This window comes from Hordeum vulgare, chromosome 6H, assembly GCF_904849725.1.
Source record: "Hordeum vulgare subsp. vulgare chromosome 6H, MorexV3_pseudomolecules_assembly, whole genome shotgun sequence".
NCBI lineage: Eukaryota > Viridiplantae > Streptophyta > Magnoliopsida > Poales > Poaceae > Hordeum > Hordeum vulgare.
This window is the reverse complement of record NC_058523.1, coordinates 60,783,072-60,855,160: the sequence shown is the minus strand read 5'-3', so window position 1 is coordinate 60,855,160 and position 72,089 is coordinate 60,783,072.

The window sequence follows — 72,089 nt, the reverse complement described above, 5'->3', positions numbered from 1 at the left end:
AACAAATACACACCATAAGCACTACAATCATCAACAAGTAAAATAACATCACAAGCATAAAGTAGCTATGGCATAAAGTGAAAGAATTCACTTCGCCTAACTAAGCCAGAAATTGTTTCTGTAAAAACCCCAAGTAAAAGTTATTTAAAAAAATTGAAACTTATACTACAGTAAGATATAATCACAAGGAAACACGAGCAAAAAGAATCAAATAAAAATCATTTTTTAAACTCCTGGGATAAGCAAAACAAGGTTTAAACTAAATCTGATCTAATTCAAATTTGAAAATTTCTAACATAGACAAATTATATGTTTTTACAAACTACAGAAAAATTTTGATCTACTGGAAAAAGATTCAACTCCATTGGAGTTCTGGATCAAAAGTTATAGGGAAAACAAAATTGAAACTCTCTCCGTTTTCTAACTAAAACAGAAAAAAGGAAAAAATCTACTAGTGAACAGGGGGGCATGTGGAGGTTTCTGATTAGCTAAGGCGTGTGAGCTGCGGTGACTAATGGGCGAACGCCCGCAATTTAAACAAAAGTCTCCGGCTAAATATTAAGTGAAGAAAACCGTTCGGTTTTAATTAAAACACCGAAAGGGTACGGGTGTTCTAATCTCTACCGTTTACTCACGATCCAACGGCTAAGGAAAAGATGGGGTTCACAAGGGGCTGGCTCACCGTGGCAGGAGGTTCTCCGGCGAGGCAGGAAGGTGGCGAGGTCGGGGCTGCGTCTCCAGCGAGTCTCCGGCGAGGCCGAGTGCACCAGAGGATGGCGGAGGGGCTCCTCCGACGGATGGCGGTGACGGCGAGGCGAGAGGTCGGGGGGGGCGTGGTGCTCGAGCTTCTCGGGCTCCTTGAACGGCCGAACTCCAGCGAGGCGTGGGGTGGTGAGGAGGCGGCGAGGGCTCGGGCTAATGGGAAAAATGGGTTGCGGGGGCGGTGGGGGAGCTCGTGGCGGCGTTGATTGGGGCGGGGAAGCGAGGGGTGGCGCAGGGTGGCGAGGTGGTGTTCTACTGGAGCTTGGGCTCCAGCGAGGTGCGGCGGCGTTCTGGCGTGGGGAGGAGGGGGCCGAGGGGGGTGGCTGGAGGCGGCTTATATAGGGGCGAGGGGGCGAGGGAAGGAAGGGGGAGGCCGAAATCGGGGAAGAGATCCCGTGATCCAGGGGATCACGCCATGGAAGGGTGGCTGAGGCGCTGGGAAAGAAAGAGGTCACGGGAGGAAGAAAAGGAAAGGGGAAGAAGAAGGAAGGAAAAAAAGAAAGGAAAGAAAAAAAAAAGAAAAAAAGGGGGGTGGGCTGGAGGGGCTCGTGGCGGTTGGACGGAGGGAATCTGGATCCCTCGTGATGAGGGATCTGTTTTTTTTTAAACAACAAGAAAAGAATAAAAGGAAACAAAATAAAAAATAATTTATATGGGGTAGTATATACCAAATCGATCAGAAAAATATTTCCTAATTGATTAACATTTTTCCAACACCAAAATAAAAACTTTTTAAAAAATGTTTTTTCAGAAAAACCCCTAAGGTTTTATTTTCTTTTTGGCAATTAATTTCTCCATAAAACTTGGGTCTTCTTGGCTCAAAATATTTCAGAAATGCCTCACATTTTGGAGGGTCATTTTCCTTCGCTCTTTCTTGCGTGCAAGAATTTTGTCGGGGCATTTTCTCGGGGAAGAAAAATATAGAAGAGAAAAAGAAATTTATTTGAAAGAATTCAAATGCAAACTCCATTCGAATTCTTTATAGTTGAAGAAGTCATGTCATCTTCTCTCATTGCTTTTGAACTTAAATTTACCGGAGAAGGGGAAAGTCATTTTATTCCCTCTCATTCAAAAGTTTTTGAAAAGTTTCAAATTTCACTCAAGTTTCAATCACTCAAGCATACAAACAAACAATATAATAATTATATTACCATTCCAAAATTTGGGATGTTACATGACGAGATTCTCCCACTCGATTGATACCTTGGTTCTCAAACTGATGAAAATACTTACTGCTCCTGTGCTACATCACCCTTTCCTCTTCAAAGGAAAAACCAACGCAAGCAAGTCTCCGTCAACGTGTCAACTTCTAGCATTGTTGCTTGAGAAGTAGGAGAAGAATTTCTGGCAACGTTGCCGGGGAGGATCAAGTCAAGAACTCATCCAAGTAAGTGTCGCAAACACATCTCTTGCATTTACTTTTTTGCCTCTCGTTTTCCTCTCCCGCACTTCTGAAAAAACAAAAATTACCAAAATATTTGCCTTTTTCTCTCGCTTGCTCTTTGTTCGCTTGTGTGCTTGCTATCTTGCTGAAGTCACCATGACTGAAAACATCAAACTTAGTGACTTCTCGAATACTAATAATAATTATTTTATTAGTACCCCGATTGCTCCCGCCACTAGTGCGGAGTCGTACGAAATCAATGCTGCTTTGCTGAATCTTGTTATGAAAGAGCAATTCTGTGGCCTTCCTAGTGAAGATGCCGCATCCCATCTTAATACCTTCATTGAGCTTTACGATATGGAAAAGAAGAAAGATGTGGATAATGATGTGATTAAATTGAAGCTTTTTCTTTTCTCGTTGCGAGATCGAGCAAAAACTTGGTTTTCGTCTTTGCCCAAAATAGTATTGATTCTTGAATAAGTGCAAAGATGCTTACATATCCAAGTATTTTCCGCGGGCTAAGATTATCTCTCTCTGTAATGATATCATGAATTTTAAGCAACTTGATCATGAACATGTTGCACAATCTTGGGAGAGAATGAAATTGATGATTAGAAATTGTCCCGCTCATGGCTTGAGTCTTTGGATGATTATACAAATCTTCTACGCTGGCTTGAATTTCGCTTCTAGAAATATCTTGGACTCCGCCTCAGGTGTAACGTTCATGGAAATCACGTTAGGACAAGCCACAAAACTCCTATACAATATCATGACGAACTACTCTAAGTGGCACACTGAAAGGTCACCTACTAGTAAGAAGGTACACGCTCAGGGGCGTACCCAGGTAGAGCTACCAGGGGTCACTGGACACCGGGTAAAAAATTATGTATTTGGTATACTTCATGTATGTGTAGTGTGTGACACCCCCAAATTAAAGCAAATGATGTGTATTATTTATGTGAGGACGCCGGCTCAATTTCTTTCTAAGTCCGCCCCTGTACACGCTATAGAAGAAATTAACTCGTTGAGTGCTAAGATGGATGAGTTAATGAATTTGGTTGCTAGTAGAAGTGCTCCTTTAGATCCTAATGATATGCCCTTGTCTTCCTTGATTGATAGTAGCAACACTAGCTTGGACGTTAATTTTGTTGGTAGGAATAATTTTGGCAACAACAATGCTTTTAGAGGAAACTATGTTCCTAGGCTTTTTCCTAGTAACCCCTCTAATAACTTTCGCAACTCCTACAACAATACTCATGGAAATTACAATAGATTACCCTCTGATCTAGAGAGTAATATCAAAGAGTTTATCAACTCAAAAATATTTTCAATGCGTCCATAGAGGAAAAACTACTCAAAATTGACGATTTGGCTAGGAGCGTTGTTAGAATGTCTAGTGATATTGATGCTTTAAAAGTTATATGTGCTCCTCCCAAGATCAACATGGATGAAACTTTGAAAGTTATGTGTGTTTCCATGAGTGAGAGCAAAGAAAGAACCGTCCAAATACGTGCTAGACATGAATGTCTTAAAAAGGCGTGTTCTCGTGATAAGAATCATGAAGATCTTAAAGTGCTTGGTGTGACTCCCATTGAATCTATGTTTTCTTGTGTCAAACCTAATGATGATGGGGCTGGATATGAATCCACTTTGGTTGAAAAACGCCCCAATGATTCAGAGTCCATCTATCTTGATGCTAAAAGCATTGAAAGTGGAGTAGAAGATATTAAAACTTTGAGTAGTGATGAAATTACTACCTTGGATTTCAAGGAATTTAATTATGATAGTTGCTCCTTGATTGAATGAATTTCCTTGATGCAATCCATGCTAAACTCTCCACACACTTATAGCCGAAACAAGGCCTTCACCGATCATATCATCGAAGCTATGATAAAATCTCTTGAAGAGAAACTTGAATTGGAAGTCTCTATCCCTAGAAAGCTTAATGATGAGTGGGAACCTACTATCAAAATCAAAATCAAAAACTATGAATGCAATGCTTTGTGTGATTTGGGTGCTAGTGTTTCCGCGATTCCAAAGTCTTTATGTGATATTCTGGGTTTTAATGAGATTGAGGAGTGTTCTCTTAATTTGCATCTTGCGGATTCTACTGTCAAGAAACCCATGGGAAGGATCAATGATGTTCTTATTATTGCAAATAGGAACTATGTACCCGTGGATTTCATTGTGCTTGACATTGATTGCAATCCTACATGCCCTATTATTCTTGGTAGACCTTTCCTAAGGAATATGGGTGCTATCATCGATATGAAGGAAGGGAATATTAGATTTCAATTTCCTTTAAAGAAGGTCATGGTGTACTTTCCTAGAAAGAAAATAAGATTTCCTTATGAATCCATGATGAGGGCTACTTATGGTTTGAGCACCAAGGACGATGATACGTGATTCTATCGCTTTATGCCTAGCTAAGGGCGTTAAAGAATAGTGCTTGTTGGAAGGCAACCCAATGAATTTATCTTTTTCTTTCTGTTTTGTTGCGTCCACACCATCATAATTCTGTTATGATATTGTCTTTTGTGTTTCCTTTTGTGTTTGAGCCAAGCAAAACCTTTATGACTAGTTTTGGTGATGGTTGTTTGATCCTGCTGGAAAAAGACAAAAACTTTTCGCTCACGACATTACTTTTCATTTTTATTCATAAAGTTCTTTTAAGTTGATTCTTTTTGCTGATGGTTGATATGCCTTTTGCCCAGGCAGTCGTAAGTTTTCAGAATTTTTCAGGTACCAGAAGTATACGAAGTATACAGATTACTACAGACTGGTCTGTTTTTGACAGATTCTGTTTTTTTGTTGAGTTGGTTGCTTGTTTTGATGAAACTATGGATAGTATGGGGGGTACAAGCCATGGAAAAGTGAGAATACAGTAATCTAACACCAATATAAATAGAAATCAAGATTGCTACACTACCTAAAGAGGTGGTAGTTTGTTTTCTTGTGCTAATGATATCACGAGTTTCTCTTTAAGTTTTGTGTTGTGAAGTTTTCAAGTTTTGGGTGATGTTCTCATGGACAAAGAGATAAGGAGTGGAAAGAGCTCAAGCTCGGGGATGCCCAAGGCATCCCAAGCCAAATTCAAGGACACCAAAAAGCCTAAGCTTGGGGATGCCCCGGGAAGGCATCCCCTCTTTCGTCTTTAATCCATCGGTAACATTACTTGGAGCTATATTTTTATTCACCACATGATATGTGTTTTGCTTGGAGCGTCTTGTATCGTAGGAGTCTTTTATTTTTGCTGTGTCACAATCATCCTTGCTGCACACCTTTTGAGAGAGACATGCACTCATCGTGATTTTGTTAGAATGCTCATCGTGCTTCACTTATATCTTTTGAGCTAGATAATTTTGCTCTATGTGCTTCACTTAGATCTTTTAGAGCACGGCGGTGCGTGACTTGGTAGTTGGATTGTGCTATGAAAGTAGTCCCAAAGGTGATAGGTACCCAAAAAGGATACAAAAACCTCCATCTTCATGTGCATTGAGTAGAAAGAGAAGTTTTGATTCCTCTCAATTAGTTTTGAGACGTGGATTTGGTAATATTAAGAGTTATGTTAGTAGGGTGTTGTGAATCTAGAAATACTTGTGTTGAAGTTAGTGATTCCCGTAGCATGCACGTATAGTGAACCGCTATGTTAGGAAGTCGGAGCATAATTGATCTATTGATTGTCATCCTTTGTGTTGCGGTCGGGATCGCGCGATGGTTAATACCTACCAACCCTTCCCCTAGGAGTAAGCGTTTAGCAGTTTGTTTCGATTACTAATAAAAACTTTCACAACAAGTATGTGAGTTCTTCATGACTAATGTGAGTCCATGGTATATATGCACTTTCACCTTCCACCATTGCTAGCCACTCTAGTGCCGCGCAATTTTCGCCGGTGCACAAACCCACCATATGCCTTCCTCAAAACAGCCACCATACCTACCTACTATGGCATTTTCATAGCCATTCCGAGATATATTGCCATGCAACTCCCAGCGTTCCGTCTCATGACTTGTGTCGTCACTCTCATATTGCCATTGCATGATCGTAAGATAGCTAGCGAGATGTTTCAACGTCATACGCCAAGCTAGATCGTTGCACATCCCGGTACACTGCCGGAGGCATTTCCTATAGAGTCATCATCGTTCTAAGCTTTGAGCTGTGAGTAAATAAAAGTGTGATGATCATCATTATTAGAGCATTGTCCCATGTGAGGAAATAAAAAAAAAGAGGCCAAAGAGCCCAAATAAAAAAGTAGAAAAAAGAGTGGCCCAAGAGCCCAAATAAAAAAAAGAGAAAAAGAGAGAAGGGACAATGCTACTATATTTTTCCCCACTTGTGCTTCATAATAGCACCATGTTCTTCATGATTGAGAGCCTCTCGTTTTGTCACCACCATATACTAGTGGGAATCTTTATTATATAACTTGGCTTGTATATTCCAATGATGGGCTTCCTCAAAATTGCCCCAGGTCTTCGTGAGCAAGCAAGTTGGATGCACACCCACTAGTTCTCCTTTTGAGCTTTCACATACTTATAGCTCTAGTGCATCCTTTGTATGGCAATCCCTACTCATTCACATTGATATCTATTAATGGGCATCTCCATAGCCCTTTGATACGCTGAGTCAATGTGACCATCTCCTCCCTTTTTGTGGGTAGTTCACCATAGACCTACGGGTCCATAGCTAGTAGCTAGATGGCTTCTTCTCTCTCTTGGATCTTCAATACAAAGTTCTCCATGATCTTCATGGAGATCTATCCGATGTAATCTTCTTTTGCAGTGTGTTTGTCGAGATCCGATGAATTGTGGATTTATGATCTGATTATCTATGAATCTTATTTGAGTTTCTTCTGATCTCTTATATGCATGATTTCATATCCTTGTAATTCTCTTCGAGTTGTAGGTTTTGTTTGGCCAGCTTGATCTATGATTCTTGCAATGGGAGAAGTGCTTGGTTTTGGGTTCATACCGTGTGGTGACCTCACCCAGTGACAGAAGGGGTAGCAAGGCACGCATCGTGTTGTTGCCATCAAGGGTAAAAAGATGGGCTTTTCATCATTGGTTTGAGTTTATCCCTCTACATCATGTCATCTTGCTTAAGGCGTTACTCTGTTCGTCATGAACTCAATACACTAGATGCATGCTAGATAGCGGTCGATGTGTGGAGTAATAGTAGTAGATGCAGAAAGTATCGGTCTACTTGTCTCGGACGTGATGCATATATGTATGATCATTGCCTTAGATATCGTCTTGACTTTGCGCGGTTTTATCAATTGCTCGACAGTAATTTGTTCACCCACCATAATATTTTCTATTTTGAGAGAAGCCTCTAGGGAACACTATGGCCCCCGGGTCTACTTCACACCATATTTTCAGCCTTACTCTTTTACTTCGTTGCACTTTCCGCCTTCAGATCTCAATTTTTAATCAATCTTGAAGGGATTGACAACCCCTTTATAGCGTTGGGTGCAAGCTCGTTTGTGTTTGCGCAGGTACTCTAGACTTGACGAGATTCTCCTACTGGATTGATACCTTGGTTCTCAAACTGAGGGAAATACTTACTGCTCCTCCTCTGCATCACCCTTTCCTCTTCAAGGGGAAAACCAACGCAAGCAAGTCCCTGTCAATGTGTCAATTTCTGGCGCTGTTGTTTGAGAAGTAGCACCAACTTGATCTATAATTCTTGCAATGGGAGAAGTGCTTGGTTCTGGGTTCATACTGTGCGGTGTCCTCACCCAGTGATAGAAGGGGCAGCGAGGCACGCATCGTGTTGTTACCATCAAGGGTAAAAAGATGGGGTTTATATCTATTGCCTGAATTTATCAATCTACATCATGTCATCTTGCTTAAGGCGTTACTCCGTTTGTTATGAACTTAATACACTAGATGCATGATGGATAGCGGTCGACGTGTGGAGCAATAGTAGTAGATGCAGAAAGTATCGATCTACTTGTCTCGGATGTGATGCCTATATGTATGGTCATTTCCTTAGATATCATCATGACTTTGCGTGGTTCTATCAATTGCTCGACAGTAATTCGTTCACCCACCGTAATACTTGCTATCATGAGAGAAGCCTCTAGTGAACACTATGGCCCCCGGGTCTACTTCACATCATATTTTCAGCTCTACACTTTTACTTTGTTGCACTTTCCACCTTCAGATCTCACCTTGCAATTAATCGTGAAGGGATTGACAACCCCTTTATAGCGTTGGGTGCAAGTTTGTTTGTTTTTGCGCAGGTACTTTGGAGACTTGTCTTGATACTCCTACTGGATTGATACCTTGGTTATCAAACTAAGGGGAATACTTACTGCTACAGTGCTCCATCACCCTTTCCTCTTCAAGGGAAAAACCAACTCAAGCTCAAGAGGTAGCATGGAGACGTACTCGGAGGTCATTCCTTTGTGATCAAGAGAGGATGAGAATTATGTAGGGCTACAAAAGCACAAGTCAGAGTTCGTAGTTCTCATCTATGGATTTCCCAATGTCACTGCGGCCGTCCAAAGAGAGTACCAAAATCACCACAACATATCTCAAGGATAGTCAAAGACAAGCACCAAGAGACTCTCAATCTTCAATCAATTCACAAAAGAGGAAATCACTCATGAAAATATTCTTCTAATCCATGTCCCACCGCTGTCAACATGGTCTCGGGGATTATACTAGATAAGATGAAGTGAGTACATCAATCCAATACACAGAAGAAGGGGGAACATCATCGGATCACCTATATTAACAAAGCCTATGATCACAATTAAGATCACATCATGGGAGAGAGAATTAACCACATAGCTACTGTAGAAGACCTCAGCCCCGAGGAGGAACTACTCCCGCTTCATGGAGGGAGTAAGCAACATCGATGGAGATGAATCCGGGGGCACTTCCCCGTCTCGGCAGGGTGCTGATACGTCTCCATCGTATCTACTTTTCCAAACTCTTTTGCCCTTGTTTTAGACTCTAATTTGCATGATTCGAATGGAACTAACCCGGACTAACGCTGTTTTCAGCAGAATTGCCATGGTGTTGTTTTTGCGCAGAAATAAAAGTTCTCACAATGACCTGGAAATTTTCGAGGATTTTTTGTGGAATATATAAAAACTACTAGCGCAAGAATCAACCGGAGACGTGGAGCGAGGAGCCCACAAGCCCAAGAGGCGCCCCCCCCCCCCCCCCCGGCCACGCCTGGCAGGCTTGTGGGGCCCTCGGGGCTCCGCCGCCTCCAACTCCAGCTCTATTTAGTCCCTTTCGCCCAGAAAAAAATCAAGGAGAAGAGTTCATCGCGTTTTACGATACGGAGGCGCCGCCACCGCCTGTTCTTCCTTTGGAGGGCAGATCTGGAGTCCGTTCTGGGCTCCGGAGAGGGGAGACCGTCACCGTCGTCATCACCAACCTTCCTTCATTTCCAATTCCATGATGCTCTTCACCGTTCGTGAGTAATCTCATCGTAGGTTTGCTCGACGGTGATAGGTTGGATGAGATCTATCATGTAATCGAGTTAGTTTTGATGGGGATTGATCCCTAGTATCCACTATGTTCTGAGATTGATGTTGCTACTACTTTGCCATGCTTAATGCTTGTCACTAGGGCCCGAGTGCCATGATTTCAGATCTGAACCTACTATATTCTCGGTAATATATGTGTGTTCTTGACCCTATCTTGCAAGTTGTAGTCACCTACTATGTGTTATGACCCGGCAACCCCGGAGTGACAATAGCCGGTACCACTCCCGGAGATGACCATAGTATGAGGAGTTCATGTATTCACTAAGTGCTAATGCTTTGTTTCGGTTCTCTATTAAAAGGAGAACCTTAATATCCTTTAGTTTCTATTAGGACCACGCTGCCACAGGAGGGAAGGACAATAGATGTCATGCAAGTTCTTTTCATAAGCACGTATGACTATATACGGAATGCATGCCTACATTACATTGACGAACTAGAGCTAGTTACATATCTCCCCATGTTATAACTGTTACATGATGAATGTCATCGGGCATAATTATCCATCATCTATCCAATTCCTACGAGTTTTTCCTACTGGTCCTTGCTAAGTTACTTTGCCACTACTGCTGTCACTGCTGCTACCGTTACTGCTACTGATGTCACTCCTGCTACTGTTAGTGCTACTATTGTCACTGCTGCTACTACTACCATTGCTACTGTTACTATCACACTACTTTGCTACTAAAACTTTGCTGCAGATACTAAGTCTTTCAGGTGTGGTTGAATTGACAACTCAACTGCAAGTACTCGAGAATATTCTTTTGCTTCCCCTTGTGTCGAATCAACAAATTTGGGTTGAATACTCTACCCTCGAAAACTGTTGCAATCGCCTATACTTGTGGGTTATCAAGACTATTTTCTGGCGCCGTTGCCGGGGAGGCATAGCTCTATTCTCTGAGTCACTTGGGATTTACGTCTGTTGATCACTATGAGGAATCTGAAAGATCCAAAAACTAAAGTCTTGCCCTCAACTACGAGGACAGGTAAGGAACTGCCATCTAGCTCTGCACTTGATTCACCTTCTGTTATGAGTAAGTTTGCGACACCACCTCCTGCTAGAAATTTTAATGTGTCGCATGTGCTTGATGATGCTGCTTCTGCTATCCAGGATGCTTGTGATGATGCTTTGCTTGATACTGCTTTGCCACTAGGTGCATTCCTTGATGCAAAAATTGCTAGAGTTGCTGCTGAATGTGATGATACTTATGAAACTGTTGAGATTATTGAATTAGAACTTGTTATTTCACCTATTAGAACTAGCTCTCCTAGATATGAATTGCCTGATATACTTGAGGGTTATGTTATGGAGGGAGAGATAGCTGAGGACTTTCTTGCTTGTAAGGATAGCTATGATCTTGAGAAATTACTGCGCAAGTGGAAAGAAATATCTCTGAACACTAGGATGAAATACGACCCTAAGTTTGCTACTTCGCCTATCTTTGTGACCGATAAGGATTATGAATTCTCGGTCGATCCTGAGATAATCACTTTGGTCGAATCTGATCCTTTTCATGGTTATGAGTCTTAAACGGTTGTAGCACATCTTACTAAGGTGCACGATATAGCCACCATGTTCACGAGTGAGGAAAAGATCCGCCACTACTATATCCTCAAGTTGTTTCCTTTCTCGCTAAAGGATGATGCTAAGACTTGGTTTACTTCTCTTGCTCCTGGTTGTGTGCGTAGTCCCCGGGATATGATCTACTACTTCTCTGAGAAATATTTTCCTGCCCATAAGAAACAAGCTGCCTTGCAAGAAATATATAACTTTGTGCAAGTTGAAGAAGAGAGTCTCCACAAGCTTGGGGGAGGCTTGTCCAGCTGTTGAATGCTTTGCCTAATCACCCTCTTGAGAAAAATGAAATACTTGATATCTTCTATAATGGACTAACCGATGCTTCTAGGGACCACCTAGATAGTTGTGATGCTTGTGTTTTCAGGGAACTAACTGTGGAACAAGCTGAGATTCTATTGAATAATATCTTGTGCAATGAGAATGCTCGAACTATTCCCGAACCACCTCTGAAGCCAACTCCGAAGAAAAGAGGTATCCTATTCCTCAGTCCTGAAGATATGCAAGAAGCTAAGAAATCTATGTGAGAGAAAGGCATTAAATCTGAAAATGTCAAGAATCTACCACCTATCGAAGAGATCCATGGTCTTGATAACCTGACACAGGTAGTAGAGGTAAATTCTCTTCGTAGATTCAATGAGAGTGATATTCCTTTTGATAAACCTGCTAGCTTATGCTTAGATGAATTTGATAACTTTGTTGCCAAACAACAAAGTTTCAATGATTATGTTAGCAGACAATTGGAACAGAATGCTCGTATGCTTAGTCATTTAAGTGCTTGTGTGGATAGAAATGTCAATGATCTTAAGCTCTTGAGTAAACATGCCTCTATGGTCACTACTCAGGTAGAACAAGTACTTAAGGCTCAAAATGACTTGCTCAATGAGTTGAATGACAATTCTGTTAGAGTCGTCACTAGAGGCGGTAGAATGACCCAGGAACCTTTATATCCTGAGGGTCATCCTAAGAGAATTGAACAAGATTCTCAAGGAGTTAGCACTGAGGCACCTAGTCATCCTGGTATTAGGAAGAAAAATAAAGATGATAGGAACTTGCATGCTAGCAACCATGTTGTTGTTACACCCGAGAATCCAAACAATCTCTCTGTTTCTGATGCTGAAACACAATCTAGTGATGAACATGAGCCTAATGATAATATCGATAGTGTTGTTCATGATGATGCTCAACCTAGCAATGATAAGGATGTGGAGATTGAACCTGTTGATCTTGATAACCCAAAACCTAAGAATAGGAGATATGATAAGAATGACTTCATTGCTAGGAAGCATGGTAAAGAAAGAGAACCATGGGTTCATAAACCCATGCCCTTTCCTCCCAAACCATCCAAGAAAAAGGATGATGAGGATTTTGAGCGATTTGTTGAAATGATTAGACATGTCTTTCTGCAAATGCGTTTGACAGATATGCTCAAAATGTCTCCTTATGCTAAGTACATGAAGGATATTGTGACTAATAAGAGGAGGATACCTGAGGTTGAGATTTCCACCATGCTCGCTAATTACACCTTCAAGGGTGGAAGTCCTAAGAAACTAGGTGATCCCGGAGTGCCCACTATACCTTGCTCCATTAAAGGAAACTACGTTAGAACTGCTTCATGCGATATTGGAGCCGGTGTTAGTGTTATGCCTCTCTCTCTTTATCGTAGACTTTAATTGGATAAGTTGACACCCACTGAAATCTCCCTGCAAATGGCCGACAAATCAACTGCTTTCCCTATCGGCATTTGCGAGGATGTGCCTGTTGTGGTTGCTAACATTACTATCATAATAGACTTTGTTATTATAGATATTCCCGAGGATGATGCCATGGCGGTCATCCTTGGAAAACCCTTTTTAAACACTGCAGGGGCTGTTATTGATTGCAACAAAGGCAATGTCACTTTCCATGTCAATGGTAATGAGCATACGGTGCACTTTCCGAAGAAACAATATCGAGTACATTGCATCAATGCTATTGAAAAAACTTCATCGATTCTTATTGGGAGCTTTGAATGCCCTATACCTACTGTTAAGATGAAGTATGATTTGCTTGTTGGGGATATGCACATCCCCATTGAGGTAACCTAGTGACTATTCGAAAATTCTCTGTTTTTATGCGATTCAAAAAAGTTTGTCAAGGAGACTTGATCAACCTCATTGACGGATTTCTTTTGATGACCATGAGATGGATGAATCTAGGAGTCACAAACCTCCTGTCCCGAACTTTTACTTTCGGTTTTTAGAAGAAAAATGATAAATTTAGCTTTAGTTTTTCCTGTTTTCTGCCTTTTGCGTCCCGTAGAAAAGTGTCCCGAAAATAAAAGTTCTCCAATTGCCCTGAAAATCAAGTATGATTTTTTCTGGAATTTTTGAAAAATTCTGAGGCAAAGAGCTAGTCAGGGGATGCACCAGTGGGCCACAAGCCCACGAGGCGCGGGCACCCCCCCGGTCGCGCCTACCAGGCTTGTGGGGCCCACGTGGCCCCCTCCACTTATTCCAGCTCCCATCTCCTTCTCCTACCTCCAGAAAAAAATCATCCCACAGCTCAAACCCATGTTCTTGCTCTTCTTGCTGCGTTTTTTGATCTCCTTGTGCAAAGCCCCATTCACCAAACCGTTTTGGGGGGATTTTTCCTTGGTATGTCACTCCTCCGTTGGTCCAATTAGTTTTTGCTCTGGTGCTTTATTTGTTACATATTTTTGCTGCCTTGGTGACCCTGTTCTTGAGCTTTGCATGCTAATTTTAGCTGGTCCCAAGTAGTTTTGATGCATGATATGGCCTCTAGGCATTTGAAGGAGTAGTTGCTATGAGTTTCGTTGAGCCTTATTCACTTTTCCTTTGAGTCACTAAAAATTTCAGAAGTTTTCAGCGAAAGAAAAAGGAAAAGATGAGGAGGTTCCTAAGAGGCTCTTCAAGCCGTGACCCCAAGGATGATGAAAATGAGAAGAAGAAACCCAAGTATCTGGTCCCCCGAGTTGCAGAAGTTCGAGCGTGCGAGTGGCCAAGCGACGTGTTCTTACGTGCCGCCGGACTTTATGAGGATTTATATTACTTGGTGGAGAATGCAGGCCTTACCGCATTTGTTGAAGATAAGTGTCCACAATACCTCCTCCTCAATAATATTTTCGTGCAAAGCTTTAACTTCTATCCAACGAAGAACCCTCCTATGGTTGAGTTCAAGTTATATGATATCCCCTAGTGCATGTCACTTCAGGATTTTTGCAATGTCTCCAAATTACCTTATGTTGGGGATATTCATGAACCTCGTTCACGGGACTTGGAGGCTTTCATTGATACTATTGTTGTAGGAGAGGAGAGAGGAGTATCCTGCGCTAGAGTTGCTAGCATACATTTTCCCGTGCTTCGGTATTTCTCTCTATTTGTGGGAAAATGTTTGATTGGCCGTGGGAAAGATGGGGCTCTTAGTTCCCCAGATCTTGCGGTATTGCGCGAAGCTCTTTATAATGATAAAACTTATAGCTTGGGCGCTATAGTGGCTCAACGGTTGAACACGAACCGTACTAAAGGTGTTGTTTATGGAGGTATCTATGCTACCCGTCTTGCTAGACATTTTGAGATACCTATTAGGCTGCACGAGGAAGAAGAGATGCTTCTTCCTCGGAGATATCTAGATTATGATAGCATGGTTCGCCATGACTTTCTTGATAAAGATATAAATAAGAGGATGATTTATAACTTGGTATTTAGTCAGGGTACTCGTGAGACTATTACCTTGCCTGCTCCTTCTTTGTTCAATCTTCATCTAGGCACTTACATTATTATGCCCTCGGACATCTACGCATATTGGGGCATAGCGCCACCACAGGCGCCCGTGCCCGAGCTACCAGTCGAGTACCAGACGCCAGTTTATCAGTGGGAGCCAGAGGAGCTCACCCAGCAGTGGCACCCTCAGTCCACTCTGGAGTACCCCGAAGATGGTTACTTCCCTCCTTGGGAGTAGACCAACTTAGGCCAGAAGCCTAAGCTTGGGGGAGTACGTGTTTCTCACCGACTTTATATTCTTGCTCATGCTTTCACTTTGTTAGTCGGTGTTCACACTTTGCCACTATATCATCCATGCTAGTTTATTTCTTTTTCTCGCTTTCTTCTCGTGTGTTTTTTTAGATTGAGAAAAGCCAAAAAGATTTCTCGTTCTTATTTTACTTGTTGGGAGCTTTCCCGTGTAAATAGTTTTCTTTTTCTTTGGGTCAAGGTAGAAGACCATGGTTACAATGTTTAGTGGCTCTCGCATGCATATCTGTTTATCCGTTAAAGAGCCATATTACTTTGTCTTCTCCTTTGTGTTTGCTTGCAGATTCCAGCTTAGTCCAATGCACAAACACTCTTATTATTGTTCACATCATTCGGTCGTGCAAGTGAAAGGCAATAATGACGATATATGATGAAGTGACCGAGCCTGGAAAAGCTAGTATGAACTCGATCTATTTTGTTTTTGTAAATATGACTAGCTCATCATTCCTAATTTAGCTTTGTTATGAGAGAAACATGTTTGCAATGACAACTTAGAGATCATAGTTTCTGATGTCATGCTTAATTAGCTAGGAGCTTATAATGGTTTGTCTTGGATGCCAACATGAATTTCAAGATGATTATGATGTAGTATGATAGGATGGTATCCTCCTTTGAATGATTCAAGTGGCTTGACTTGGCACATGTTCACGCATGTAGTTGAAACAAAATCAACATAGCCTCTATGATATTCATGTTCAAGGTGATTTATATCCTACTCATGCTTGCACTCAATGTTGGTTAATTTCAATGCATTTTGATGACTGTTGTCGCTCTCTAGTTGGTCGCTTCCCAGTCTTTTGCTAGCCTTCACTTGTACTAAGCGGAAATACTGCTTGTGCATCCACTTCCATAAACCCAAAGTGGTTCCATATGAGTCTACCATACCTACCTATATGTGGTATCTACCTGCCGTTCAAAGTAAATTTGCATGTGCCACTCTCTAAACCTTCAAGTAATAATATGTTTTGCATGCCCGAACCGCTCATGTGGTGACAAGGGGCGATCAGTATCTTCCATGCTAGGCGTGTTATCCTCGATATGTGTTTATTCACTATCATTCACGAGAAAGGGGCCGGTAATTGGAATGCCTAGTTCCATGCTCAAATCGAAAATATAATTGCACACAAAACTCCCCCTGGATTGATGTTGGTATGGATGGCACCCGAGTATTCGGCTAGTCGTGGAGTGTGATTGATTGGTGGTGGGATAGTCAAAACTTTACTTTTCTGTTTGGGAACCGCCTATAGTATGTGTAGCATGGAAAATGGTGAAAACTCTTGGTCATTGCATTGACAATAAAAGCATGCCATCCAAAATTATTTATCTCTGTCTTCAAAGCTTGAGCTCTGGCACCTCTGCAAATCAATGCTTCCCTCTGCGAAGGTCCTATCTACTTACGTTTCTGTTGAGTCATCATCTTCTTTCAAAAAGGACCAACTAGAGAGCACCTCTATCATTTTTATGTTTTGCTTTTAATTGTTATTGAGTATGACTATGACTGGATCTTCTTTGCCATAAATTACAATGTTCAGTCAGCCCTTGGTCTTTGAAGGTGCTCTGCATTTATGTTTTGCGGTCTCAGAAAGAGCTAGCGAGATACCACTTGTTCATCTTGCTTCATGATTGTTTTGATTGAAGTGTTGATGTTTCAAACTTATTATTATTGCTCGCTAGTTGATTATTCCATTGATATGAGTACATCTTGAGACCTAAATGGCATTGCTTATGTGGTTAGCTTATGATCTTGCTGAAAATCTGAATATGAGTTAGACATTATTGCAACAACAAGATCAAACAGAGTTCGTAAAAGTTTTTCTTTTGTCTCTTTCAGTTTGTCAACTGAATTGCTTGAGGACAAGCAAGGCTTTAAGCTTGGGGGAGTTGATACGTCTCCATCGTATATATTTTTCCAAACTCTTTTGCCCTTGTTTTGGACTCTAATTTGCATGATTTGAATGGAACTAACCCGGACTAACGCTATTTTCAGCACAATTGCCATGGTGTTGTTTTTGTGCAGAAATAAAAGTTCTCGGAATGACCTGGAAATTTACGAGGATTTTTTGTGGAATATATAAAAAATATTGGCGCAAGAATCAAGCGGAGACATGGAGCGAGGAGCCCACAAGACCACGAGCCGCGGGCCCCCCTGGTCGCGCCTGGCAGGCTTGTGGGGCCCTCAGGGCTCCGCCGCCTCTAACTCCAGCTCTATTTACTCCCTTTCGCCCAGAAAAAACTCAAGGACAAGAGTTCATCGTATTTTACGATACGGAGGCGCCGCCACCACCTGTTCTTCCTCTAGATGGCAGATCTGGAGTCCGTTCTGGGCTCCGGAGAGGGGAGATCGTCACCGTCGTCATCACCAACCTTCTTTCATCGTCAATTCCATGATGCTCTTCACCGTTCGTGAGTAATCTCATTGTAGACTTGCTGGACGGTGATGGGTTGGATGAGATCTATCATGTAATCGAGTTAGCTTTGATGGGGATTGATCCCTAGTATCCACTATGTTCTGAGATTGATGTTGCTACTACGTTGCCATGCTTAATGCTTGTCACTAGGGCCCAAGTGCCATGATTTTAGATCTGAACCTATTATGTTCTCATCAATATATGTGTGTTCTTGATCCTATCTTGCAAGTTGTAGTCACCTACTATGTGTTATGACCCGGCAACCCCGGAGTGACAATAGCCGGTAGCACTCCCGGAGATGACCATAGTATGAGGAGTTCATGTATTCACTAAGTGCTAATGCTTTGTTCTGGTTCTCTATTAAAAGGAGAACCTTAATATCCCTTAGTTTCCATTAGGACCCCGCTGCCACGGGAGGGATGGACAATAGATGTCATGCAAGTTCTTTTCATAAGCACGTATGACTATATACAGAATGCATGCCTACATTACATTGACGAACTGGAGCTAGTTACATATCTCCCCATGTTATAACTGTTACATGATGAATGTCATCTGGCATAATTATCCATCACTGATCCAATGCCTACGTGTTTTTCCTACTGGTCCTTGCTAAGTTACTTTGCCGCTACTTCTTTCAGTATTGCTACTGTTACTCCTATTGTGGTCACTCCTGCTACTGTTACTGCTACTGCTGTCACTGTTGCTACTGTTACCATTGCTACTGTTACTATCACACTACTTTGCTACTGAAACTTTGCTGCGGATACTAAGTCTTTCAGGTGTGGTTGAATTGACAACTCAACAGCAAATACTCGAGAATATTCTTTTGCTTCCCCTTGTGTGGAATCAACAAATTTGGGTTGAATACTCTACCCTCGAAAACTGTTGTGATCCCCTATACTTGTGGGTTATCAGGTGCCGACACAGGAATTCTGGTCCCCCGAAACTTGTTGGCGATGGCGGTGGAGATCGGAGTTGCTTCTGGAGAAAAGGGTTCCGCCATCAAGGTTTCCCGTCCGAGGGGTAAATATAGGCCAAAGGAGGGCACCAGGGGGTGGACCCTCCACCCAAGCGGCCTGGTGGTGTGGCCAGGAGGGGCCCCGCGCGGGGAGGCCGCCTAGGTGAGGCCTGGCTCCCCTATGGCCCACCTTGGTGCTTCATGAAGCTTCCGTCACGCTGATTTTTATACATATTTCCTGGAATTTTGGGGGCTTTGTAAATTGGGGTAAAGTCCGTGCAATTAAAAGACATCAGCAGACAGAAACTGGCTCTGGGTGCACTGAGTTAGTAGGTTAGTCCAAATATGTGTAAAAAAGGTATAAAAGTGTAGAAAACGTATAACAATGTCACTCAAAGGAGCATGGAACAAACATAAATTATAGATACGTTTGGGACGTATCACCCATCCAGGTCGCGGATCACTCGGAGCCGGTGGTAGGAAAGCAAAGGCAGAGAGAGATGGCACGTCGCGTACCTTGGGCAACGGATGCATCCGGTCGTAAGGGCCCTTGCCCCAGTTCCACCCCTCCTCCATCCGGGCGGTGGTGGTCAGATTTACTTGCCTCACAATGGCGACTGGCTTCAACTCCTTCGTGGAGAGCCGGCACGGGTTGTGCCTGCCCCACATAATGCACATGTGGTATGGGGCGATGCTGCGGCGGAAGGATTCGACACACTATCATGGTGGTTATGAGGTTGACGACTGTGAGGCCCTACACGTCGGTCAGCTCCCGGAGCCAGTCGACAACCTAGTTCACCACCGCGATGGATTATTGCGGATTCTCCCCCAATGCAGCCGTGCAGTCGGCGGGCGGTTCACGAAGGGGGCAGGTTGATGAGGTCCAGCACAGGAACCACGTTCTTCACGTAGAAGAACGAACCTTGCGAGTTCTTCACCGACCCCTGGAGCTGAAGCTTGGGGAAGCCGGTTCCGAACCGGTTGTAGACGAGGGACGCCCCACAAGTGGTCATCTCCTTCGTCCCTCTCGCCTTGTCCTCCACCATATGCTTCTTGAGGTAGAAGAGTCGGCACCAGAGGTCGAGCCGCGGCTCGATCCCAAGAAATTCCTCGCACAACACGACGAAGGCGACGAGCTGCAGGATGGAGTTGGCCCTAAGGTGGTGGGGTTCCAACCCGAATTTGGCATGGAACCCCCGGAAGAACGTGCTTGTCGGCAGCCCGAATCCATGGACAAAATACTCGTAGAAGACTACCACCTCGCCGTCCTGGGGCACTGGGACGTTCACCGCCCCGGGCAGCCGCGCCTCCACGGCGCTTTTGCGGCACAACTGCTGGCGGAGGTGAAGGTACTCGATGTGATCCTTGTTGACGTCACTGACACCTCACGCTCCCCTGCTACCCATCTTCTCGCTCGAGGTGGGCTCGGGCGCAGCGATGGCATGGTTGGGGCGGAAGAAGTTCCTCAGTGGGGGCCTAGGCATCGCCGGCGACGGACGGCGTCCGCAAGGTACGGGCGGCGTCCGCTTGTTTCACCTCTCTCTCTGGGGCACGCCAAGGAAGGCGAGGGACAGGGGGCAACGAGGGCGGAGTGCGTGCTTCGTGCCCCTCCCCTCCATTTAAACCCCCACGCCGCGAGTGGGGGAGCGAATCGGTTGCGCATGATCTTCACTTTCTCCCTCCACACGGGTGCATTAATGCGCCCGAGAAGGCCGACCAGCGGCCCCCTCGGCGGCAGCAGATCCCACGCACGGCCCGAGGTCGTGGCTGGGTGGGCCCAGCTCCGGGCCCTATCCCATCGCACGCGTGGTTCGAATGGGCTGGTCCTGCGGCGCTCGGCACGTGGTAGCCGCGCTCTCCGGCACTGAGGCGTGATGACCCACAAGTGTAGGGGATCTATCGTAGTCCTTTTGATAAGTAAGAGTGTCGAACCCAACAAGGAGCAGAAGGAACTGACAAGTGGTTTTCAGCAAGGTATTCTGTGCAAGCACTAAAATTATCGGTAATAGATAGTTGTGTGATAAGATAATTTGTAGCGAGTGATACGTCTCCATCGTATCTACTTTTCCAAACTCTTTTGCCCTTGTTTTGGACTCTAATTTGCATGATTTTAATGGAACTAACCTGGACTGATGCTGTATTCAGCAGAATTGCCTTGGTGTTATTTTTGTGCAGAAATAAAAGTTCTCCAAACGTCCTGAAAATTTACGGGGAGCAGTTTTGGAAAATAAGAAAAATATCTGCGCCAAGTTCCACCTTAGGGGGTGGGCCGGTGGGCCAGAAGCCCTGGCTCCGCCACCACCACCCCTGGTGGCGGTGGGCTGGCTTGTGGGGCCCACACGGCTCTGTCGCCCCCAATTTTAGCTCTATAAGACCCCTTTCGTCCCAGAAAAAATAAAAAAGAGAAGTTTCTGCTGCGTTTACGATACGGAGGCGCCGCCACCACGTGTTCTTTATCTGGAGGGAAGATCTGGAGTCCGTCTTGGGCTCCGGAGAGGGGAAATCGTCGCCATAGTCATCATCAACCTTCTTCCCTCTCCAATTCCTTGAAGCTCTTCGTCGTTCGTGAGTAATCTATTCATAGGCTCGTTGGGCGGTGATGAGTAGGATGAGATCTATCATGTAATCGAGTTAGTTTTGATGGGGATTGATCCCTAGTATCCACTATGTTCTGAGATTGATGTTGCTACTACTTTGCCATGCTTAATGCTTGTCACTAGGGACCGAGTGCCATGATTTCAGATCTGAAATTATTATGTTGTCACCAATATATGTGTGTTTTAGATCCGATCTTGCAAGTTGTAGTTACCTACTATGTGTTAAGATCCGGCAACCCCGGAGTGACAATAACCGGAACCACTCCCGGTGATGATCATTGTTTGAGGAGTTCATGTGTTCACCAAGTGCTAATGCGTTGGTCCGGTTCTTTATTAAAAGGAGAACCTTAATATCCCATAGTTTCCTTTTGGACCCCGCTGCCACGGGAGGGATGGACAATAGATGGCATGCAAGTTCTTTTCCCTAAGCACGTATGACGACACATGGAATGCATGCCTACATCACATTGACGAACGGGAGCTAGCCACATATCTCTCCTTTTTGTAGCTGTTGCATGATGAATATCATCCAAACAAATCACCGACCCATTGCCTACGATTTTGTCCTACTACTGCTGTTACTTGTCTTGCTATGCTGCTACTGTTGCTACTGCTGTTACTTGTCTTACTCTGCTGCTGCTACTACTGTTGCTACTACTGTCGCTTGCTACTGTTGCTACTTGCTACTGTTGTCACTACCGCTATTCCTTGCCATTGCCGTTACTCGTTACACTGCTGCTACCTGCTACAATACTCTTTCGCTGGATGTTGACGGGAACTGACAATTTCCGTCGACGGGCAACTTGGCGCCATTGATAAAATCGTTAGGAATAGTCTGCCGTCAACAGATCGTTTCTGACATCGTTGTTATCATATTACTTTGTTGTTACTACTGTGCTTGCAGTTACTAATCTTTCAGGTGTGGTTGAATCTGACAATTCAACTGCTAATACTTGAGAGTATTCTCTCACCTCCCGTCGTGCGAATCAACAAATTTGGGTCGAATACTCTACCCTCGAAAACTACTGCGATCCCATGCGCTTGTGGGCCGTCAACAACATTCTTCTAGTTTCGATTGCCGGAGAGTGCTAACAGCATTCTTCTGGTGCCGTTGCAAAGGGGACGAACAGTTGGCATCAAGCATTTTTCTGGCGCCGTTGCCGGGGAGGTATTGCTATATTCTCTGAGTTACTTGGGATTTATATCTGCTGATCACTATGAAGAATCTGAAGGATCCGAAGACCAAAGTCTTTCCCTCAACTACGAGGGGAGGTAAGGAATTGTCATCTAGCTCTGCACTTGATTCACCTTCGGTTATGAGTAAGTTTGCGACATCACCTCCTGCTAGAAATCTTGATATGTTGCATGTGCTTGATGATGCTTGTGATACTACTGCTAGAGATGCTATGCTTGATACTATGCCTGATGATACTATGCCTGATACTGCTAGAGATGCTATGCTTGATACTGCTTTGCCTGATGATGCTAGAGATGCTATTTTGCCTGGTGATACTATGCTTGATACTATGCTTGATACTGCTAGAGATGCTATGCCTGATGATGCTATGCTTGATACTACTAGAGATACTCCTTTGCCTGATGTTCCACTAGGGGTATTCCTTGATGCTCATATTGCTAGAGTTACTGCCAATGCTCATGATGCTTCTGAAACTACCGATACTATTGAGATAGAACCTGCTTTTGCTCCTGCTAGATCTAGCTCTCCTAGATATGAATTGCCTGATATACCTGAGGGTTACGTTATGGAGGGAGAGATAGATGAGGATTTTCTTGTGTGTATGGATGCCTATGACGCTGAGAAATTACTTCTCAAGTGGAAGGAAAAATCTCGGGAAGCTAGGATGAAAAATGACCCGAAGTTTGCCAGTTCGCCTATCTTTGTCACCGATAAGGATTATGAATTCTCTGTCGATCCTGAGATAATCTCTCTAGTCGAATCTGATCCTTTTCACGATTATGCGTCTGAGACGCTCATAGCCCATCTTGCCAAACTGCACGAAATAGTCGACCTTTTCACTAATGAGGAGAAGATCCGCCACTACTATATCCTTAAGATGTTTCCTTTCTCTCTAAAGGATGATGCTAAAGCCTGGTTCACCTCTCTTGCTCCTGGATGTGTGCGTAGTCCCCAGGAGATGGTCTGTTACTTCTGTGAGAAATATTTCCCTGCCCATAAGAAGCAAGCTGTCTTGCAGGAAATATACAACTTTGCTCAACTCCAAGAAGAGAGTCTTCCACAAGCTTGGGGGAGGCTCGTCCACCTACAGAATGCTTTGCCTGATCACCCTCTTAAGAAGAATGAGATACTTGATATCCTCTATAACGTACTTACCGATGCCTCTAGAGACCACCTAGATAGTTGTGCCGGTTGTGTTTTTAGGGAACGAACTGTAGAACAAGCTGAGACCCTACTGAATAACATCTTGATCAGCGATAATGCTTGGACTATTCCCAAACCACCTCCTAAGCCAACTCCGAAGAAAAGAGGTATTCTATTCCTCAGTCCCGGAGATATGCAAGAAGCCAAGAAATCCATGCAAGAGAAAGGCATTAGATCTGAAGATGTCAAAAATCTACCACCTATCGAAGAGATCCATGGTCTCGATAACCCGATACAGGTAGTAGAAGTGAATTCTGTGCGTAGGTTTGATGAGAGTGATATTCCTTTTGATAAACCTGCTAGCCTATGCTTTGATGAATTTGACAACTTTGTTGCCAAACAACAGAGTTTCAATGATTATGTTAGCAGACATTTGGAACAAAGTACTTGTATGCTTAGCCGTTTAAGTGCTTGTGTAGACAGAAATGTCAATGATCTGAAGCTTTTGAGTAAACATGCCTCTATGATTACTACTCAGGTAGAACAAGTACTTAAAGCTCAGAATGACCTGCTCAATGAATTAAATGACAACTCTGTCAGAGTCATTACTAGAGGAGGCAAAATGACTCAGGAACCTTTGTATCCTGAAGGTCACCCTAAGAGAATTGATCAAGATTATCAAGGAATCAATGCTGATACACCTAGTCATCCTAAGGAGAAGAAGAAGGATGATAGAAACCTGCACACTAGTTCACCAAATACTGGCACACCTGAAGAACCTAATGATATTTCTACGTCTAATGCGGAAACACAATCTGGTGATGAACATGAACTTGGTGACAATATGGACAGTGATGTTCATAATAATGCTCAACCTAGCAATGATGAGGATGTGGAGATTGAACCTACGGTTAATCCTGATAACCCACAACCTAAGAAATACGATAAGAATGACTTCACTGCTAGGAAGCATGGTAAAGAAAGGGAGCCACGGGTTCAGAGACCTATGCCCTTTCCGCCTAAGCCATCCAAGAAAAAGGATGATGGGGATTTTGAGTGCTTCATTGAGATGATAAGACTCGTCTTTCTGCAGATGCGGTTAACTGATATGCTCAAGATGTCTCTGTATGCCAAGTACATGAAAGATATCGTGACTAATAAACGGAAGATACCAGATCTTGAGATCTCCACCATGCTCGCCAACTACACTTTTAAGGGTGGAACTCCTAAGAAACTTGGTGATCCCGGAGTGCCCACTATACCTTGCTCCATTAAAGGAAACTACGTAAGAACTGCCTTATGTGACCTTGGAGCCGGTGTTAGTGTTATGTCGCTCTCTCTTTATCGTAGACTTGAATTGGATAAGTTGACACCCACTGAAATTTCTCTGCAAATGGCCAACAAATCAATTGCTTTCCCTATCAGCATTTGCGAGGATGTGCCTGTTGTGGTTGCTAATACCACTATCTTAACAGACTTTGTTATCTTGGATATTCCCGAGGACGATGTCATGGTTGTCATCCTCGGAAGACACTCTTTAAACACTGCAGGGACTGTTATAGATTGCAACAAAGGCAATGTCACTTTCCATGTCAACGGTAATGAGCACACCGTGCACTTCCCGAAGAAATGATATCAAGTACATTGCATCAACGCTATCGAAAAGACTTCATCGATTCTCATTGGGAGCTTTGAATGCCCTATTCCTCGTGTCAAGATGAAGTATGATTTTCTTGTTGGGGAGATACATATCCCCATTGAGGTGACTTAGTGGCTATTCGAAAATTCTTCGTTCTCTCTTGCGATTCGAGAAGGTTTTGTCATAAGGATTTGATCAACCCCATTGACGGATTTCTTTCGATGACCATGAAACGGATGAATCAAAGAGTCACATACCTCTGTTTTAAAGCTTTCATTTTATTTTGCTTAGAAGAAAAATGATAGAATTAGTTTAGTTTTTCCTATTTTCTGTTTTAGCATCCTAGAGAAAAATACCTCGAAAATAAAAGTTCTCCGATGGTCCTGAAAATTTAGTATGTTTTTTCTGGAATTTTTGAAAATTTCTGTGCCTGAGAGCTGGCCTGGGGGCCTGACCAGTGGGCCACAAGCCCTGCCACCGCCACCTACCCCCTGGTGGCGGGGTGCAAGCTTGTGGGGCCCACAGGTACCCCCTCCACTCATTCCAGCTCTCAGCCTCTTCTTCCACCTCGAGAAAAAGTTGTTTCGCAGCTCAAACCCGTATTCTTGCTCATTTGGCTGTGATTTTCGATCTCCTTGCTCAAAGCACCATTCTCCGAACCGTTTTGGGGAAATTACTCCTTGGTAAGTGACTCCTACATTGGTCCAATTAGTTTTTGCTCTAGTGCTTTATCCTTCGCGAATTCTTGTTACCTTGGTGACCCTGTTCTTGAGCTAGAAAAGTTGATTTTAGCTGGTCCCAAGTAGTTTTAGCGTGTGATACGGCCTCTAGGCACTAGTAGGAGTAGTTGCTACAAGGTGTGGTGGGTCTTTATTCACTTTTCTCTTGAACTTCAAAAATTTCAGCAAAGGAAATTATGTTCGGGAGGAAGTTTCATGGTGGTTCCTCAAGTAAGACGGGTCCTCGTCTTTCCTTTCGGGAGCCCAAACATTTTCGACTAAGGGACGCGCCGGTGCAACTATGTGAATGGCCTTCTGATGAGTTCATGATCGAAGCAGGTTTCAAGGATGAGTTTGATGCACTTGTCCGCAATGCCGGGTTAGAAGAATTCCTCTCAGATAAATGTGAACAGTATGCTATGCTCACTGCCTCTTTCGTGCGTAGATTTAAATTCTCAGTTGGTCATGACTCATCCATACTGTTTGATATGTACGATAAATCCTATACCGTGGACTTGGAGGATTTCAATAGGATTTGCAAGATACCAGATGGGGTAGTATTAATGATCCTCCTAAGTCTTCGGTCAGAGACTTTGTCTCGAGTATAACTGTTGGAGAAACCAGAGATATCACGCAAGCCACCATAGGAAGCATCCATTTCCCTGCCTTGCACTACCTTGCCCTCTTCATAGGTAGGTGCATTAACGGTAAGGGTGCACATTGTCACCTATGCGCTTCCGACCTTAGTATCCTTAAGAGCGCAGTAACAGGTGACAGGAGCTTCAATATGGGAGCTATAATAGCAAGGAGGCTAAATGAAAATGCGAGTGAGGGGGATTTCTTTGGTGGAGTTTATGCTACACGCTTAGCAAATTTTCTTGGGGTATCCATCCGTCCAGAAAACCATCCTCTCCGTACAGCCTACCTTGATCGTGTCGCTCTAACACGCTACCAGTTCCTTGAGAGAGGTCATGGATCCCTCCTATACCGCTTGATATTTAACCGGCAGCGTGTTTTCCATATTACCCTTCCTGCTCCTGCTTTCTTTGACTTTCAGGTTAAACGAAGATACTACATAACCATAGAAGAGGCAAACGAGTATGAGAGGGAGGCGACGGCTGCTCGACTTCGTGAGGCAGTTATTCAGGCAGTGGCAGCAGCACTCCCGTATAACACCCATTATTACTTTGGGTTTCGCCAGGATCATCCATGGGAGTAGACCAAGCTAGGCATAAAGCCTAAGCTTGGGGGAGTACGTGTTCTCACCGACTTTACATTCATGCTTATGCTTTCACTTTGTTAGCCGTTGTTTACACTTTGCCACTGTATTATCCATGCTAGTATATTTTCGTTTTCTTGTTTTGTGTCCTTTTGAGAAAACCCAAAAAGATTTTTATTTCTTCTCTTGCTTGTTGGGAGCTTTCCCGTGTAAATCGTTTTCTTTTTCTTTGTGTCAAGGTAGAAGATATTGGTTACAATGTTTATTGGTTCTTGCATGCTTACCTGTTTAGCTTTCAAAGAGCCATATTACTTTGTCTTCTCCTTTGTGTTTGCCTGCAGATTCAGCTTAGTCCAATGCGCTTATTATTGTTCACATCGTTCGATCGTGCAAATGAAAGGCAACAATGATGATATATGACGAAGTGGCTGAGACTGAAAAGCTGGTATGAACTCTATCTATTTTGTTTTTGTAAATATGACTAGTTTGTCGAGCCAAATTTAGCTTTGTTGTGAGAGAACCATGTTTGCAATGATAACTTAGAGATCATAGTTTCTGATGCCATGCTTATTCAGCTGAGAGCTTATAATGGTTTGTCTTGATTGCCAACATAGATTTTGAGATGACTATGATGTAGTATGATAGGATGGTATTCTCCTTTGAATGTTTCAAGTGGCTTGACTTGGCGCATGTTCATGCATGTAGTTGAAACAAAATCAACATAGCCTCTATGATGTTCGTGTTCATGGTGATTTATATCATGTTCATGCTTGCATTCAATGTTAGTCAAACTCATTGCATCTTGATGACTGTTGTCGCTCTCTAGTTGGTCGCCTCCCAGTCTTTTGCTAGCCTTCACTTGTACTAAGCGGAATACTGCTTGTGCATCCACTTCCATAAACCCAAAAGTTTTTCCATGAGAGTCCACCATACCTACCTATTTGCGGTATCTACCTGCCGCTCCAAGTAAATTTGCATGTGCCATTCTCTAAACCTTCAAGAAATAATTTGTTTTGCATGCCCGAACTGCTCATGTGGTGACAGAGGGCTATTGGTATCTTCCATGCTAGGAGTGTTATCCTCGACATGTGTTTATTCACTGTCATTCACGAGAAAGGAGCCGGTATTTGGAATGCCCAGTTCCACGCTTAAATCGAAAACATAACTGTAAACAAGACTCCCCACGGATTGATGTTAGTATGAGCGGTACCCGAGGATTCGGCTAGCCGTGGAGTGTGATTGATTGGTGGTGGGGGAGTTAAAACTTTACTTTTCTGTTTGGGAACCGCCTATAGCATGAGTAGCATGGAATATATTGAGAACTCTTGGTCATTGCGTTGACAATGAAAGCATGCCACCCAAAATTATTATCTCTGTTTTCAAAGCTTGAGCTTTGGCACCTCTGCAAATCAATGCTTCCCTCTGCGAAGGGCATGTCTATTTATTTTCCTGCTGAGTCATCCATTTCTTATATAAGCACCAATTAGAGAGCACCTCTGTCATTTTTATGCTTTGCTTTTGATTGATATTGAGTATGACTATGACTGGATCTTCGTTGCTATGGATTACAATGTTTAGTCAGCCCTTGATCTTTGAAAGTGCTCTCCATTTATGTTTTGCGGTCTCAGAAAGAGCTAGCGAGATACCATCTATTCATATTGCTTCATGCTTGTTTTGATTGAAGTGTTGGTATTTGAAACTCGTTATTATTTGCTCGTTAGCTGATTATGCCATTGATATTAGTTTACCGTGAGACCGTTGTGTCATTTGCTTATGTGGTTAACTTGTGATCTTGCTGAAATTCTGGTTATGAGTTAGACATAGTTGCAACAACAAGATCAAACAGAGTTTGTCAAAGTTTTTCTTTCTCTCTCAGTTTCTCAACTGAGTTGCTTGAGGACAAGCAAGGTTTTAAGCTTGGGGGAGTTGATACGTCTCCATCGTATCTACTTTTCCAAGCTCTTTTGCCCTTGTTTTGGACCCTAATTTGCATGATTTGAATGGAACTAACCTGGACTGACGTTGTTTTCAGCAGAATTGCCTTGGTGTTATTTTTGTGCAGAAATCAAAGTTCTTCAAACGGCCTGAAAATTTACGGGGAGCAGTTTTGGAAAATAAGAAAAATATCTGCGCCAAGTTCCACCTCAGGGGGTGGGCCAGTGGGCCACAAGACCTGGCTCCACCACCCCCCCTGGTGGCGGTGGGCAGGCTTGTGGGGCCCACACGGCTCTGTCGCCCCCAATTCCAGCTCTATAAGATCCCTTTCGTCCCAGAAAAAATAAAAAAGAGAATTTTTCGCTGCGTTTACGATACGGAGGCGCTGCCACCACCTGTTCTTCATCTGGAGGGCAGATCTGGAGTCTGTCTTGGGCTCCGGAGAGGGGAAATCGTCGCCATCGTCATCATCAACCTTCTTCCCTCTCCAATTCCATGAAGCTCTTCGTCGTTCGTGAGTAATCTATTCGTAGGCTCGTTGGGCGGTGATGAGTAGGATGAGATCTATCATGTAATCGAGTTAGTTTTGATGGGGATTGATCCCTAGTATCCACTATGTTCTGAGATTGATGTTGCTACTACTTTGCCATGCTTAATGCTTGTCACTAGGGCCCGAGTGCCATGATTTCAGATCTGAAATTATTATGTTGTCACCAATATATGTGTGTTTTAGATCCGATCTTGCAAGTTGTAGTTACCTACTATGTGTTAAGATCCGGCAACCCCGGAGTGACAATAACTGGAACCATTCCCAGTGATGACCATAGTTTGAGGAGTTCATGTGTTCACCAAGTGCTAATGCGTTGGTCCGGTTCTTTATTAAAAGGAGAACCTTAATATCCCGTAGTTTCCTTTTGGACCCCACTGCCACGGGAGGGATGGACAATAGATGTCATGCAAGTTCTTTACCCTAAGCATGTATGACGACACACGGAATGCATGCCTACATCACATTGACGAACGGGAGCTAACCACATATCTCTCCATGTTATAGTTGTTGCATGATGAATATCATCCAAACAAATCACCGACCCATTGCCTACGAGTTTGTCCTACTGCTTTTGTTACTTGTCTTGCTCTACTGCTACTGTTGCTACTGTTGTTACTTGTCTTGCTCTACTACTGCTACTACTGTCACTTGCTACTATTGCTACTTGCTACTGCTGTCACTACCGCTATTCCTTGCCATTGCCGTTACTCGTTACACTGCTGCTACCTGCTACAATACTATTTCGCTGGAAGTTGACGGGAACTGACAATTTCCGTCGACGGGCAACTTGGCGCCATTGATACAATCGTTAGGAATAGTCTGTCGTCAACAAATCGTTTCTGACACCGTTGTTATCATATTACTTTGCTGTTTCAGGTTGAATCTGACAATTCAACTGCTAATACTTGAGAGTATTCTCTCACCTCCCGTCATGCGAATCAACAAATTTGGGTCGAATACTCTACCCTCGAAAACTGCTGTGATCCCATGCGCTTGTGGGTCGTCAACAACATTCTTCTAGTTTCGATTGCCAGAGAGTGCTAACAGCATTCTTCTGGTGCCGTTGCAATGGGGAAGAACAGTTGGCATCAGCGCGTAGCAAGTAACAATAGTAACAAAGGTGCAGCAAGATAGCCCAATCCCTTTTGTAGCAAGGGACAAGCCTAGACGAACTCTTATATGAGGTAAAGCGCTCCCGAGGACACATGGGGATTTCTGTCAAGCTAGTTTTCATCAAGTTCATATGATTCGCGTTCACTACTTTGATAGTTTGATATGTGGGTGGACCAGCGCTTGGGTGCTGCCCTTACTTGGACAAACATACCACTTATGATTAACCCCTCTCGCAAGCGTCCGCAACTACGAAAGAAGAATTAAAACAAGTCTAACCATAGCATTAAACTAGTGGATCCAAATCAGCCCCATACGAAGCAACGCATAAACTAGGGTTTAAGCTTCTGTCACTCTAGCAACCCATCATCTACTTATTACTTCCCAATGCCCTCCTCTAGGCCCAAATAATGGTGAAGTGTTATGTAGTCGACGTTAACATAACACCGCTAGAGGAAAAACAACATACAACACATCAAAATATCGAACATATACCAGATTCACATGACTACTTATAACAAGACTTATCCCATGTCCTCAAGAACAAAAGTGACTACTCACAAAGCATAATTATATTCATGACCAGAGAGGTAATGAATAGCATCAAAGATCTGAACATATAATCTTCCACCGAGTAATCCAACTAGCATCAACTACAAACACTAATTAACACTACTAGCAACCTTACAAGTACCAATCGGAATCGAGAGACGGAGATTGGTTACAAGAGATGAACTAGGGTTTGGAGATGAGATGGTGCTAATGAAGATGTTGATGGGGATGAGTCCCCTCCGATGAGAGGAGTGTTGGTGATGACGATGGCGGCGATTTCCCCCTCCGAGAGGGAAATTTCCCCGGCGGGACGGCCCTGCGGGAGCTCTAGATTGGTTCTGCTCAAGTTTCGCCTCGTGGCGGCGGGGGCTCCTCCCGAAAGCTTCCTTATGATTTTTTCTGGAACGAAACCCTCCATATAGCAAAAGATGGGCGTCGGAGGGGCAACAGGGGGTCCACAAGCTACCCAGGCCCGGCCAGGGGGGTAGGCCGGGCCTGGCAGGCTTGTGGCCTCCTGGTGGCTCCCCTCCGGTACTTCTTCCGCCCAGTATTTTTCATAAAATCCAAAATAATTACTCATTTATGTTCACGGCTTTTGGAGTTGCGCAGAATAGGTATTTCAAACTTGCTCCCTTTCTAGACCAGAATTCCAGCTGCCGGCATTCTCCCTCTTCATGTAAACCTTATAAAATAAGAGAGAAAAGGCATAAGTATTGTACCGTGAAGTGTAATAACAGCCCATAAAGCGATAAATATCAACATAAAAGCATGATGCAAAATGGACGTATCAACTCCCCCAAGCTTAGACCTCGCTTGTCCTCAAGCGGAAGCCGAGATCAACAAATATGCCCACAAGTTTGGAGATAGAGGTGTCGACAAAACAAAGTACGGACATGCAGGCATCATGATCATAATTAGAACAGCAATATCGTCATATAATCTCTTATGCTAAAGTGAAAATTCCTTCACAATGTAAAGTATGGATCAAGAACCTTATTGAGAATTAACAACCAATAGTCTTTAGTCGTTGAAGCAATTGCAGTTTATCATAACATCGGAAAGAGTCAAATAAGAGCTTGTAAAGCAAATCCACATACTCAATCATCCTTTCGTCTTCTACAATTGATAAAACTCACGTGGTACTCATGAGATCAAAGTTTCAGTTGGACACAGAGAAAGATAGGGGCTTATAGTTTCGCCTCCCAACTAGTTACCTCAAGGGTAATGTCAACAATAATAATACATGAGTACTTACTTCCAAGTTGACATATGAATATAGATTTTTCCCTAGCACATGACGTCGGCCAAGATAAAGGCGAAATAAGGAATTGGTGTCGATCACCATGACTCTTTTAGGGACAAAAAGTAAAGGTACAAGATAGGCCCTTCGCAGAGGGAAGCAGAGGTTGTCATGCGCTTTTGAGGTTTGGATGTGTGGCCTCTTAGTGTGAAGGAACGTCACTTTATATTGCCTCGTGTGATAAAGAACTTTATTATGCAGTCCGTTGCTTTTATGTCTTCCTCATCACAGGTTCGTACAAAGCTTATTTTCCACACACTAATAGATCATACATATTTAGGGAGCAATTTTTATTGCTTGCACTGATGACAACTTACTTGAAGGATCTTATTCAATCCATAGGTAGGTATGGTGGACTCTCATGGCAAAACTGGGTTGAAGGTTTATGGATGCACAAGTAGTATCTCTACTTAGTGCAGAAGTTTTGGCTGATATGAGGTGGAAGCAATCGTCACATGCTAAGGGATCTCTAGTCATATAACATTGTTCGGAACCAAGCAAACATAATTCATTATGTTGTCTTCCTTGTCCAACATCTACTTCTAAGCATGTAATAGTTTAATGAGTGTTCCCAACCATAGATGGTGCCCAAGATGATATATTTATATGTAAACCTCTCCTTCTTTATTATTTCCTATTAATTGCAACAATGAGCAAGGTCTACTTTTTTCCACTGCTACGTCAACAAAAGTCGTTCCCCGGCAGTGGTGCCAGAGATCCTTCTGTCATCTCTTGAGCTTGTGTTGGTTTTTCCCTTGAAGAGGAAAGGGTGATGCAACACAGGAGCGGTAAGTATTTCCCTCAGTCTGAGAACCAAGGTATCAATCCAGTAGGAGGGTCTCGTCAAGTCCAGAGTACATGCGCAAACACAAACGAGCTTGCACCCAACGCTTCAAAGGGGTTGTCAATCCCTTCAAGATTGTTTGCAAAGTGAGATCTGAAGGCGGAAAGTGCAACGAAGTAAAAATTGTAAGGCTGGAAATATGGTGTGGAGTAGACCCGGGGGCCATAGTGTTCACTAGAGGCTTCTCTCAAAATAGCAAATATCACGGTGGGTAAACAAATTACTGTCGAGCAATTGATAGAACCGCGCAAAGTCATGACGATATCTAAGGCAATGATCATACATATAGGCATCACGTCCGAGACAAGTAGACTGATACTTTCTTCATCTACTACTATTACTCCACACATCGACCGCTATCCAGCATGCATCTAGTGTATTGAGTACATGACAAACAGAGTAATGCCTTAAGCAAGATGACATGATGTAGAGGGATAATGTCACGCCCAAGATGCGACCCTATCCTCAATTTGGCACGAGGCCTCGTCAGGGATAGAAGCGCATCTCGTCGTGTCGCAAGAATGGATATCATTACAAGTACATGTACTGAAAAGAAGAAATATATAATATAATTGGCTTACACTCGCCACAAGCTACATCAGAGTCACATCAGTACAGTACATAATCATCATGAAGAAGAGCAGGGTCTGACTACGGACGAAAACAAACGAGAAAAGAAGAACGACGTCCATCCTTGCTATCCCAGGCTGCCGGCGTGGAGCCCATCCTAGATCGATGAAGAAGAAGAAGAAGAAGCAACTCCAAATGAACAATCAACGCGCTCGTGTCGAGTAACCTTTACCTGTACCTGCAACTGGTGTTGTAGTAATCTGTGAGCCACAGGGGACTCAGCAATCTCATTTCCAAAGGTATCAAGACTAGCAAAGCTTAAAGGGTGAGGCATGGTTAAGTGATGAGGTTGCAGCAGCGGCTAAGCATATATTTGGTGGCTAAACTTACGAGTACAAGAATAAAGAGGGGGTGATCTACGCATAACGCACGTGAACTACGGTTGATCAAATGAATGATCCTGAACACCTACCTACGTCAGACATAACCCCACCGTGTCCTCGATCGGAGAAGGAACTCACGAAAGAGACAGTCACGGTTACGCACTCAGTTGGCATATTTTAGTTAAGTTAACTTCAAGTTATCTAGAACCAGTGTTAAACAAAGTTTCCACGTTGCCACATAACCGCGGGCACGGCTTTCCGAAAAGATTTAACCCTGCAGGGGTGCTCCAACTAATCCATCACAAATTACCACAAGGCGCATAGAAATCCTCAATCACGAAGCTCGCGATCTCGTCAGATTCCCTAGTGGAAAACCTCAACTCTCAGATTACCCAAAGCATCACCGGAATCCCGATGCACAAGATATTTCGTCAAAGGTAAAACCAATCCAGCAAGGCCGCCCGACGTGTCGACGATCCCGATAGGAGTCGCGTACCTCATTCTAATTTCCTCGGGTTAATTACTCCCTATGCAGTTCATTAGTTATTAGCGAAATGTAGTACCAAAGTTGGGCCTTGCCAGACCAGCTTTAAACTAAAATGAATTATCAAGGGGGTCCCCATAACAACCCCGATCGTGTTAGGATCGCTCAATTATGGAACATAACACCGGTAGCCGAAACTAAGGGGGCAAAGGTGGAACAAAACACCAGGCCAGAAAGGCCGAGCCTTCCACCTTTTACCAAGTATATAGGTGCATTAAATTAAATAGCATTAATATGGTGATATAACAAGGAACCCATGTTATCACATGGAAGCAACTGCACCTGCAACTAGCAACGCTAACACAAGGTTAAGCAAGCGGTAACATAGCCAATCAGTGGTTTGCTAGGTCGAACAGGTTGAAGGTTATCATGGCATTGTTGAGAGGCTGAATATAAAATGTGGTAGGCAACGAGACATAAACGATAGAAGCGGTAAAACTAGCATGGCAATGATAGTAATGGTATCTAGGGAAATTGTCATCTTGCCTGAGATCCCGCTTGGAAGAAGAACAACTCCGAGAAGTCGACGAACCAACGTGGTCGAACGGGTCCTCACATTCCGACACGCTTGCGGAACTCTATCGAGACAGAGCAAACCGGAAACAAACATCAACACAGATATTAACCACACGATGCTCAACATGATGCACAACCTAATATGATGCATGAACAGATCAACATGCAGGGGATGGCATGGCGATTCACCTCACACAACACTACACATTAAGTGAAGCTCGATATGCAACGGGTTACATATCGACGAAACTCCACGTTTAATTATTTAATTCACTCCCGATTATTTACACGACAATATTAAATTGTTGTTAACATGGCAAGGGGTGAAGCGGTGATCCTACATGGCATCCTAGTCGGTTAACACGCGGAGCATCGAACGGCGCTACGACACAAGAGGCATGCAACTCAAGATTATATGCCATGAATGCGTCATGCATGCAAGTTCAAACATCACGGGCAAGAAGAGAAAGAAACACATGTCGCCACGGCGAGCGAGAGGGAACCATGGCGGCAAAACGGAAACGATGCCTCGGCAACGTTCCTTTCCCGATAACTCATCGAGATATCGTGCCAACGTATAGGAAGCATGTGCGGGAACACTAAATAAAGATGGGGTGATCCCGGTTACCGGAGTCCCATGTGTCAGGGCACAACATAAGAGGGACAACGTGCAACGCGCAACATACGGTGCAAACATACATTCATCTCATACATCACATGAATACGGTTCTCGTCCACGTCTCATCGGTATACCTTTGAAGCGTGCGAATCGGAGGGGTTCGGTTCGTAGCGGACGTCGTGGAAGTCATGGAAGTCGAGGTACTTGGGTCTCGTCGACGGTAGTTGTTCGCTCGGCGTCGGTTCACGGATCTTCGGCGTCGGTGCACGGTCTTCACATCGGTAGTCAAACACGGGTCTTCGGCGACATCGAGGATGTCGTGGTGCTCGGCGAATTTGTCGTTGACTCACGGCAGACGGGGATGGTGCACGCGGCGACGGCAAACGGCAGCACAAGCAAGCGACGATGGAATAGCAACAGCAACAAACAGCTAGCAAGCAGCAGCAAAATCTACCTAGCAGCAACTAGCATCAGCAAGCAACCTACATCTACTAGTATCAGCAACTAGCAAACTAGCAAGGCAAGCAGCAAAGCAAAGCAGCAAAGCAAGCTAGCAAAGCAAACAACAACGGGGAAGGCAGCGGCAACAACAACAAGCAAATGGAGCTAGCAACCTACAGCTCGGCAACACCTACGGCAGCAGCAAATAGCCAGCAGCAAGGGCAATAGCATCACGAGCACCTACCAGCAGCAGCAATACGCATCAGCTAGCTTGCAACATACAGCAGCAAAATTACCAGCAGCCGCCAAGCACTAACAGCAAGCACATCCGGCTAGCAGGCCACGCAGCAGCTACATCAGCAGGAGCAAAATGCAGCGGCTACAGCACAGGCTCGCAGTGGCACATGACTACAGCAACAGCATCCAGCGCGGGGCGACAACAACAGCTAAGCTAGCAGCTACATCAGGCAACCAGCACTCAAATCGGCAGCAACAGGGCGTCAGCGTGCTACCTCGGCAGGAGGAGGCCGGGGACCTGGAGCAGGCGGCTCGGCAAGGAGAACGGGCGGCCACCGGTGGCTGCGGCGAGCTCGTGAGGCGCACGGGGAGACGGCGGATGCGGCCACGGCGAGCGCAGGAACGGCGGCGTGCGGGGCTGTCGTAGGGCGTAGGTGGCGGGGAGCGCAGGCGAGGCCAGGGCGGCTCGGGCACCGGCGGGCGAGGGGGCGAGTAACGGCGGGGCGGGCACCTCGGCAGACCAGGGCGCGGGAGAGGGTGAGGGCGACGGCGAGAGCGAGGATGACGGCCGACGGGGGACCTGGCGGGAGGTGGCGTCCATGGCGGCTGGCAGCACGGCGACCCTAGGCGCGCGACGGCGGCAGCAGGGGCGCGGGGAGACGGCGCAGGCAAGGGAGGAGCGGCGAGAGCGCACGTGGCGGGGCTAGTGCGAGGGGATTGGGGGAAGGAAGAGGTTCGAGGAGGGAGAAGAGGCTGCGGCAGAGGGAGGAAGAACGAGAGGAGGGAGGAAGTTGCGCGCTCGGGGGTTGGACGAGGGGAGAGGACTCCTGGCTCGCTAGGTCACACGGACTCGGGCCGGCCGGTTGGGCCTGGCCAGGCTTGCTCTCCCCTCTCTCTATTTGATCTTTTCTTTTTAAAACTTGGTTTTTTTCCTTTTAAAACAGAAAACATCACACCGAAAAATAATAAAAATAAAAATAAAAAGGATTTAACAAAATTAAAAGAAATTTCTTTGACTCCTTTGAAAATAAAACCCCAACTATAAGAAATAGATTAGGCCTTTTTTTAAACGAATAAAATTAAAACCTTTTGAAGAAATAAATAAACCCTTTTCTTATTAAAGAATACAATCAAACCCCTTTTAACAAGAGAATAAAATAAAACCTCTTTTATTTAAAGAATAAAATAAAAGCTCTTTAAAAGAGAAAAGAAAATGAGACGGTTTTAAAATAAAACAAGAGGAGAAATAAAAGAAAAACCCAAGGGGTTGCCCCACATTTAATAAAAGGATCTTTTAAAAGAAGATGAATCTTTTGATGGGGGTTAAAACTGAACTTTAGCAAAACCACAAAAAGAAATAAAAGAGGAGAGAGGGGGAGTTCCTATCGCACTAAGACTCGGTGAGCACTCGAAGCACACACACTCAAAACACCACACGCGACAGACGATGCAAGATGCCATGCATGATGCGATGATGCAAACTACATGATGATGCCACAAAATAAAATAACCACACGATGGAAACGGAAATAAAGGAGAATCTTCTGGAACGTCGGTCTCGGGCTGTCATAGATAAACTCAAACCAATGATGAAAACCCCATCTTTTTACCCTTGATGGCAACAACACGATGCGTGCCTCGCTACCCCTTTTGTCACTGGGCGAGGTCACCGCACGGTATGAACCCAAAACCAAGCACTTCTCCCATTGCAAGAATCATAGATCTAGTTGGCCAAACAAAACCCACAACTCGAAGAGAATTACAAGGATATGAAATCATGCATAAGAGAGATCAGAAGAAACTCAAATAAGATTCATAGATAATCTGATCATAAATCCACAATTCATCGGATCTCGACAAACACAACGCAAAAGAAGATTACATCGGATAGATCTCCATGAAGATCATGGAGAACTTTGTATTGAAGATCCAAGAGAGAGAAGAAGCCATCTAGTTACTAGCTATGGACCCGTAGGCCTATGGTGAACTACTCACGCATCATCCGAGAGGTCATGGTGTTGATGAAGAAGCCCTCTGTATCTGAATCCCCCCTCCGGCAGGGCACCAGAACGTGCCCCAGATGGGATCTTGCGGAGACAGAAGCTTGCGGCAGCGGAAAAGTACTTTTGATGATCTCCTGATTTTTTTGGGATTTTTAGGGAATATACAGGCGCAACCCCTAGGGCAGAGGGCGTCCAGGGGGGCCACAAGCCTGTGGGCCGCGGCCTCCCCCCTGGCCGCGGGGTGGGGGCTTGTGGGGCCCCTGGGGCCCCCTTGCCTTGGCTCTGAAGTCTCCTGGTCTTCTTTCGTTACGGAAAAATTCTTTTCGGGGATTTTATTCCGTTTGGACTCCGTTTCAAAATCTCCTCTGAAAGGGGTAAAAAACATGGAAAAAACAGGAACTCGCACTAGGCACTGAGTTCATAAGTTAATCCAAAAATATATATAAAAGGTATGCAAAACATCCAAAGTTTGACAAGATAATAGCATGAAACCATCAAAAATTATAGATACGTTGGAGACGTATCACATCTTCACAGAAGTGAATATCATGGCCATCAACATTGTCGGACAGGAGATATTTGATAATAGCAATGCTAGGTTCAACTCTAATTTGCTCAGGGGGTGTAGGTGTTCTAATGTAGCCCCTACGTATCACAGTTGAAGCTTTATAATGATCCTTTATTCTATCAGGGAAAGGTGGTTTCTCAATGTAAGCACTAGGAACAATAGGATCATTATAAGCAATGACTTTCTCTTCAACTGGAGTAGGGAAGTGATAAAGAATGAATTTTTGATGTGGAATGCTACCTAGCATAGTTGTCCTTTGCAACTGGAGTAGGGAACAATAGGATCCCAAAAATTATAGATACGTTAGAGACGTATCAAGCATCCCCAAGCTTAACTCCTGCTCGTCCTCGAGTAGGGAAGTGATAAAGAATGAATTTTTGATGTGGAATGCTACCTAGCATAGTTGTCCTTTGCAACTTCTTTCACGTGACATGAATGTTCAGATCCGTAAGATTTGAAACAATAGTTTGCTATTGACATGAAAACAATAATACTTCAAGCAAACTAGCAAGGTAATCATGAACTTTCAAAATAACAAGGCCAAGGAAAGTTATCCCTACAAAATCATATAGTCTGGCTATGCTCCATCATCCTCACACAACTAATGTAAATCATGCGCAACCCCGGTATTGGCCAAGTAATTGTTTTCGCACTCTTACTTTCTCAAACTTTTTATAACTATCACGCAATACATGAGCGTGAGCCATGGATATAACACTATAGTTTGAATAGAGTGTGGTGGTGGTTGTGAGACAAAAAGGAGGAGATGGTCACATTGACTCGGCGTATCAAAGGGCTATGGAGATGCCCATTAATAAATATCAATGTGAATGAGTAGGCATTGCCATAGATCTATAAGTAGGGCTATTATAGAGATGCACTAGAGCTATAAGTATGTGAAATCTCAAAAGGAGAACTAGTGGGTGTGCATCCAACTTGCTTGCTCACGAAGATCTAGGGCAATTTGAGGAAGCCCATCATTGGAATATACAAGGCAAGTTATATAATGAAGATTCCCGCTAGCATATGGTAGTGACAAAGCAAGAAGCTCTCAATCATGAAGAACATGGTGCTATTATGAAGCACAAGTGTGGAAGAAGATATTAGCATTGTCCCTTCTCTCTTTTTCTGTTTTTTTCATTTGGGCTCTTAGGCCTCTTTTTCTCTTTTTTTGTTTTGGGCTCTTTGGCCTTTTTTTTATTTCCTCACATGGGACAATGCTCTAATAATGATGATCATCACACTTTTATTTACTCACAGCTCAAAGCTCACAATGATGATGACTCTATAGGAAATGCCTCTAGCAGTGTACCGGGATGTGCAATGATCTAGCATGGTGTATGACGTTGGAAACATCTCGCTAGCTATCTTACGATCATGCAATGGCAATATGAGAGTGATGACACAAGTCATGAGACGGAACGGTGGGAGTTGCATGGCAATATATCTCGGAATGGCTATGGAAATGCCATAGTAGGTAGGTATGGTGGCTGTTTTGAGGAAGGCATATGGTGGGTTTGTGTACCAGCGAGAATTGCGCGGCACTAGAGAGGCTAGCAATGGTGGAAGGTGAAAGTGCATCTATACCATGGACTCACATTAGTCATGAAGAACTCACATACTTGTTGCGAAAGTTTTTATTAGTAATCGAAACAAAGTGCTAAACGCATACTCCTAGGGGAAGGGTTGGTAGGTGTTAACCATCGCGCGATCCCGACCTCAACACAAAGGATGACAATCAATAGATCAATTATGCTCCGACTTCCTAACATAGCGGTTCACCATACGTGCATGCTATGGTAATCACTAACTTCAACACAAGTATTTCTAGATTCACAACACCCTACTAACATAACTCTTCATATTACCAAATCCACGTCTCAAAACTAATTGAGAGGAATCAAAACTTCTCTTTCTACTCAATGCACATGAAGATAGAGGTTTTTGCATCCTCTTTGGGTACCTATCACATTTGGGACTACTTTCATAGCATAAGCCAACTATCAAATCATGCACCGCCGTGCTCTAAAAGATATAAGTGAAGCACATAGAGCAAAAGTATCTAGCTCAAAAGATATAAGTGAAGCACTATGAGCATTCTAGCAAAATCACGATGAGTGCATGTCTCTCTCTATCAAAAAGGGTGTGCATCAAGGATGATTGTGACACAACAAAAAGAAAAGACTCCAAAGATACAATACGCTCCAAGCAAAACACATATCATGTGGTGAATAAAAATATAGCTCCAAGTAATGTTACCGATGGATTGAAGACGAAAGAGGGGATGCCTTCCCGGGGCATCCCAGAGTTTAGGCTTTTTGGTGTCCTTGAATTTGGCTCGGGATGCCTTGGGCATCCCCAAGCTTGAGCTCTTTCCACTCCTTATCTCTTTGTCCATGAGAACATCACCCAAAACTTGAAAACTTCACAACACAAAACTTAAACACAAACTCGTGATAACATTAGCACAAGAAAACAAACTACCACTTCTTTTGGTACTGTAGCAAACTTGAATTCCATCTATATTGGTGTTGCGCTACTGTATTCTCACTTTTCCATGGATAGTACCCCCCCCCCCTCGATAATAACCATAGTTTCATCAAAACAAGCAACCAACTCAACAAAAACAGAATCTGTCAAAAATAGACCAATCTGTAGCAATTTGTATGCTTCGTATACTTCTGGTACCTCAAAAAATCTAAAAACTTACGACTGCCTGGGCAAAAGGCATATCAACCAGCAGCAAAAAGAATCAACTCAAAATCTCTTTCTGAATAAAAATTAAAAATCATCTCGTGAGCGAAAAGTTTCTGTCTTTTTCCAGCAGGATCAAACAACCATTACCAAGACTAGTCATAAAGGTTTTGCTTGTCTCAAACACAAAAAACACAATCACAACAGAATTGTGATGGTGTCGACGCAACAAAACAGAAATAAAAAAGATAAATTCATTGGGTTGCCTCCCAACAAGCGCTATTGTTTAACGCCCTTAGCTAGGCATAAAAGCGATAGAATCACGTATCGTCGTCTTTGGTGCTCAAACCATAAGTGGCCCTCATCATAGATTCATAAGGCAATCTTATTTTCTTTCTATGAAGTGGTCCATGACCTTCCTTAAAGGAAATTGAAATCTAATATTCCCTTCCTTCATATCGATGATAGCACCGATAGTCCTTAGGAAAGGTCTACCAAGAATAATAGGGCATGTAGGATTGCAATCAATGTCAAGCACAATGAAATGCACGGGTACATAGTTCCTATTTGCAATAATAAGAACATCATTGATCCTCCCATGGGTTTCTTGACAGTAGAATCAGCAAGATGCAAATTAAGAGAACACTCTTCAATCTCATTAAAACCCAGAACATCACATAAAGACTTTGGAATCACAGAAACACTAGCACCAAAATCACACAAAGCATTGCACTCATAGTTTTTTATTTTGATTTTGATGGTAGGTTCCCACCCATCATGAAGCTTTCTAGGGATAGAGACTTCCAATTCAAGTTTCTCTTCAAGAGATTTTATCATAGCTTCGACGATATGATCGGTAAAGGCCTTGTTTTGGCTATAAGCGTGTGGAGAGTTTAACATGGATTCCATCAAAGAAATGCATTCAATCAAGGAGCAATTATCATAATTGAATTCCTTGAAATCCACGATACTAATTTCATTACTACTCAAAGTTTTAACATCTTCTACTCCACTTTCAATGCTTTTAGCATCAATATAGATGGACTCCGAATCATTGGGGCACTTTTCAACCAAAGTGGATTCATATCCAGCCCCATAATCATTAGATTTGACACAAGAAAACAAAGATTCAATGGGAGTCACACCAAGCACTTTAAGATCTTCGTGATTCTCATGACGAGAACACGCCTTTTTAAGCCATTCATGTCTAGCACAAATTTGGGCGGTTCTTTCTTGGCTCTCAAACATGGAAACATGCATAGCTTTAAAGTTTCATCCATGTTGATTTTGGGAGGAGCACATCTAACTTTCGAAGCATGAACATCACTAGACATTCTATCAACGCTCTTAGTCAAATCGTCAGTTTTGAGTAGCTTTTCCTCTATGGACGCATTGAAAATCTTTTGAGAGTTGATGAACTCTTTGATATTACTCTCTAGATCAGAGGGTAATCTATTGTAATTTCCATGAGTATTGTTGTAGGAGTTGCCAAAATTATTAGAGGAGTTACTAGGAAAAGGCCTAGGAACATAGTTTCCTCTAAAAGCATTGTTGTTGCCAAAGTTATTCCTACCAACAAAATTAACGTCCAAGCTAGCGTTGCTACGCTCAATCAAAGAAGACAAGGGCATATCATTAGGATCCAAAGGAGCACTTCTACTAGCAACGAAATTCATTAACTCGTCCATCTTAGCACTCAACGAGTTAATTTCTTCTATAGCGTGTACCTTCTTACTAGTAGGTGACCTTTCAGTGTGCCACTGAGAGTAGTTCGTCATGATGTTGTCTAGGAGCTTTGTGGCTTCCCCTAACGTGATTTCCATGAATGTTCCACCTGAGGCGGAGTCCAAGATATTTAGAAGCAAAATTCAAGCCAGCGTAAAATATTTGAATAATCATCCAAAGACTCAAGCCATGAGCGAGACAATTTCTAATCATTAATTTCATTCTCTCCCAAGATTGTGCAACATGTTCATGATCAAGTTGCTTGAAATTCATGATATCATTACGGAGAGAGATGATCTTATCCGGCGGAAAATACTTGGATATATAAGCATCTTTGCACTTATCCCAAGAACCGATGCTATTTTTGGGCAAAGAAGAAAACCAAGTTTTTGCGCGATCTCGCAACGAGAAAGGAAAATGCTTCAATTTAATCACGTCATTATCCACATCTTTTTTATTTTGCATATCGCAAAGCTCATTGAAGGTATTGAGATGGGATGCGGCATCTTCACTAGGAAGGCCAGAGAATTGCTCTTTCATAACAAGATTCAGCAAAGCGGCATTGATTTCGTATGACTCCGCACTAGTGGCGAGAGCAATCGGAGTACTAATAAAATCATTACTATTAGTATTCGAGAAGTCACAAAGTTTGGTGTTTTCATTCATGGTGACTTCGGCAAGCAAGAAAGCACACGAGCGAACAAAGAGCAAGCGGGGAAAAGGCTAACGAAAAAAGGCAAATTGGTAAAGTGGGGGAGAGGAAAACGAGAGGCAACTGGCAAACAAAGTAAATGCAAGAGATGAGTTTGCGACACTTACTTGGATGAGTTCTTGACTTGATCCTCCCCGGCAACGGTGCCAGAAATCCTTCTGCTACGTCAACAAAAGTCCTTCCCCAGCAGTGCTGCCAGAGATCCTTCTGACATCTCTTGAGCTTGCGTTGGTTTTTCCCTTGAAGAGGAAAGGATGATGCGGCACAGGAGCAATAAGTATTTCCCTCAGTTTGAGAACCAAGGTATCAATCCAGTAGGAGGGTCTCGTCAAGTCCAGAGTACCTGCCCAAACACAAACGAGCTTGCACCCAACACTTCAAAGGGGTTGTCAATCCCTTCAAGATTGTTTGCAAAGTGAGATCTGAAGGCGGAAAGTGCAATGAAGTAAAAAGTGTAAGGCTGAAAATATGGTGTGGAGTAGACCCGGGGGCCATAGTGTTCACTAGAGGCTTCTCTCAAAATAGGAAATATCATGGTGGGTAAACAAATTACTGTCGAGCAATTGATAGAACCACGCAAAGTCATGATGATATCTAAGGCAATGATCATACATATAGGCATCACGTCCGAGACAAGTAGACCGATACTTTCTGCATCTACTACTATTACTCCACACATCAACCGCTATCCAGCATGCATCTAGTGTATTGAGTTCATGACGAACAGAGTAACGCCTTAAGCAAGATGACATGATGTAGAGGGATAAACTCAAACCAGTGATGAAAACCCCATCTTTTTACCCTTGATGGCAACAACACGATGCATGCCTCGCTGCCCCTTCTATCACTGGGTGAGGTCACAGTACGGTATGAACCCAAAAACAAGCACTTGTCCCATTGCAAGAATCATAGATCTAGTTGGCCAAACAAAACCCACGACTCGAAGAGAATTACAAGGATATGAAATCATGCATAAGAGAGATCAGAAGAAACTCAAATAAGATTCATAGATAATCTGATCATAAATCCACAATTCATCGGATCTCGACAAACACACCGCAAAAGAAGATTACATCGGATAGATCTCCATGAAGTCATGGAGAACTTTGTATTGAAGATCCAAGAGAGAGAAGAAGCCATCTAGTTACTAGCTATGGACCCCGTAGGTCTATGGTGAACTACTCACGCATCATGGAGAGGTCATGGTGTTGATGAAGAAGCCCTCCATATCCGAATCCCCCCTCCGGCAGGGCACCAAAACGTGGCCCACATGGGATCTTGCGGAGACAGAAGCTTGCGGCGGCGGCAAAGTACTTTCGATGATCTCCTGATTTTTTTGGGATTTTTAGGGAATATATAGGCGCAACCCCTAGGGCAGATGGCGTCCAGGGGGCCCACAAGCCTATGGGTCACGGCCTCCCCCCTGGCCGCGGGGTGGGGGCTTGTGGGACCCCTAGGGCCTCCCTGCCTTGGCTCTCAAGTCTCCTGATCTTCTTCCGTTACGGAAAAATTCTTTTCGGGGATTTTATTCCGTTTGGACTCCGTTTCAAAATCTCCTCTGAAAGGGGTCAAAAACATGGAAAAAACAGGAACTGGCTCTTGGCACTGAGTTAATAAGTTAGTCCCAAAAAATATATAAAAGGTATGCAAAACATCCAAAGTTTGACAAGATAATAGCATGAAACTATCAAAAATTATAGATACGTTGGAGTCGTATCATCCATGCAGGCATCATGATCATAATTAGAACAGCAATATCGTCATATAATCTCTTATGCTAAAGTGAAAATTCCTTCACAATGTAAAGTATGGATCAAGAACCTTATTGAGAATTAACAACCAATAGTCTTTAGTCGTTGAAGCAATTGCAGTTTATCATAACATCGGAAAGAGTCAAATAAGAGCTTGTAAAGCAAATCCACATACTCAATCATCCTTTCGTCTTCTACAATTGATAAAACTCACGTGGTACTCATGAGATCAAAGTTTCAGTTGGACACAGAGAAAGATAGGGGCTTATAGTTTCGCCTCCCAACTAGTTACCTCAAGGGTAATGTCAACAATAATAATACATGAGTACTTACTTCCAAGTTGACATATGAATATAGATTTTTCCCTAGCACATGACGTCGGCCAAGATAAAGGCGAAATAAGGAATTGGTGTCGATCACCATGACTCTTTTAGGGACAAAAAGTAAAGGTACAAGATAGGCCCTTCGCAGAGGGAAGCAGAGGTTGTCATGCGCTTTTGAGGTTTGGATGTGTGGCCTCTTAGTGTGAAGGAACGTCACTTTATATTGCCTCGTGTGATAAAGAACTTTATTATGCAGTCCGTTGCTTTTATGTCTTCCTCATCACAGGTTCGTACAAAGCTTATTTTCCACACACTAATAGATCATACATATTTAGGGAGCAATTTTTATTGCTTGCACTGATGACAACTTACTTGAAGGATCTTATTCAATCCATAGGTAGGTATGGTGGACTCTCATGGCAAAACTGGGTTGAAGGTTTATGGATGCACAAGTAGTATCTCTACTTAGTGCAGAAGTTTTGGCTGATATGAGGTGGAAGCAATCGTCACATGCTAAGGGATCTCTAGTCATATAACATTGTTCGGAACCAAGCAAACATAATTCATTATGTTGTCTTCCTTGTCCAACATCTACTTCTAAGCATGTAATAGTTTAATGAGTGTTCCCAACCATAGATGGTGCCCAAGATGATATATTTATATGTAAACCTCTCCTTCTTTATTATTTCCTATTAATTGCAACAATGAGCAAGGTCTACTTTTTTCCACTGCTACGTCAACAAAAGTCGTTCCCCGGCAGTGGTGCCAGAGATCCTTCTGTCATCTCTTGAGCTTGTGTTGGTTTTTCCCTTGAAGAGGAAAGGGTGATGCAACACAGGAGCGGTAAGTATTTCCCTCAGTCTGAGAACCAAGGTATCAATCCAGTAGGAGGGTCTCGTCAAGTCCAGAGTACATGCGCAAACACAAACGAGCTTGCACCCAACGCTTCAAAGGGGTTGTCAATCCCTTCAAGATTGTTTGCAAAGTGAGATCTGAAGGCGGAAAGTGCAACGAAGTAAAAATTGTAAGGCTGGAAATATGGTGTGGAGTAGACCCGGGGGCCATAGTGTTCACTAGAGGCTTCTCTCAAAATAGAAAATATCACGGTGGGTAAACAAATTACTGTCGAGCAATTGATAGAACCGCGCAAAGTCATGACAATATCTAAGGCAATGATCATACATATAGGCATCACGTCCGAGACAAGTAGACTGATACTTTCTGCATCTACTACTATTACTCCACACATCGACCGCTATCCAGCATGCATCTAGTGTATTGAGTACATGACAAACAGAGTAATGCCTTAAGCAAGATGACATGATGTAGAGGGATAATGTCACGCCCAAGATGCGACCCTATCCTCAATTTGGCACGAGGACTCGTCAGGGATAGAAGCGCATCTCGTCGTGTCGCAAGAATGGATATCATTACAAGTACATGTACTGAAAAGAAGAGATATATGATATAATTGGCTTACACTCGCCACAAGCTACATCAGAGTCACATCAGTACAGTACATAATCATCATGAAGAAGAGCAGGGTCTGACTACGGACGAAAACAAACGAGAAAAGAAGAACGACGTCCATCCTTGCTATCCCAGGCTGCCGGCGTGGAGCCCATCCTAGATCGATGAAGAAGAAGAAGAAGAAGCAACTCCAAATGAACAATCAACGCGCTCGTGTCGAGTAACCTTTACCTGTACCTGCAACTGGTGTTGTAGTAACCTGTGAGCCACAGGGGACTCAGCAATCTCATTTCCAAAGGTATCAAGACTAGCAAAGCTTAATGGGTGAGGCATGGTTAAGTGGTGAGGTTGCAGCAGCGGCTAAGCATATATTTGGTGGCTAAACTTACGAGTACAAGAATAAAGAGGGGGTGATCTACGCATAACGCACGTGAACTACGGTTGATCAAATGAATGATCCTGAACACCTACCTACGTCAGACATAACCCCACCGTGTCCTCGATCGGAGAAGGAACTCACGAAAGAGACAGTCACGGTTACGCACTCAGTTGGCATATTTTAATTAAGTTAACTTCAAGTTATCTAGAACCAGTGTTAAACAAAGTTTCCACGTTGCCACATAACCGCGGGCACGGCTTTCCGAAAAGATCTAACCCTGCAGGGGTGCTCCAACTAGTCCATCACAAATTACCACAAGGCGCATAGAAATCCTCAATCACGAAGCTCGCGATCTCGTCAGATTCCCTAGTGGAAAACCTCAACTCTCAGATTACCCAAAGCATCACCGGAATCCCGATGCACAAGATATTTCGTCAAAGGTAAAACCAATCCAGCAAGGCCGCCCGACGTGTCGACGATCCCGATAGGAGTCGCGTACCTCATTCTAATTTCCTCGGGTTAATTACTCCCTATGCAGTTCATTAGTTATTAGCGAAATGTAGTACCAAAGTTGGGCCTTGCCAGACCAGCTTTAAACTAAAATGAATTATCAAGGGGGTCCCCATAACAACCCCGATCGTGTTAGGATTGCTCAATTATGGAACATAACACCGGTAGCCGAAACTAAGGGGGCAAAGGTGGAACAAAACACCAGGCCAGAAAGGCCGAGCCTTCCACCTTTTACCAAGTATATAGGTGCATTAAATTAAATAGCATTAATATGGTGATATAACAAGGAACCCATGTTATCACATGGAAGCAACTGCACCTGCAACTAGCAACGCTAACACAAGGTTAAGCAAGCGGTAACATAGCCAATCAGTGGTTTGCTAGGTCGAACAGGTTGAAGGTTATCATGGCATTGTTGAGAGGCTGAATATAAAATGTGGTAGGCAACGAGACATAAACGATAGAAGCGGTAAAACTAGCATGGCAATGATAGTAATGGTATCTAGGGAAATTGTCATCTTGCCTGAGATCCCGCTTGGAAGAAGAACAACTCCGAGAAGTCGACGAACCAACGTGGTCGAACGGGTCCTCACATTCCGACACGCTTGCGGAACTCTATCGAGACAGAGCAAACCGGAAACAAACATCAACACAGATATTAACCACACGATGCTCAACATGATGCACAACCTAATATGATGCATGAACAGATCAACATGCAGGGGATGGCATGGCGATTCACCTCACACAACACTACACATTAAGTGAAGCTTGATATGCAACGGGTTACGTATCGACGAAACTCCACGTTTAATTATTTAATTCACTCCCAATTATTTACACGACAATATTAAATTGTTGTTAACATGGCAAGGGGTGAAGCGGTGATCCTACATGGCATCCTAGTCGGTTAACACGCGGAGCATCGAACGGCGCTACGACACAAGAGCCATGCAACTCAAGATTATATGCCATGAATGCGTCATGCATGCAAGTTCAAACATCACGGGCAAGAAGAGAAAGAAACACATGTCGCCACGGCGAGCGAGAGGGAACCATGGCGGCAAAACGGAAACGATGCCTCGGCAACGTTCCTTTCCCGATAACTCATCGAGATATCGTGCCAACGTATAGGAAGCGTGTGCGGGAACACTAAATAAAGATGGGGTGATCCCGGTTACCGGAGTCCCATGTGTCAGGGCAGAACATAAGAGGGACAACGTGCAACGCACAACATACGGTGCAAACATACATTCATCTCATACATCACATGAATACGGTTCTCGTCCACGTCTCATCGGTATACCTTTGAAGCGTGCGAATCGGAGGGGTTCGGTTCGTAGCGGACGTCGTGGAAGTCAAGGAAGTCGAGGTACTTGGGTCTCGTCGACGGTAGTTGTTCGCTCGGCGTCGATTCACGGATCTTCGGCGTCGGTGCACGGTCTTCACATCGGTAGTCAAACACGGGTCTTCGGCGACGTCGAGGATGTCGTGGTGCTCGGCGAATTTGTCGTTGACTCACGGCAGACGGGGATGGTGCACGCGGCGACGGCAAACGGCAGCACAAGCAAGCGACGATGGAATAGCAACAGCAACAAACAGCTAGCAAGCAGCAGCAAAATCTACCTAGCAGCAACTAGCATCAGCAAGCAACCTACATCTACTAGTATCAGCAACTAGCAAACTAGCAAGGCAAGCAGCAAAGCAAAGCAGCAAAGCAAGCTAGCAAAGCAAACAGCAACGGGGAAGGCAACGGCAACACAACAAGCAAATGGAGCTAGCAACCTACAGCTCGGCAACACCTACGGCAGCAGCAAGGGCAATAGCATCACGAGCACCTACCAACAGCAGCAATACGCATCAGTTAGCTTGCAACATACAGCAGCAAAATTACCAGCAGCCGCCAAGCGCTAACAGCAAGCACATCCGGCTAGCAGGCCACGCAGCAGCTACATCAGCAGGAGCAAAATGCAGCGGCTACAGCACAGGCTCACAGTGGCACATGACTACAACAACAGCATCCAGCACGGGGCGACAACAACAGCTAAGCTAGCAGCTACATCAGGCAACCAGCACTCAAATCGGCAGCAACAGGGCGTCAGCGTGCTACCTCGGCAGGAGGAGGCCGGGGACCTGGAGCAGGCGGCTCGGCAAGGAGAACGGGCGGCCACCGGTGGCTGCGGCGAGCTCGTGAGGCGCACGGGGAGACGGCGGATGCGGCCACGGCGAGCGCAGGAACGGCGGCGTGCGGGGCTGTCGTAGGGCGTAGGCGGCGGGGAGCGCAGGCGAGGCCAGGGCGGCTCGGGCACCGGCGGGCGAGGGGGCGAGTAACGGCGGGGCGGGCACCTCGGCAGACCAGGGCGCGGGAGAGGGTGAGGGCGACGGCGAGAGCGAGGATGACGGCCGACGGGGGACCTCACGGGAGGCGGCGTCCATGGCGGCTGGCAGCACGGCGACCCTAGGCGCGCGACGGCGGCAGCAGGGGCGCGGGGAGACGGCGCATGCAAGGGAGGAGCGGCGAGAGCGCACGTGGCGGGGCTAGTGCGAGGGGATTGGGGGAAGGAAGAGGTTCGAGGAGGGAGAAGAGGCTGCGGCAGAGGGAGGAAGAACGAGAGGAGGGAGGAAGTTGCGCGCTCGGGGGTTGGACGAGGGGAGAGGACTCCTGGCTCGCTAGGTCACACGGACTCGGGCCGGCCGGTTGGGCCTGGCCAGGCTTGCTCTCCCCTCTCTCTATTTGATCTTTTCTTTTTAAAACTTGGTTTTTTTCCTTTTAAAACAGAAAACATCACACCGAAAAATAATAAAAATAAAAATAAAAAGGATTTAACAAAATTAAAAGAAATTTCTTTGACTCCTTTGAAAATAAAACCCCAACTATAAGAAATAGATTAGGCCTTTTTTTAAACGAATAAAATTAAAACCTTTTGAAGAAATAAATAAACCCTTTTCTTATTAAAGAATACAATCAAACCCCTTTTAACAAGAGAATAAAATAAAACCTCTTTTATTTAAAGAATAAAATAAAAGCTCTTTAAAAGAGAAAAGAAAATGAGACGGTTTTAAAATAAAACAAGAGGAGAAATAAAAGAAAAACCCAAGGGGTTGCCCCACATTTAATAAAAGGATCTTTTAAAAGAAGATGAATCTTTTGATGGGGGTTAAAACTGAACTTTAGCAAAACCACAAAAAGAAATAAAAGAGGAGAGAGGGGGAGTTCCTATCGCACTAAGACTCGGTGAGCACTCGAAGCACACACACTCAAAACACCACACGCGACAGACGATGCAAGATGCCATGCATGATGCGATGATGCAAACTACATGATGATGCCACAAAATAAAATAACCACACGATGGAAACGGAAATAAAGGAGAATCTTCTGGAACGTCGGTCTCGGGCTGTCATAGATAAACTCAAACCAATGATGAAAACCCCATCTTTTTACCCTTGATGGCAACAACACGATGCGTGCCTCGCTACCCCTTTTGTCACTGGGCGAGGTCACCGCACGGTATGAACCCAAAACCAAGCACTTCTCCCATTGCAAGAATCATAGATCTAGTTGGCCAAACAAAACCCACAACTCGAAGAGAATTACAAGGATATGAAATCATGCATAAGAGAGATCAGAAGAAACTCAAATAAGATTCATAGATAATCTGATCATAAATCCACAATTCATCGGATCTCGACAAACACAACGCAAAAGAAGATTACATCGGATAGATCTCCATGAAGATCATGGAGAACTTTGTATTGAAGATCCAAGAGAGAGAAGAAGCCATCTAGTTACTAGCTATGGACCCGTAGGCCTATGGTGAACTACTCACGCATCATCCGAGAGGTCATGGTGTTGATGAAGAAGCCCTCCGTATCTGAATCCCCCCTCCGGCAGGGCACCAGAACGTGCCCCAGATGGGATCTTGCGGAGACAGAAGCTTGCGGCAGCGGAAAAGTACTTTTGATGATCTCCTGATTTTTTTGGGATTTTTAGGGAATATACAGGCGCAACCCCTAGGGCAGAGGGCGTCCAGGGGGGCCACAAGCCTGTGGGCCGCGGCCTCCCCCCTGGCCGCGGGGTGGGGGCTTGTGGGGCCCCTGGGGCCCCCTTGCCTTGGCTCTGAAGTCTCCTGGTCTTCTTTCGTTACGGAAAAATTCTTTTCGGGGATTTTATTCCGTTTGGACTCCGTTTCAAAATCTCCTCTGAAAGGGGTAAAAAACATGGAAAAAACAGGAACTCGCACTAGGCACTGAGTTCATAAGTTAATCCAAAAATATATATAAAAGGTATGCAAAACATCCAAAGTTTGACAAGATAATAGCATGAAACCATCAAAAATTATAGATACGTTGGAGACGTATCACATCTTCACAGAAGTGAATATCATGGCCATCAACATTGTCGGACAGGAGATATTTGATAATAGCAATGCTAGGTTCAACTCTAATTTGCTCAGGGGGTGTAGGTGTTCTAATGTAGCCCCTACGTATCACAGTTGAAGCTTTATAATGATCCTTTATTCTATCAGGGAAAGGTGGTTTCTCAATGTAAGCACTAGGAACAATAGGATCATTATAAGCAATGACTTTCTCTTCAACTGGAGTAGGGAAGTGATAAAGAATGAATTTTTGATGTGGAATGCTACCTGGCATAGTTGTCCTTTGCAACTGGAGTAGGGAACAATAGGATCCCAAAAATTATAGATACGTTAGAGACGTATCAAGCATCCCCAAGCTTAACTCCTGCTCGTCCTCGAGTAGGGAAGTGATAAAGAATGAATTTTTGATGTGGAATGCTACCTAGCATAGTTGTCCTTTGCAACTTCTTTCACGTGACATGAATGTTCAGATCCGTAAGATTTGAAACAATAGTTTGCTATTGACATGAAAACAATAATACTTCAAGCAAACTAGCAAGGTAATCATGAACTTTCAAAATAACAAGGCCAAGGAAAGTTATCCCTACAAAATCATATAGTCTGGCTATGCTCCATCATCCTCACACAACTAATGTAAATCATGCGCAACCCCGGTATTGGCCAAGTAATTGTTTTCGCACTCTTACTTTCTCAAACTTTTTATAACTATCACGCAATACATGAGCGTGAGCCATGGATATAACACTATAGTTTGAATAGAGTGTGGTGGTGGTTGTGAGACAAAAAGGAGGAGATGGTCACATTGACTCGGCGTATCAAAGGGCTATGGAGATGCCCATTAATAAATATCAATGTGAATGAGTAGGGATTGCCATAGATCTATAAGTAGGGCTATTATAGAGATGCACTAAAGCTATAAGTATGTGAAATCTCAAAAGGAGAACTAGTGGGTGTGCATCCAACTTGCTTGCTCACGAAGATCTAGGGCAATTTGAGGAAGCCCATCATTGGAATATACAAGGCAAGTTATATAATGAAGATTCCCGCTAGCATATGGTAGTGACAAAGCAAGAAGCTCTCAATCATGAAGAACATGGTGCTATTATGAAGCACAAGTGTGGAAGAAGATATTAGCATTGTCCCTTCTCTCTTTTTCTGTTTTTTTCATTTGGGCTCTTAGGCCTCTTTTTCTCTTTTTTTGTTTTGGGCTCTTTGGCCTTTTTTTCTTTCCTCACATGGGACAATGCTCTAATAATGATGATCATCACACTTTTATTTACTCACAGCTCAAAGCTCACAATGATGATGACTCTATAGGAAATGCCTCTAGCAGTGTACCGGGATGTGCAATGATCTAGCATGGTGTATGACGTTGGAAACATCTCGCTAGCTATCTTACGATCATGCAATGGCAATATGAGAGTGATTACACAAGTCATGAGACGGAACGGTGGGAGTTGCATGGCAATATATCTCGGAATGGCTATGGAAATGCCATAGTAGGTAGGTATGGTGGCTGTTTTGAGGAAGGCATATGGTGGGTTTGTGTACCAGCGAGAATTGCGCGGCACTAGAGAGGCTAGCAATGGTGGAAGGTGAAAGTGCATCTATACCATGGACTCACATTAGTCATGAAGAACTCACATACTTGTTGCGAAAGTTTTTATTAGTAATTGAAACAAAGTGCTAAACGCATACTCCTAGGGGAAGGGTTGGTAGGTGTTAACCATCGCGCGATCCCGACCTCAACACAAAGGATGACAATCAATAGATCAATTATGCTCCGACTTCCTAACATAGCGGTTCACCATATGTGCATGCTATGGGAATCACTAACTTCAACACAAGTATTTCTAGATTCACAACACCCTACTAACATAACTCTTCATATTACCAAATCCACGTCTCAAAACTAATTGAGAGGAATCAAAACTTCTCTTTCTACTCAATGCACATGAAGATAGAGGTTTTTGCATCCTCTTTGGGTACCTATCACATTTGGGACTACTTTCATAGCATAAGCCAACTATCAAATCACGCACCGCCGTGCTCTAAAAGATATAAGTGAAGCACATAGAGCAAAAGTATCTAGCTCAAAAGATATAAGTGAAGCACTATGAGCATTCTAGCAAAATCACGATGAGTGCATGTCTCTCTCTATCAAAAAGGGTGTGCATCAAGGATGATTGTGACACAACAAAAAGAAAAGACTCCAAAGATACAATACGCTCCAAGCAAAACACATATCATGTGGTGAATAAAAATATAGCTCCAAGTAATGTTACCGATGGATTGAAGACGAAAGAGGGGATGCCTTCCCGGGGCATCCCAGAGTTTAGGCTTTTTGGTGTCCTTGAATTTGGCTCGGGATGCCTTGGGCATCCCCAAGCTTGAGCTCTTTCCACTCCTTATCTCTTTGTCCATGAGAACATCACCCAAAACTTGAAAACTTCACAACACAAAACTTAAACACAAACTCGTGATAACATTAGCACAAGAAAACAAACTACCACTTCTTTTGGTACTGTAGCAAACTTGAATTCCATCTATATTGGTGTTGCGCTACTGTATTCTCACTTTTCCATGGCTAGTACCCCCCCCCCCCCGATAATAACCATAGTTTCATCAAAACAAGCAACCAACTCAACAAAAACAGAATCTGTCAAAAATAGACCAATCTGTAGCAATTTGTATGCTTCGTATACTTCTGGTACCTCAAAAAATCTAAAAACTTACGACTGCCTGGGCAAAAGGCATATCAACCAGCAGCAAAAAGAATCAACTCAAAATCTCTTTCTGAATAAAAATTAAAAATCATCTCGTGAGCGAAAAGTTTCTGTCTTTTTCCAGCAGGATCAAACAACCATTACCAAGACTAGTCATAAAGGTTTTGCTTGGCTCAAACACAAAAAACACAATCACAACAGAATTGTGATTGTGTCCACGCAACAAAACAGAAAGAAAAAAGATAAATTCATTGGGTTGCCTCCCAACAAGCGCTATTGTTTAACGCCCTTAGCTAGGCATAAAAGCGATAGAATCACGTATCGTCGTCTTTGGTGCTCAAACCATAAGTGGCCCTCATCATAGATTCATAAGGCAATCTTATTTTCTTTCTATGAAGTGGTCCATGACCTTCCTTAAAGGAAATTGAAATCTAATATTCCCTTCCTTCATATCGATGATAGCACCGATAGTCCTTAGGAAAGGTCTACCAAGAATAATAGGGCATGTAGGATTGCAATCAATGTCAAGCACAATGAAATGCATGGGTACATAGTTCCTATTTGCAATAATAAGAACATCATTGATCCTTCCCATGGGTTTCTTGACAGTAGAATCAGCAAGATGCAAATTAAGAGAACACTCTTCAATCTCATTAAAACCCAGAACATCACATAAAGACTTTGGAATCACAGAAACACTAGCACCAAAATCACACAAAGCATTGCACTCATAGTTTTTTATTTTGATTTTGATGGTAGGTTCCCACCCATCATGAAGCTTTCTAGGGATAGAGACTTCCAATTCAAGTTTCTCTTCAAGAGATTTTATCATAGCTTCGACGATATGATCGGTAAAGGCCTTGTTTTGGCTATAAGCGTGTGGAGAGTTTAACATGGATACCATCAAAGAAATGCATTCAATCAAGGAGAAACTATCATAATTGAATTCCTTGAAATCCACGATACTAATTTCATTACTACTCAAAGTTTTAACATCTTCTACTCCACTTTCAATGCTTTTAGCATCAAGATAGATGGACTCCGAATCATTGGGGCACTTTTCAACCAAAGTGGATTCATATCCAGCCCCATAATCATTAGATTTGACACAAGAAAACAAAGATTCAATGGGAGTCACACCAAGCACTTTAATATCTTCGTGATTCTCATCACGAGAACACGCCTTTTTAAGCCATTCATGTCTAGCACAAATTTGGGCGGTTCTTTCTTGGCTCTCAAACATGGAAACATGCATAGCTTTCAAAGTTTCATCCATGTTGATTTTGGGAGGAGCACATCTAACTTTCAAAGCATGAACATCACTAGACATTCTATCAACGCTCTTAGTCAAATCGTCAGTTTTGAGTAGCTTTTCCTCTATGGACGCATTGAAAATCTTTTGAGAGTTGATGAACTCTTTGATATTACTCTCTAGATCAGAGGGTAATCTATTGTAATTTCCATGAGTATTGTTGTAGGAGTTGCCAAAATTATTATAGGAGTTACTAGGAAAAGGCCTAGGAACATAGTTTCCTCTAAAAGCATTGTTGTTGCCAAAGTTATTCCTACCAACAAAATTAACGTCCAAGCTAGCGTTGCTACGCTCAATCAAAGAAGACAAGGGCATATCATTAGGATCCAAAGGAGCACTTCTACTAGCAACAAAATTCATTAACTCGTCCATCTTAGCACTCAACGAGTTAATTTCTTCTATAGCGTGTACCTTCTTACTAGTAGGTGACCTTTCAGTGTGCCACTGAGAGTAGTTCGTCATGATGTTGTCTAGGAGCTTTGTGGCTTCCCCTAACGTGATTTCCATGAATGTTCCACCTGAGGCGGAGTCCAAGATATTTAGAAGCAAAATTCAAGCCAGCGTAAAATATTTGAATAATCATCCAAAGACTCAAGCCATGAGCGAGACAATTTCTAATCATTAATTTCATTCTCTCCCAAGATTGTGCAACATGTTCATGATCAAGTTGCTTGAAATTCATGATATCATTACGGAGAGAGATGATCTTAGCCGGCGGAAAATACTTGGATATATAAGCATCTTTGCACTTATCCCAAGAACCGATGCTATTTTTGGGCAAAGAAGAAAACCAAGTTTTTGCGCGATCTCGCAACGAGAAAGGAAAATGCTTCAATTTAATCACGTCATTATCCACATCTTTTTTATTTTGCATATCGCAAAGCTCATTGAAGGTATTGAGATGGGATGCGGCATCTTCACTAGGAAGGCCAGAGAATTGCTCTTTCATAACAAGATTCAGCAAAGCGGCATTGATTTCGTATGACTCCGCACTAGTGGCGAGAGCAATCGGAGTACTAATAAAATCATTACTATTAGTATTCGAGAAGTCACAAAGTTTGGTGTTTTCATTCATGGTGACTTCGGCAAGCAAGAAAGCACACGAGCGAACAAAGAGCAAGCGGGAAAAAGGCAAACGAAAAAAGGCAAATTGGTAAAGTGGGGGAGAGGAAAACGAGAGGCAACTGGCAAACAAAGTAAATGCAAGAGATGAGTTTGCGACACTTACTTGGATGAGTTCTTGACTTGATCCTCCCCGGCAACGGTGCCAGAAATCCTTCTGCTACGTCAACAAAAGTCCTTCCCCAGCAGTGGTGCCAGAGATCCTTCTGACATCTCTTGAGCTTGCATTGGTTTTTCCCTTGAAGAGGAAAGGATGATGCGGCACACGAGCAATAAGTATTTCCCTCAGTTTGAGAACCAAGGTATCAATCCAGTAGGAGGGTCTCGTCAAGTCCAGAGTACCTGCCCAAACACAAACGAGCTTGCACGCAACACTTCAAAGGGGTTGTCAATCCCTTCAAGATTGTTTGCAAAGTGAGATCTGAAGGCGGAAAGTGCAATGAAGTAAAAAGTGTAAGGCTGAAAATATGGTGTGGAGTAGACCCGGGGGCCATAGTGTTCACTAGAGGCTTCTCTCAAAATAGGAAATATCATGGTGGGTAAACAAATTACTGTCGAGCAATTGATAGAACCACGCAAAGTCATGATGATATCTAAGGCAATGATCATACATATAGGCATCACGTCCGAGACAAGTAGACCGATACTTTCTGCATCTACTACTATTACTCCACACATCGACCGCTATCCAGCATGCATCTAGTGTATTGAGTTCATGACGAACAGAGTAACGCCTTAAGCAAGATGACATGATGTAGAGGGATAAACTCAAACCAGTGATGAAAACCCCATCTTTTAACCCTTGATGGCAACAACACGATGCATGCCTCGCTGCCCCTTCTATCACTGGGTGAGGTCACAGTACGGTATGAACCCAAAAACAAGCACTTGTCCCATTGCAAGAATCATAGATCTAGTTGGCCAAACAAAACCCACGACTCGAAGAGAATTACAAGGATATGAAATCATGCATAAGAGAGATCAGAAGAAACTCAAATAAGATTCATAGATAATCTGATCATAAATCCACAATTCATCGGATCTCGACAAACACACCGCAAAAGAAGATTACATCGGATAGATCTCCATGAAGTCATGGAGAACTTTGTATTGAAGATCCAAGAGAGAGAAGAAGCCATCTAGTTACTAGCTATGGACCCCGTAGGTCTATGGTGAACTACTCACGCATCATCGGAGAGGTCATGGTGTTGATGAAGAAGCCCTCCATATCCGAATCCCCTTCCGGCAGGGCACCAGAACGTGCCCCAGATGGGATCTTGCGGAGACAGAAGCTTGCGGCGGCGGCAAAGTACTTTCGATGATCTCCTGATTTTTTTGGGATTTTTAGGGAATATATAGGCGCAACCCCTAGGGCAGATGGCGTCCAGGGGGCCCACAAGCCTATGGGTCACGGCCTCCCCCCTGGTCGCGGCGTGGGGGCTTGTGGGACCCCTAGGGCCTCCCTGCCTTGGCTCTCAAGTCTCCCGATCTTCTTCCGTTACGGAAAAATTCTTTTCGGGGATTTTATTCCGTTTGGACTCCGTTTCAAAATCTCCTCTGAAAGGGGTCAAAAACATGGAAAAAACAGGAACTGGCTCTTGGCACTGAGTTAATAAGTTAGTCCCAAAAAATATATAAAAGGTATGCAAAACATCCAAAGTTTGACAACATAATAGCATGAAACTATCAAAAATTATAGATACGTTGGAGTCGTATCATCCACTCACAACAAGTTTCAATCAACATTCTTTTTATATGTGAAGCCATCACTCCCCATAAGATCAATACATGATCTTTCATGCTTTTGTTCTTTTATCATTCTTTTCTTTAGATAATGGCATGAGTCAAGGCCCTTAACTAAAACACTCTTTATTATATGACTCACGAACTCGATTACATCGGGGGTGACACAAAGCAAAACTCAAACCTAGAACATACTAAGAACTTTACTCTACTAGAGAAAGATAAAACCAAAAAGGATCGAACTAAGAAAAAGGTAAAAGCAAAAGATGTGATGGTGATATGATATACGGGCAATTCCCCCAAGCTTGGAACAAGCCAAGGGGAGTGCCCATACCCGTGCTCAGTTGTCTTCCTTCGAAGGTGATGGTGGTGGAGTTGTTGCAGAGGTCTTGAACTTCTGTAATTTCCTCTTGAGCACAAAATTCTGCTCCTTCAGATCGTTAATTTCCTCTTCAAGCCTCAACACCCTTTGACATAATTCTTGCTTACTCTCCTGCAAAAGACGAGAAGGGATAAACAAAAGTTTAGGCTTCTTCCTTGAGTCAGGGAGGTTCGACTTCTTGAACTCCACATGTGTGTCTCCAGGTTGGGGTAGAGGAGCCTCCTCTTCATCAGAACTTGTTCCTTCCTTCCCCTTAGGATCATAATCTTCTTCGTCATCAGTGGTCCAACCATAAAGATCCAAGTCCCCATAGACCTTGGGGTTAGCAAGGTAATCGGCCACATAGCTCTTCGCCTCTGAATCTTGAGAAGACATCCTTGCCCTAAATCTGCGGCAAAAACAGGCTCAAAACGAAAACAGAGGGAATTTGCATGATACGAGGGTCACACCTTTCCGGAGAATATATAATGAATTTTTCCCGACCAAAAGGAGTACTCTGCAAGAAAACGGAGTCCGGGAGGCACACGAGGTGCCCATAAGCCACCCAGGCCCGGCCAGGGGGTAGGCCGGGCCTGGCAGGCTTGTTGCCTCCTCGTGCACTTTCCGGACTACTTTAAAATTTTTCTAATTTTCTAAAAATTCCAAAACGGAGGAAAATTGCTACTGGAAAAGTTTTGGAGTCGGTTTACTTACCGAACCACATACCTCTTCGTTTTTGGAGTCTGAAACAGGCTGATAAATATCCCTTATGTACTCCTCCGGAGTTATGGTATTAATGATATTGCTTTCAACATTTATGGGAGTACCTGAGAAATAATGCTTGATTCTTTGCCCATTTACAACTCTCGGAAAATTACCTTCCGTGTTATTGATCTTGATGGCACCAGAACGATATACTTCCTCAACAATGTAAGGACCTTCCCATTTAGAGAGAAGCTTGCCTGCCAAAAATCTTAAACGAGAATTATATAGCAAGACATAATCACCTACATTGAACTCACGATTATGTATCCTTTTATCATGCCACCTCTTAACTTTTTCTTTAAACAACTTGGCATTTTCATATGCCTGAGTTCTCCATTCATCAAGTGAGCTAATGTCAAATAACCTCTTCTCACCAGCAAGTTTGAAATCAAAGTTGAGCTCTTTGATTGCCCAATAAGCCTTATGCTCTAGCTCAAGAGGTAAATGACATGCTTTACCGTCAACCATTTTGTACGGAGACATGCCCATGGGATTCTTGTAAGCAGTCCTATAAGCCCACAGTGCATCATCAAGCTTCTTAGACCAATTCTTTCTAGACCTATTAACAGTCTTTTGCAGAATTAGTTTAATATCTCTATTACTTAGCTCTACTTGACCACTGGACTGAGGATGATAGGGCGATGCAATTCTATGGTTGACATCATACTTAGCAAGCGTTTTACGGAAAGCGCCATGAATGAAATGTGAACCACCATCGGTCATCAAATATCTAGGGACTCCAAATCTAGGGAAAATAACTTCTTTAAGCATCCTGATGGAGGTGTTGTTATCAGCACTACTAGTTGGGATAGCTTCTACCCACTTAGTAACGTAATCAACGGCAACTAGGATATGGGTATACCCGTTGGATTTTGGAAAAGGTCCCATATAATCAATACCCCAAACATCAAATGGTTCAATGACAAGTGAATAATTCATGGGCATTTCCTGACGTTTACTGATATTACCTATTCTTTGACATTCATCACAAGACAAGACAAACTTACGGGCATCCTTGAAGAGAGTGGGCCAATAGAAACTTGATTGCAATACCTTGTGTGCAGTTCAATCTCCCGCATGGTGTCCTCCGTAAGCCTCGGAGTGACACTTCTATAGGATCTGCCCCTGTTCATGCTCGGGTACACAACGTCTAATGATACCATCTACTCCTTCTTTATAAAGGTGAGGATCGTCCCAAAAAGTAATGTCTCAAATCAAAGAAGAATTTCTTCTTTTGCTGGTATGTGAAACTAGGTGGCATATATTTAGCAACAATATAATTTGCATAATCAGCATACCACGGTGTACTACGTGAAGCATTGATGACATTCAGTTGCTCATCAGGAAAGCTATCATCAATAGGTTGTGGGTCATCAAGAACATTCTCGAACCTAGACAAGTTATCTGCTACGGGGTTCTCAGCACCCTTCCTATCAACAACATGCAAATCAAATTCTTGTAGCAAGAGAACCCATCTGATAAGTCTAGGTTTAGCATCTTTCTTTTCCATGAGATACTTGATAGCAGCGTGATCAGTGTGAATAGTCACCTTGGAATCAACAATGTAAGACCTGAACTTTTCACATGCAAACACGACTGCTAAAAATTCCTTTTCAATGGTAGCAAAATTTCTTTGGGCACTGTCTAGAGTTTTACTAGCATAGTGAATAACATTCAACTTCTTATAAACCCTTTGTCCTAGAACAGCACCAACAGCACAATCACTAGCATCACACATAATTTCAAAAGGTAAGTTCCAATCAGGTGGTTGAACAATAGGTGCAGTTATGAAGGCCTTAAGTATTTCGAAGGCTTCCTCACAATCATCGTCAAAAACAAAAGGAATATCCTTTTGCAAGAGATTGGTAAGAGGCCTAGAAATCTTAAAAAAGTCCTTTATGAACCTTCTATACAAACCAGCATGACCAAGGAAACTTCTTATACCTTTAATGTCTGTAGGGCATGGCATTTTCTCGATCGCATCAACCTTAGCCTTATCGACGTCAATACCTCTTTCAGAAATTTTATGTCCTAAGACGATGCCTTCATTAACCATAAAGTGGCACTTCTCCCAATTCAAGACAAGGTTGATATCTTTACATCTCTGCAAAACTCGATCAAGGTTGCTGAGGCAATCATCAAAAGAAGACCCGTAAACGAAAAAGTCATCCATGAAAACCTCAACAATCTTTTCACAAAAGTCCGAGAATATAGCCATCATACATCTTTGAAAGGTAGCAGGTGCATTACATAAGCCAAAAGGCATACGTCTGTAAGCAAAGGTACCGAAAGGGCACGTAAAAGTGGTTTTCTCCTGATCAGATTGTGCAACAGGTATTTGGGAGAAACCAGAATAACCGTCTAGAAAGCAGAAGTGTGTGTGTTTGGACAATCTTTCTAGCATTTGGTCAATAAAAGGCAAAGGGTAATGATCTTTCCTAGTGGCCTTATTAAATTTCCTAAAATAAATCACCATCCTATAGCCAGTAATAATCCTCTGTGAGATCAATTCATCTTTGTCATTAGGGACAACGGTAATACCTCCCTTCTTAGGGACGCAATGCACCGGACTCACCCAATCACTATGAGCAACAAGATAGATAATACCTGCTTCCAGGAGCTTTAGTATTTCTTTTCTTACTACCTCTTTCATCTTTGGATTTAATCTCTGTTGATGATCAGCAACTGGTTTGGAATAAGGATCGGTTTTAATTTTGTGCTCGCATAGAGTGGGACTAATGCCCTTAAGATTGTCAAGTGTATATCCAATAGCAGCACGGTGCTTCCTTAGAGTTTTCAATAATTTCTTTTCTTCATGCTCTGAAAGGCTAGTACTAATAATAACCGGATATATCTATTTTTCATCAAGATAGGCATACTTAAGAGTATCAGGTAACTGTTTAAGCTCAAACACAGGATCACCCTTTGGTGGGGGTGGATCTCCAAGCAGCTCAACAGGCAAATTATTCTTAAGGATTGGATGTTGTTCAAAGATAACTCTATCTATCTCATTCCTTTCATCCATATGCATATCATTTTCATGCTCAAGCAAGTATTGCTCTAAAGGATCAGTAGGAGGCACAGCAATAGAAGCTAGAGCAATAATTTCATCCTTCCTAGACAACTCTTTTTCATGAGGTTGTCTACCAAACTTGGAGAAATTGAACTCATGTGACCCACCTTCAAAGCCAACAGTGACAGTTTGCTTCTCACAGTCAATATGAGCATTGACAGTATTGAGGAAAGGTCTACTAAATATGATGGGGCAAAAGCTATCTTGTGTGGTAGCAAGAACGAGAAAATCAACAGGATACTTAGTTTTACCACACAAGACTTCAACATCTCTAACAATTCCCAAAGGACATATAGTATCTCTATTGGCAAGCTGAATAGTAACATCAATAGGTTCCATCTCGACACGTGCAATCTCGTCTTTAATTTCATCATATAAAGATTGAGGTATTGCACTAACACTATCACCCACGTCACATAAACCATGATAACAATGATCTCCTATCTTAACAGAGACAACAGGCATGCCAACAACAGGCCTATGTTTGTCTCTAGTATGAGGTTTAGCAATTCTAGCAGCATCTTGCTATCCCACAGACAACAACGCCAGAAGTTGACACGTTGACAGAGGCTGGGCTTGCGTTGGTTCTTCCCTTGAAAAGGAAAGGGTGATGCAGCACAGGAGCACTAAGTATTTCCCTCAGTTTGAGAACCAAGGTATCGATCCAGAAGGAGGGTCTCGTCAAGTCCAGAGTACCTGCCCAAACACAAACAAACTTGCACCCAACGCTTCAAAGGGGTTGTCAATCCCTTCAAGATTGTTTGCAAAGTGAGATCTGAAGGCGGAAAGTGCAACGAAGTAAAAAGTGTAAGGCTGAAAATATGGTGTGGAGTAGACCCTGGGGGCCATAGTGTTCACTAGAGGATTCTCTCAAACTAGCAAGTATTATGGTGGGTAAACAAATTATTGTCGAGCAATTGATAGAACCGCGCAAAGTCATGACGATATCTAAGGCAATGATCATGCATATAGGCATCACGTCCGAGACAAGTAGACCGATACTTTCTGCATCTACTACTATTACTCCACACATCGACCGCTATCCAGCATGCATCTAGTGTATTGAGTTCATGACGAACAGAGTAACACTTTAAGCAAGATGACATGATGTAGAGGGATAATCTCAAACCAATGATGAAAACCCCATCTTTTTACCCTTGATGGCAACAACACGATGCGTGCCTCGCTACCCCTTCTGTCACTGGGTGAGGTCACCGCACGGTATGAACCCAAAACCAAGCACTTCTCCCATTGCAAGAATCATAGATCTAGTTGGCCAGACAAAACCCACAACTCGAAGAGAATTACAAGGATATGAAATCATGCATAAGAGAGATCTAAAGAAACTCAAATAACATTCATAGATAATCTGATCATAAATCCACAATTCATCGGATCTCGACAAACACACCGCAAAAGAAGATTACATCGCATAGATCTCCATGAAGATCATGGAAAACTTTGTATTGAAGATCCAAGAGAGAGAAGAAGTCATCTAGTTACTATCTATGGACCCGTAGGTCTATGGTGAACTACTCAAGAATCATCGGAGAGGTCATGGTGTTGATGGAGAAGCCCTCCGTTTCCGAATCCCCCCTTCGGCAGGGCACCAGGACGTGCCCCAGATGGGATCTTGCGGAGACAGAAGCTTGCGGCGGCGGAAAAGCGATTGCGATGATCTCTTGATTTTTTCTCGATTTATGGGATTATATAGGCGAAAGATCTAGGTCACGGGACCTCCAGGGGGGCCACAAGCCTGGATGGCGCGGCCCCCTGGCCGCGGTGTGGGGGCTTGTGGGGCTCCTGGAGCTCCTCTGGCTTGGATCCCAAGTTCTCCGATCTTCTTCCGTTCCAAAAAATATATTTTCAGGGATTTTCTTCCAATTGGACTCCGTTTCAAAATCTCCTCTGAAAGGGGTGAAAAACATGGAAAAAACAGGAACTGGCACTTGGCACTGAGTTAATAAGTTAGTCTGAGAAAATAAATAAAAAGCATGCAAAACATCCAAAGTTTGACAAGATAATAGCATGAAACCATCAAAAATTATAGATACGTTGGAGACGTATCACATCTTCACAGAAGTGAATATCATGGCCATCAACATTGTCGGACATGAGATATTTGATAATAGCAATGCTAGGTTCAACTCTAATTTCCTCAGGGGGTGTAGGTGTTCTAATGTAGCCCCTACGTATCACAGTTGAAGCTTTATAATGATCCTTTATTCTAACAGGGAAAGGTGGTTTCTCAATGTAAGCACTAGGAACAATAGGATCATTATAAGCAATGACTTTCTCTTCAACTGGATTGGGTTTAACTACATTGACTTCTATGGAAGGATGGTATTTGAACCACTTCTCTTTAGGGAGAGCAATATGAGCAGCAAATGATTCACACAATGAAGCTACTATCTCAGAGTCAAGTCGATATTTAACGCTAAAATCACAAAAAGTATTTGTTTCAACGAAGGATTTAACGCAATCGAACTTAAGATTCATACCTAACTCCTTACCTTCATCAAACTCCCAATCTTCAAAGTTGTGTTTAATTCTTTCCAATAAATTCCATCTGAAGTCAATATCTCTCTTCATAAAAGAACTGGTACAAGAAGTGTCAAGCATGGTGCGATTATCATGAGAAAGCCGAGCATAAAAGTTCTGAATAATAACTTCTCTCGAGAGCTCATGGTTGGGGCATGAATACAACATTGACTTAAGACTCCCCCAAGCTTGAGCGATGCTTTCTCTGTCACGAGGACAAAAATTATAAATATAATTCCGATCACGATGTACTAGATGCATAGGATAAAACTTTTGATGAAATTCCAATTTCAATCGGTTGTAGTTCCATGATCCAGTATCATCACATACCCTATACCATGTCAATGCTTTATCCCCCAAAGATAAGGGAAAGACCTTCTTCTTGACATCATCCTAGGTCAAACCCGCAAGCTTAAATAAACCACAAACTTCATCTACATAGATTAGATGCAAGTCGGGATGTGATGTTCCATCTCCTGTAAAAGGAGTAGCCAACAGTTTCTCTAGCATACCGAAGGAATTTCATAACAAATATTTTCAGTAGGTGCAGCAAGTTGAGGAGCAACTCCTTGTGCTTCCGTTCGAGGTGAATATACCCCGAACAAGCTCCTCAAAGGATTAGTTTCCATAGTGACAAGTGACAATAAATTTCAGCACACTATATAAATGTTTCCTTACCAAATTCCACTTACCAAAGGCGCTTCACTCCCCGGCAACGGCGCCAGAAAAGAGTCTTGATGACCCACAAGTGTAGGGGATCTACCGTAGTCCTTTTGATAAGTAAGAGTGTCGAACCCAACGAGGAGCAGAAGGAACTAACAAGTGGTTTTCAGCAAGGTATTCTCTGCAAGCACTGAAATTATCAGTAACAGATAGTTGTGTGATAAGATAATTCGTAGCGAGTAGCAAGTAACAATAGTAACAAAGGTGCATAAAGATAGCTCAATCCCTTTTGTAGCAAGGGACAAGCCTGGACGAACTCTTATAGGAGGTAAAGCGCTCCCGAGGACACATGGGGATTTCTGTCAAGCTAGTTTTCATCAAGTTCATATGATTCACGTCCGCTACTTTGATAGTTTGATATGTGGATGGACCAGCGCTTGGGTGCTGCCCTTACTTGGACAAACATCCCACTTATGATTAACCCCTCTCACAAGCATCCGCAACTATTAAATAAGAATTAAGACAAGTCTAACCATAGCATTAAACTAGTGGATCCAAATCAGCCCCTTATGAAGCAACGCATAAACTAGGGTTTAAGCTTCTGTCACTCTAGCAACCCATCATCTACTTATTACTTCCCAATGCCCTCCTATAGGCCCAAATAATGGTGAAGTGTTATGTAGTCGACGTTCAGATAACACCACTAGAGGAAAAACAACATACAACACATCAAAATATCGAACGAATACCAAATTCACATGACTACTTATAGCAAGACTTATCCCATGTCCTCAGGAACAAAAGTGACTACTCACAAAGCATAATTATATTCATGACCAGAGAGGTAATCAATAGCATCAAAGATCTGAACATATAATCTTCCACCGAGTAATTTAACTAGCATCAACTACAAAGAGTAATTAACACTACTAGCAACCTTACAAGTACCAATCAGAGCCGCGAGACGGAGATTGGTTACAAGAGATGAACTATGGTTTGGAGATGAGATGGTGCTGATGAAGATGTTGATGGGGATGAGTCCCCTCCGATGAGAGGAGTGTTGGTGATGACGATGGCGATGATTTCCCCCTCCGGGAGGGAAATTTCCCCGGCAGGACGGCCCTGCCGGAGCTCTAGATTGGTTCTGCTCAAGTTCCGCCTCGTGGCGGTGGCGGCTCCTCCCGAAAGCTTCCTTACGATTTTTTCTAGAACGAAACCCTCCATATAGCAAAAGATGGGCGCCAGAGGGGCAACAGGGGGCCCACAAGCCACCCAGGCCCGGCCAGGGGGGGAGGCCGGGCCTGGCAGGCTTGTGGCCTCCTGGTGGCTCCCCTCTCGTACTTCTTCTGCCCAGTATTTTTCATAAAATCCAAAATAATTCCTCGTTGTTCACGGATTTTGGAGCTGCGCAGAATAGGTATCTCAAACTTGCTCCCTTTTCAGACCAGAATTCCAGCTGCCGGCATTCTCCGTCTTCATGTAAACCTTATAAAATAAGAGAGAAAAGGCATAAGTATTGTACCGTGAAGTGTAATAAAAACCCATAAAGCATTAAATATCAACATAAAAGCATGATGCAAAATGGATGTATCAAGGCGTCGCGGCGTTCCGCTCGATGCCCACTGCTCGGATCCCCTAGCCCCATACGCAGTTGGGAGATCCGGCTCCCCAAGCTCCGGTGACAAAGACTCCGGGGGACAAGCCAACGAGGCCCATTGCCGCAAGCCGGTGGGACTCTCCGGCTTTGGGGACTACTGTCGGGGGGATAACCCCGGGTAGCCTCATCTCACTTCATACCCGTTTTCAAAAACATCGGGGCCATCTCGGCCCCTTGGGTGCTGGCTCCAGCCACTTCAGCCGGCTCGTGACTGGATCTTCATCCCTCCGGCTTCGGGCAACCCGCTAGTCGGTGCGCCCCCCTCCTGCCAAGTCATCGGCCCATACCCGACGGGATGCGACGCAAGCCCAACCACTCGATGGTGCCGTACGCGTGTGGCTATAGTGGAGTCGACCGTACCGCCGACTATTGCCAACTGTAACCGGGCAAGGCGGTACTGGGGCTACCCAACGCTCATCATTGCCTACTCCCTCGCACCGCCCACATGTGGCGGCAGGGGAGTCGGTTGTACCGCTAACCACAGGCAGGCGCGACAAAGGACCCGTGGGCCACCACTTCGACGGGACCCTGCACGCGACAGACCCTACGTGCGACAAGACCGCACCGACAGCGGGACCTTCCAACCGGCTAGAGAGGCCGCCAATCGGGCCCCACCCGCTCCTTCTATACATATTGTAAGTCGGGGCGTTGGCCTATAAAGCCCCCGGCCCTCCCCATGCAAAGGAGAGGCTCAGTTCCACACACACACACTCACTCACTCACGTAGAGAGACAAGGAAAGCAAGCAAGCTCCTTCTCCCTCCTCTAGCCAACAACTCAAGGAGCATCGTTGTAGCTCTCATCTACCATATACCAACTCCGACGGGACTAGGGGTGTTACCTTTCATGAAATACCTCGAATTTGTGTACATCGTGTGTCGCCACCACTTGTTTCAAATCGTGTTTTCGGAGTCCGCCTACACACATTAGCCCCAACCACTCAAGATAAGCCACTGCATAACATCTGTCGTGGACAAAACGACGACATTTAATTTGTGACAATGATTATTAATAAAATCAAAATAATGATTTTGGTCTCTTTTTTTTAGGGTAATCACCATACTCATTAACTTAAATGGTGTGAGGGTAAGTTGCCCACAACACAAACTGCCACTGGGGCAGGTACAAGGTTTTCCCACTCCTCAAAGTGGTTAGGAGCATACATGCGGCCAATGCTAGCTAGCTGATACGCTACCGAGTTTGCCTCCCTGTGGCACACCGTGATTTTATGCTTGGAGAACCACATTTTAAGCTGAAACTTCAGGTCCTCGATCACCGCTGCATATGCTGATGCATCCACACGAGCGAAGTCCATGGCCTCCAGGAGCAATGAGCTATCTGTCTCGAAAATGACTCGCACCAAGCCAAGTTCGGCAGCAAATGATATCGCATGTGCAAGGGCATAAACCTCCGACGCGAAGGCATCATGAACATGATCCTGCCTGCCCGGTCTGGCCGCAACCACCTCCCCAGCTGCATCGCGGGCAATCACACCCCATCCCGAGCCTTCCTGCCCTGGAACGAACGAGCCATCTGTGTTGATCTTGATCATGTCATCAGGGGGCGGCCGCCACCGTTGAGGAGTCTGCCCAGCTTTCGGCAAGCTGTATATCTGCTCATATTGCAAAACATTAGCCCTTGTTCTTCGAGCCACTGCCTCCGTGGATTCCGGTAACTCTCCTTCCCTAAGTTTATTCCGGTTAGACCACTAGAGCCACCAGAAAGTGAGGATATGCATCTGCTTGCTCTCTCTAAGGCTCCAAATGTAATCTAATGCATGATGCACTGATGGGATCTCCTGCAGGTCCCTCCTTTCTTGCTCCAGCCCAAGTTCTCGCCATACTGCCTTGGCGTTTTTGCACTTAATAAATAGGTGTCCACCGTCTTGTAAAAGATACATTTTGTATTCTCCACTGGGACACCCCTCTTCTTAAGGTTTAATCGGAATGCAAGGGACTCATGCTTCAGTCTCCATGCGAACATCTGGATGTTCCTCGGCCCTCTCAGCTTCCACAACCGGGTCCAGGAGTCATCAGTGCGTTGATTGATAGTAGAAGCTGCCGTACTCGACCCCATGTCCCCTTGTGTCAAAGGTTTGCCAAGTTTAACCTGCAGTTTGTATGCGCTCTTAACTGAATGGGAGCCTTTGCTGTCGTACTGCCAGGCCACAAAGTCTGGAACCCCTTCCCTCAGCGGGATTTGCAGAATATAACGGGCATCATCCTGCCAAAAGGTCTCGTGGACGAGTCTCTCATCCCATGAGCCAGTGGCCGGGTCGATGAGCTCACTAACGTGCTCAAGAAGAATGCCCCTCCGGGGCGTGATCACTCGTCTTGACCATGGTCTCGGGATCCAAGGGTCCTTCCAGATATTGACGTTCACCCCATCCCCAATACGCCATATGTAACCTTCCTTAATGAGCTCCAACCCATGCACCAAGCTTCGCCATGAGTAAGAGATGCCTGGTTTCGGGGTAGCATCAAGAACATGAGTGTTGGGGAAGTACCGGGCCTTCAGCACCCTAGCACACAGCGATCCTGGGCACCGAATCAGCCTCCAAATCTGCGTGGACAGCATGGCCATATTAAAACAATCCATGTCCCGGAATCCAAGTCCTCCCTGATGTTTCGGCTTCGTGAGCTTCTCCCGGTTGATCTAGTGGATGGTGTCTTCCTTATCTTGTTGGCTCCACCAGTATTTCCCCAGAAGCGAACTGAGTTCCTCACAGAATGTCTTCATAAGGTAGAAACAGGACATAGCATAGGTCGGAATTGCTTGTGCAATGGCTTTTACCAAAGTTTCCTTGCCTGCCTTCGCAATGAGTTTCTCCTTCTAGCCATATACTCTCCCTGCTACAACCCCCTTAATGTATG